The 71,779-nt window shown below is 40.3% G+C and overlaps 1 protein-coding gene and 3 non-coding genes across 7 annotated transcripts; 3 read left to right on the top strand and 1 right to left on the bottom strand.

Moving 5' to 3' along the window:
* Nucleotides 1-42,580: 42,580 nt before the first annotated feature.
* Nucleotides 42,581-42,652, top strand: TRNAD-GUC (transfer RNA aspartic acid (anticodon GUC)). The gene has a single exon. It is a non-coding gene; the product is annotated as a tRNA-Asp (tRNA).
* Nucleotides 42,653-42,777: 125 nt separating this feature from the next.
* TRNAD-GUC (transfer RNA aspartic acid (anticodon GUC)) lies at nucleotides 42,778-42,849 on the bottom strand. Its single transcript has one exon. It is a non-coding gene; the product is annotated as a tRNA-Asp (tRNA).
* Nucleotides 42,850-43,282: 433 nt separating this feature from the next.
* On the top strand, nucleotides 43,283-43,354 carry TRNAW-CCA (transfer RNA tryptophan (anticodon CCA)). Its single transcript has one exon. It is a non-coding gene; the product is annotated as a tRNA-Trp (tRNA).
* Nucleotides 43,355-49,940: 6,586 nt separating this feature from the next.
* Nucleotides 49,941-71,215, top strand: TMPO (thymopoietin). Of its 4 annotated transcripts, XM_056515570.1 has the most exons (9): nucleotides 49,941-50,385; nucleotides 57,846-57,972; nucleotides 59,621-59,776; nucleotides 61,283-61,383; nucleotides 65,775-65,894; nucleotides 66,004-66,099; nucleotides 66,628-66,738; nucleotides 67,926-68,017; nucleotides 69,327-71,215. In XM_056515570.1, the coding sequence occupies exons 1-9, from the start codon at nucleotides 50,143-50,145 to the stop codon at nucleotides 69,616-69,618; spliced, it is 1,338 nt and encodes a 445-aa protein (XP_056371545.1). In that variant the 5' UTR covers nucleotides 49,941-50,142; the 3' UTR covers nucleotides 69,619-71,215. The 4 variants fall into 4 exon arrangements, with proteins under 4 accessions (XP_056371545.1, XP_056371549.1, XP_056371546.1 ...); XM_056515571.1 differs by lacking the exon at nucleotides 65,775-65,894 and having other exon boundaries at nucleotides 49,952-50,385; XM_056515572.1 differs by lacking the exons at nucleotides 65,775-65,894; nucleotides 66,004-66,099 and having other exon boundaries at nucleotides 49,970-50,385.
* The last annotated feature ends 564 nt before the right edge of the window (nucleotides 71,216-71,779 follow it).

Genomic DNA, 71,779 nt, shown 5'->3' with positions numbered 1-71,779 from the left:
ATGCCCAAAGGTCTAATTGTTGTTAAAATCAGGAAACACAGATCCTGAAATTACCCTGCTCAGGCAAATGAGAGCAAAGGATGTAGAATGGTTAGTTTTCCACAGGCAGACAAAAGGACTGAAACAAAATTAGCCTTTAAAGTTTTGTCACAGAAGGCAGGATAATGAGTCCTTTTCTGCTTAAATGAACTGAGTGTTCTCACAGCAAAAGTCACATCTCAAAGCTACATCAGTGCTTTCGTAGTCATTATTCTCTGCTACCCACCTTCTGAGATGGCTCATACCTGAGGGAGAACAGAGGATCTTGACACTTATGAGAAGAGGATTTTACCTTGTGGGTTTACAACTAGCACTTGTAAAAACCTGAACTTCTGCCCTTGAAAGTCTTTGTTTGTCAGTCAAATACAGATTGCATGAGGAGCATGACAAAAGCAGTCCCACAGCCATTGTCCACAGTATTATCCCAGTACAGAAGGACTGTCTCTAGTGAGGAGAGGATAATTATTTTCAGGCACACTAATTCTTGATTTCTATAGTAAAATTGCCAAAGGGGGGCATCAATATAGGTTATAATGGACTTGACTGCTCCCACATCCCATCTTTTACATATGCTATTCAACAGCTGTGGATGGAATCCTTTTGGGTTATACAATGTTATCATGGATAAACCAGCCTCCCTTCATATGAAATTGAAATACATCAGTCACTTTTTTCAGGATTTCATTAACATAGAGAGAATTTAACCCTGTTTAAAAATTAAATGTTATTGTCATACATGCTTTTTTATTATATAGCTGTCAGAGAATATTAGGAAAGTACCACAGTGACTTTAGCTTTATAGATTTATGTTACACTATATCTAATTACATGTATTAGAACTATATTTTTAAGTTAACTTTTGGAATTTTTTTAATATCCATTATTAATATATAGGGAGGATTGATCTGACAAAAATAGCTTTGAATTTTTACAAAATTTCAGTTAATGGACAAAAGGGCTTGTGCTTTTGCCTGCATGAAAATACTTGGCAAAAATACGCTTGTGAAAAAACTTATTGGCCCAAAAATATTTTGTGTTTGGTACCTAAAACCTTTGTGAGGGCACCTAAAAACATGCCTGAAAAGAGATGGTTCAGGAACACAGCAAAATTTATAGAAAACTGTTATTTCAGGATATAAGGTCAGTTCTGAATAACACAGAATTTTCTCTTAAGTGCAGAGAATGCTTTTCCTGAGATCAGTTCTACTGTAAAATACAATTGTAAAATACAATTCTAAGAATCACATCAATTCAATTAAAATGTCCTTTTGGCTTAAACTGTCTGAGTAAATGATTTCTAATTTGCAAAAATGGTAAGGGTAAAATTATGCAAAAAGGTGCAGTTATGTATATATACATATTGGAACAACCAGAAGGATTAATTAGCTCTTAGTAAAACACTCTCATGGAGCTCGAAATATGGGAGATCCAGGCTCAGAAAGGGAAGTTTTTATTATCCCAGTATGAAATGAAATAACTTTTTGATATGCATGTTGACAATATTCCTTTTTCTTCACCCACAATTTTGCTAAATTGCACTAGCATTGAGCCCTTGGCAAAATTGTTTCCTTCATTATGTAAGTAATAAGTAGTCATATTATTATTCATCAAGGTTCCCTGAATGGTTTTATTTTTGCAAACGCTGGCTTGCTTTGAAAGACACTTGTCTCTTTGTTTTTCCAATATATTCAGTACCTGTGGGTTTTCAGGGGGGAGAGTTTCTGTATGACAGACATCTGAGTGGTTTTGGATGCTTTATTGCTTTTCTTCGGTACTCTTATATATTTCATCATTACTCCTGCAATATCCTTGTAATTGAATTTATAAGTCAGAAGTTTAAGTGCACTTTATATGTGTCCTCATCTTGCTGCTACTTGTTTTCAATTAAGGTAAAAAGCACATATTTTTGTTGTGTTGATAATGGTTCATATTTCTGTAATTGTTCTTATTTTGATTTAACGTTTTGGCACTCTTTTGAAACACTAACTGAAGCCTCACAACCATTTCAGAAATGAAGGCTATAAAAATAGAATTACCTTGTCCATATTTACAGGCAAAGTGAGGATCAGACTCGAGATTAGATGTTTCAGTTTCAATTCCACCCCTCTGAAGCCTGCAAATGATCTGCCATTGATTTCCTTTGACTTTTGACCAAGCTCTGTATCATTTGTCTCTTCTCACTCTGATTTCATATGGTGCATTACTATAATCTTACTAAGGGTTATGAACTTCTCTCTTTTCTAGCACTGCAGTTAGTGCGTGCCTCTGTTAGGAGGGTCTTCAACTACCTGGTTAAATAAATAAATAAATAAATAAAATTTGAACTGATCCTTGAATGGATGGAAGAGCCCCTGGCTTCAACTCGGGGTACTACAACCAGATCAGGTAATGTAGGAGTGTGCATTTTTCTAGCCACTGCTAGTGAAGGCTGCTGAAGCTGTCTTTCACTTTGCTGGTAATTCTGCAGCTGATTCTGCCTCTGAGTGACAAACTTTTTTTGCAAGTGGAAAAGATACATTAATTTTTTTACCCTGCTATTATCTGACTATGGATTTCTTGAACATGTGCATTATTTCAAACATTATGTTGACGGCTTACTCAAAAATAGATTCCTGTCTGCATTTTATGCTTAATCCATAGAAGGGATTCAGTGTTTGAAATGTCATGTTCTAATCCTTTAGATTGAGTATATAGTTTTCCATGCATGATTTTATGCCTTGATTACATATAATAACTTTTAGACTAGTATTTCTACTTTAAAAGCTTATTTTTTAAAATTTATATTCAGTGATATGGGTTATTTTTTTTATTAATTCACTCATCAGTTTATGAAAATTTACTTAAGATATGAGCTTTCAATTAGCAATCTTGCCAGATGGTTCATTTGCCAGAATTTCAATTTTGAATAAATAATCTGTAAGATTTTAAACAGCATCTTAAGAGTTAAGTACTAAGTTTGCCAATGCACATAGAAGAGTTTTAGGGATATTTATCCAACCCTCCTACTTGTATGCAGTGTGCAAGCCACTGATAGGTTTCCATTCTGGCTCTAAGAGAGAAGTTTTTTGTAGCAGATCCCTCTGCAGAAGGAATTATAAAAGTGCATCGGAAATAGAACTGGATCTTTTGACATCACAGACATGATCACTGTGGTTTGATTCCGCTCTTCTCTCTAAGACAAAGCACTGGTAGAATTTAGAGAAATTAAAAGCTTTACTTAGCCCTATCTTAGGGAATATGAAGTGGCAACTTCAAATCATTTTTTCATAGCAGCTCTTATAATTGGAAAAAGAGTGTATTTTTTTAAAGAGAGAGAGACAAAAGAGACATGGAAAAAAGAGTTGAAGTTTTGCAAACGTTTTTTCCAAAGCCAGTAAGCCCCCTGTGTTTTATGCTTACAGTGTAACTTCTTTGGAGTTCACAATCTCTCAGTTGTATGCTTTCACTATATTTTGAACACTGAAAGAATACTAAGTAATACTGTCCCACAACCACTTATTATTAACAATAGTAACAAGCAATCCCAAATTTGATTCATATGATTTGCCAATCTGACATCTTAGCTGTCAGTAAATATTCATGCAGTCAGGCTTCACTGCCACTGATGTTCAAAACATTGATTTTCACCTTTGAATTCTGAGTTATTCAGAAAGCAAACAAAAAAACCTAAACACACATTTAAGGTTGATTGTTATAATTTTTGTTGAAATGGATGGTTACTTAAGTCACTCAACCAGAGAGCAGAAACAATGCATGTGACTTACATAATTAATATCCGGCTGAGAAGTAGTAAATGTTTGTGAAACCTTTTTCTGTGCAATTCCAGTGATGAAAACATATTTGGGAAGAAATTCTTAACCATTTCAAACACATGAAAAGTAGACCCACTTTATTCCCTTTTGTTCACTGTTCCTTCTTTGGATTAGCAAAATTGCTGGTAGAGGCAGCCATAAAATAGTCAATCACCCTTCTCATTTGCTTCAAATTTTTAAAACAACACAGTTTCTCCACGTTGCCTAATAAAGATTGAGCTCCCAAAAGACTTGGTGTCTCAACCTTGCAATTGGCAGGGACTAGGAGACACTAAAGCTGTTTGAAAAGAGGCAGCTGCCAGCATCCCATAACCAGCCATGACCAGCTGATCCCATTATGCAAACAAGAGTGTCCCCTGACAAAGAAATCTGACAAGATCCAGAGTATATAGCTGGACTTCAGTCAGTAGCTTTGAATGAAAACAATAAGTTGCAGAAAGGAGAAGGTGCTGTGTAGAAGTACTTTTCACCTGTCCTCTCTCCAGAGTTGGTGGGTGAATGTCGCTCCAACCTTTTCCTGGAAATGGGAGTAATTAATTACAGGCATCAAAGGATTGTCCTGCAAAGCCAGCATGGATCACATGCTGATCTGAGGAGTGAGTGGTCTTTGGGGTGCCTTACCTGTGGCCATAGTCACAGTGATCTGTTAACTTTCTTGTGAGAAATACCTTTAAACCATTTCTGTCTCCTATGAGACTTCCACAGAACTGCTGAAAGGAGTGCAAGTATGTGATAATCAAATTTCCCTAGACCCACTGAACTCCAGAACAAGCTGATATAAACACTTCAGTGGGGAAATCGGCCACCCACTGATCCCTTCTCAGATTCCAGCAAACAAATTAAGCAAATAGAAAAGTAATGGTGGCAATAAACTATGTAATTTGAATGGAAAAGTCAGAATGATAGGAGAAGGAAAAGCAAAATGCAGTAGAGGTCTGGACTCACTGAAAAAGATTGTCTTTTTCCTGCATAGAATAATCTTATCTTTAAATTAAATTTCTTAATTGTATTTCTCTCACAATCCCATAACTACAAAAGTATGATTACCAGAGCTGCCCTAGAGTTATCCAGGCAATTGGCAGTGTCTTCAACAGATCTCTTGACAAATCCATCATTAGCATAATTTTGTACAAAGAGTTTGAATTGCTATCAAGAACCAAGATGCAAATTCCTTACACAGAGTAGGACTTTTCAAGAGAAGCTTTTGCCTCTGACTGCTTTGCTTCTAACCACTGCTCAGACAGGCTAATGCTAGCACTGCAGAAAAAAGAAAACTCATTCTAGCACTTCAGTGTTATCAACATGCATTTTTACTTCTCGCTATCCTGATCAGTGAAGATGTTTTTTTGTTTATGCAGCATGACAGGCATCTGGCACCTCACAAAAAAGAAAAATATAAGCAAAAGATCAAAACTCCTGCTGATGGAGCTTTTGGAAACCATTGGAGCACTAACCTCTGGCTCTCCCAGGGCATTAATTCAAATTCTGTTGCCACTTAAGCATCCAAAACCAGGCTGTGAATCTGTACACTAAGTATATCTAAGACTAGGTTCTCCAAAGAACCAATCCTCTTTTGTTTAAGGAAAAAAATCCCTGACTATTATCATCATAACTAGGTAGGTTATGAGAAATTTCTTGGACATGATATAGTAATTTTCCTTTCTTTCATTTGAGAAATATGTTCCTCTGATCCAAAATAAATCCTTCCTAAATATACGAACATGTCTGGTTTTTCTTTCTTCTCTTATTCATAAGACATGATATAACAGATGCTGTTCTCTGTAGCTCCAAACTGAAAGATGTTTTGCATTTTCACTATTTTTTAGATTCTGAAAATGCTGCAGCTGGTGATTTAAAACTTTCTATTTCCTATCAAAGTTGCTGAGGCTGCAGAATCAATCTCTGCAATGGTTACCATCTTCAAGTCTGTCTCAGATATCAGTAAACAGGTATATAGTTTTCTAGTTTTCTATTTATTCTCTTGTATATGGAATTAAGATGGAAATTGGGCTTTCTTTATAGATTTACAGCTAAAGGTTTGTTCAAGATGTTGTCAAACAGAGCTAAGAAACTGTACAATTACACAGGGTGTTTACAAGAAGCCATTTATTGGATTAAAATTGAAGGGATTGTTTTAAAAACTATGAACTGCTAAGTGGTATCACAGCTACAGATTACCATTGCAAAATGCAACCAGTAATCTTGTCTACTCTGAAAACTGAATGTGAATACAAAATCACAGGCAGGAGAGCTGCAGTGGGAGAGGGGACACAACCATTTAGCATTTGACTCTCTGACATTTTAGATACTGTTTCCAACTTTTCTTTATAAGCCTGACAGAGCTTCTCTGAAAAAAAAAATCTGTAGGTCCACTTTGCAAACTCTGGTGTACACCAAATTAATGAGAAGAGGAAATGGCAAAATAAAGTGTTTAATTGAAGTCTGTGGCAAGAATGGGAAACAAAATGGATGAAAATATTCTACTAGGAGGTGAAGGTGCATAAAATAGCTGTTGGAGGCTTTTTTCTGGCCAGTAAAACACATAGTTGCTGCTGACAAAATAACAAAATCAAAAATATTCCCTTTTCAGCCTTCAAGGCATTTGGTCTTTGGCTTACAAAACCCCAAAACATCCTCTCCATTTTACAAGTTTTCAAACAAGTTATTCTCTATTTCCTTTCCCATAGGAAAAAACAAGCTTCTGCCAAGGCATGAAATATTTGATATTTCCCACATCTAATTTGCAGTGCAACTAAGAAAACAAAAAGCCAGATTCTTTTTGAACATTTTCAAGCTTCCATCTCTCTCTGCCTTCCAATCTTGTTGCAGAAAGACTGGTCTCACAGATTTCCTGAGAAATTTCATCTGACCTCAGTGGTAGCAAGGTTTCATATTCCACCTTTCTTGCTCTTCTGTTTACAGGGAATTTTGTCTTCCCTGTACACTTTTGAGATGTTCTTATTCCTCTCACAACTGTCAAAAGGCAGGGAAAGGATGCATTTCTGAAGTGCCCTCATTGCCCACAGCCTTCCTATCTGGTCAAAGAGAAGAAAAACCACAGGAACACTGTTCTGCCTGCATCCACCTGGCACTGAGGGGAGGGTGGCACAAAGTTCCTTTGGTGGGTGCCATCACACATGGGATGAAGGTGCAAGGCAGCCATGGAGCCTGCTGGCCAGTTCTGAAGGGCCACAGGTTTGGTGTCCTGCTGACACCTTCCAACCCTTGCTCAGCCTCAAAGCAAGGGTGCTGGGCTGGCATTCACTGCTGACTCTTCCTTTCATGCATCTCTGCTTTGTAGAAGATAGTGTCAGCTTCCTCTCTGGAGTGTCACACTTTGAGGAAAGAAGCACCATTTTCCTAAAGCAGCTTGGAGAGGAAACACTATTCCTGCATTAAAGATAACTCTCTTCTAATCACATTCTTTCTGCAGAGCTGATGAGCCAAGAGCTGGTGAAGCAAATGGAGACATTTGTCTAAAAGTTCAGTCGTTCCCTGATTATCACATTTCTTGAAGCTACCCTTAAAGCCTCAGGCATGGAGTAGCTGTCAGCTCCTGGAACAGCTGAATCTCCATCCTGGCAATCATTCTGTCCACTCAACTCTACAAGCACACATCAGTAACAGTGTCCTGGGTCATATGTGTCCTCTCATGTAGCCTGCTCTTCTTTGGCTTTTTCCCATTATTTAGTGAGTCTTGGATTTGACAACTATTATCCCTAAACAGATGTCAGTATACACACAAATCTGATGTGGAGAAAGTATCAGGATATTGTCATATTCAATAAGAAATAAATGAAATTTCTAGAGTCACTTTGATGTCATTAGTATTGGCAAAAAAATGTTAATAATAAGAATTTATATGATGATTTTGCAGCATTTTCAAGTCAGTCTATCTCTCTAACATTAAGCTGACTTCCTGACACCGTAAAAAGTTACCATGCTGAAAAATTCCAGTCTCATTTTACATACTGTTTCAAAGTGTCTCTAGATCACTTCTGTGTTTTGTGATGATATGCTGCAGAGGGTTTCTCTCTAAAAAATCTTCCTACTGCCTCTTAGAATATTTATACTGGTACATTAATATCTCAAAGCCACTTTAATTATTTGCAATTCCACAGGAAATACAGTTCTCATATCCAAAAACTTCTCAAAAAATAAGCATTAAGTGCCCTTCTTCTTTCTGTCCTGAAGTCATTCCCAAGTTTTACTTTTGGGAGCATTGTTCTTCAGTGTTTTCTGATTTTCCTTAATTTCATTTTCTTCCTGAGAGCTGACTGTGTGCTTCTGTGGACAGAGTATTTTAGAACTGTCTTCTTTGGTGACAAGGAGAAAATTACTACTTTGTTTGACTTACAACAAACAGTGGGGAAAATGTTACACTTTTAATTCAGGAGGAGTCCTGAAGACTTCTGTAAGAGGTTTGCTAAAATGTTAAATTAAAGGTACCATTTCTAGAATTCTGCTTTATCTGAGCCCACCACAACACACTTGACATAAAAGTTTGATACTGAAGACTTAAACCTGCATTTTTATCTTCAAACATATGCACAGTTAGTTCAGGAACCCTTTAGTAACTGAAGGGGTACACTGGGACAACTCTAATTGTGATTTGTGTCAATATGTAATCTGTCCTGGGTAAAGGCCTCAAAATAAAATATTCCATTTTTATCCAGAGATGCAAACATTGATGTTTTTGAAAGAGAAAAAAAAAGTCATTTTAATCTTTTGTTACTTCAGTAGCACAGTGTATTCCTGTGTCTGTGATGAAGGAGTCCTATCTGATTTTGGGCAGGGTATTTAGACTAAAACGTTTGTAGGTGATCACTATACACACAAAATGTGTAATGTGAATTCCTTGGGCCAGATTTGGATGCATGGCTACAGCTGTATATTAGACCTGAACTCACTCGTTTTCAATAAAATCATTAACTTAAAAAAGTCAAGCTCTGGGTATTTTGAGTAAGGTGTATAAGTGGCTGTTGAGTGCTATTGAGACTTACCCTTTCTGTATGACTGACCTACTGCATCAGCCAAGAACCTGAGCTCCGAGGCTGTTAACAAAAACTCCTTATGCTAAACCCTGTAAAACATGTTTTGGTAAAATGTTAAGGGTTTTAACGATCTGTTTTCTTTGCTTTTTTATAATTTTAAAATATTTCCCTTTTTAAATAATTTACTTAAATACATCCAAACTGATGAAAGTCCTGTCAAAACAAATATTCACACTCAGATTGCTAACACCTGAAGCAATAGCTCCTTAGAGAAATGGTGACCTTATTAATGAATTTCAGTGACGCAAATGGTATCGCTGTGCTTCTACCCAGACTAGGCTACATCATTTTCTCACAATGGTCTAGGCAATGGAAGTCTAATTTATTTTCTGCCTTGCTATAGCTCAGCTTTGTGTTAAAACATACTTTTCTGGCATGTTGCTGTTTATGACCAAAAAATGTGGAAGCGCCAAGTTTGAAAAAGTTTGATCAAATACAGATTCACCTTCTGAATTTAGCTGTAGACAGCAGCATATAAAAAGAAGTGGTATACTTCCCAGACAGAAGCTTGTGTACAGTGTGAGAGTGCCTGTCAGTATCAGAGAAATAAAATATAAGAGCACTTTAACTCCCTAAGAGAGACATTACAGTGTTAGGGTACACATTGTAAGACTAAACTGAGAATACTTGAAAGTGGAAATGATCTTCAGGTGTAGTTCTAATCTTAGCTCTCTTCCACAGCAATACCAGGCTTTCAGTCCTCCCCTCTGTGTACCTTTTTATCTGTTACACAAAAAGCGCTAGGAGCATTCTCTATGATCTGTAAAAGTAAAGCAAAGGATTCAAAGGTTGTGCCAATATAGGAATGAGATTGGATTTTTCCCATATAGAGCTATTCTGAATTCTCTGAGGGCAGATATATAAAGCTTGTTGCTCAAAACCAGTGGCAGAGTAGAAAGTGTATCCATTCCTGGATGACTGCAGCATCAAGAAATATCTCAAGAGACAATCTCCTTCCAAAGGAGCCAATTTCCTCAGATGCAGTAAACACCATAGTAAATTGACACAGGCAGAGAAGAATGTACTGTAAACATGATTCCCACAATTACTACTCAAACCTGCACAGAAACAAAGATTTGTGGATAATTTCTTTTGTACTGTGATTTTTGGTTTGCTGGCCTGGCATATGGCATACCTGTCAGATATGTGTTGGTCAGCAATAGATAACAAGAGCAGGTGTATGAAAAGAAAGGAGGCTTTTGCAACATGGTGAGTGAGGCAAAGTAAATAATATCATCAGTGATTTTAGTGTTTTGATTTTTCACAATGAGTACTTGTAATGATCAGGATTCTTCAACTTTCTTATCTCATACTGTCTTGCCAATGTTACTTTTATTTTAAGGAGTAAAAAAACCCAAGTGTATGGATATGCCACCTTAATCCTTTAAACATTCAGTATTTTCTTTTTGAGCTGTGTTGGTCAGCTCTAATTTGCCAGGCAAGTCACTCGATTTGTGTTGTGCTTGTTTCCTAGCTGAATCCAGGTGTGAGTGCTCTCAGCATGAATACTGACAGATGAGTGTAAAAAATTGCTTCCTCAGAACACCTGCACCTGTCACTGTGTTACTTGTCACTAGATTTTCATTTTCTGAAAATGTTCAGAAATGTTAGGTGAATTTCACTGCAAGCAAACATATGGAAGGAAGAGTAAATTCAACTGAAGGAACTTCACTTCCCATTTTACTCCATTTTACTCATTTTACTCAGCCTGTGTTGTTCTGAGGGTCTTGAATTTCATGGGAAGTTTCAGAGAAGAGGCACTGCAAAAAGTTTTACACATTTTAACACCAGAGTGTGGACAGACCAGAACCAAATAAACACCCTGCTTAACTTGTCTGAAATGGGAACAAAACATCTCTCTTTGCTGCTCATTGTGGTCCCAATATGTGAAAGAGGAATAGTCTTTACTGAGAATTTCAGAGTTGAGGCCAAGATTGAGTTTATAATGGAAAACAAGTTTCGACCTTAGCAATGCAGAGCCAGTAGCCTCTCCATAATACAACTGTCAGTTCAATTTCTGTCAGTGACACAAACATGGAATTGAAATAAGTGTTAGACTAGGATTTGGATGAAAGTTTTAATCAGATGAGCACCTGCACTCCAAGTCCTAATAAAGCATTGAGACTGAAATTGTGTGTGAAACATTGCCATCCAGTGGTTGCTTGTACAATTGCCAACCTACCACAAAAACATTTGCAAAAGAGAAAAATATTGCGGATTATGTCATTGCTCTTCTCTTTTACAAAACTGCAGTGGTCTCGGCATGACCATCACAATTCTAGGCAGAAAATTCAGAGTGATGGACTGAAGTTCCCTGAAGTTTTCATTTTAAGTAAACATTTGTTTCTTACAACAATGTATGGTATCAACATTTTTGTCCCAGAAAAGAATTTCACTACTGCATCTACAGTGTATCCATCAAGAGAGGAGTTTGCTACTAAGGGGTGATGTCAAAGGCCATGCAGCCCAGATCCTGAAATCACAAGGAAATGTTGTTTTTCTAGCTGAATGATATTGTCCACTATCCTTTATGCCACACTGTCTGTGCCTTGGGTGTCCTGGTATTTCCTCCTTTATTAACAGACCCACTTCTGATTTTTTTCCTTATACAGGGGTTTGAAACTTTTGAAAGCTGTACATGCTGCTGTAGGGAACTAACTTCTGCTTTACCAAAAAAGAGCTAGAGCGTGACTGGTAGTGACTTTTCTTCTGCCACCTTGTCATCCACACTCAGCACTGATCTGATGGGAACAAATTTGGACTTTATCTGTTTTAAGTCTGCTCTCCCTCTGCTACCCTGGGATTTTCAGGTGGCCAGAGTGAGGCACAGCTGAAGGAATTCAACCAAGGGCTTAATTTCTGTGGAGAACACTGCTGATTATCAATAAAAGCATCTGCAGCAGTAGCCACATTTTTGCTATGGGGGTGCTAATCCAAAGGAAATGAGATTGAGTGTAGCTGTATTAGTTATTGCTATGACTCAGTTTGTTTGAGTCATGGCCCACATGAGGTGAAAATGTAAGGAGCTCTTCTCCTATTCCACATCCATAAACCACTTGGTTCTACTTTCTTATCACCACATTCATCTGATGTCCACCAGGTTGTGTGGATCTGTTTTCTCATCCTATGCCTGTTGCTATTCCTGGAATCCCATGACAATGGAGACCTGATCCCCATTAAGGAAAGCTGATGCCCACAAATACAACTATCATCTCATCCAGCTGAAAAGCAGTCTTTGTAGCAGAAGATTAGCTTGTTCCTCAGCTCTATAGAGTTGCAGCATTCAGACTGGATGTTACAAAAGGACACAAGACCTTTGAGAATAAAGATTTTGCTCTCTCTGTCACACCAGGCTGGACTGTGTACGGCAGCTAAGTTAAAGGTCACACGTATTACTAAAGATAAGAGGGTTAGTACAAAAATGTAATTGACTTTGTTAAAAATAGAAGTAACTACAGTATTGCAATACCCAAGCAAGTAAAACAAAGAAATTAGAATCTTTTAAATAGGTCTGAACTCCCAAACTGTTGTTTTTCCTTTTGAAGGTCTGGCCTTGGCTAGCCAAGCTCAGGAACAATCTGACAATCCTATTAAGTGCTATCTTAACAGAATAAATCAGAAGGACACTAAAAACATGTAGCTCTGGGACTGGTTCATGAAGCATTACCCTGTCTTATAAGTATGTGTTATAGCAAGGCATCTAAAGAGTCAAATGCACCAAGCAGTAACCCATCCCCTCCCAAAAAGAAAAGGAACCCATGAGTCTTGCTGTAAATCTGCAGAACATCAGAGGATTATAGTATTTAAACAAAACATCAGAGCCTTTCAGGCTCTGTGCTTTCTTTGCTTTGCTAATTAACTTTTATGTAACTCATTGTATCACCTAGCTGCAACAGGGAGCTGGCACACTAATCCATCTGCAAGGTGACCCCTGTTGTGTGCTATGCAGATTGGGATATTGATATGCTGTTGTGGACTGCAAGACATATCTGTTTCTGTCCCTTGCCTGTCATTTGTAGATACAAAGGGAGGAATGGCTAAGTGTTTAACAAGAGAGTTTGATCCCTCTGTGTGTCTAGGCTAATGCAGGGAAGAATAAGGCTGGGATAACCATCCTCACTTAGACATTATGGTGATTGGCTTGTATGCCATGCTTACAATTGATCTGTGCTCTGAGAGACTTAGTTAAATCAAAGCTCTAAATAGATACAGCTTTTGTGATTGTTAATTTTAAGGCTGGACTCAGTGGGTTTTAACTCCTAGGCTTATCTTTTCTCTTTCTGCATTTGACTCTATATAACCAAAGTCCCTTTGGGAGCTGTGACTTAACTGCTGTCAGACTCACTGCAGTTATGGAGGCCCACAGAAAAGATCAACACTTTTCCTTAAGTCCTCTGGACTTACTGTAAAAGCATCTGAAATCATGATCACTATAAATATTTTTCAGCAGGATTTACTCTGCTGTGGGAAAAAAAAAAAGCAGGTGTTAAAGTTATTAGAAATACGTCAAGAGTTTGCCACTTAATATCAGCCTAGAAGTATGTTTACCAATGATAACACCAAAAATGAGGAAAAAAAAGTTCTGCAGGAATTAGGATTTGTCAGGTTATTTCAGAAAGTTTGGGATCCTTTGGGGAAAACCAATTTTTAGCAGAGAAGGCTGTATGAAAGCAGCATTTCAGCAGTCAAGACTCTCTAAATCCAAAATGTAGGAAACCTTTCGTGCATGAAATGGTGTGTTTCAGTTTCTAGTGATATGTTTTAAAGAGTCAGTCAGAGATTATTTACTTGTCCTGGATCCCCAGGTGACAGCAGAAGTGTGGACAATGACTTGTAAAAAGTCATCTTTCACCTGCACAGATCCTGGGCAGAACCAAGACTTTCCTGCAATTTCTGACACAACATTTAAAATATGCATCTGAAGACCTTCCTTGTTTGTACAGCATCCCACTTTTATGCCTGCCAAAGAAACAGGAGTAATAACAGATCTGAGAGCCTGTTAGCCTGTTAATCACTGCACACAGATTATTCTCATATATATTATACTCCATCAAAACAGTACTGCATGTTCTTCTGTCCCCAGCTCAAAAAAACCCACCACCTAGTTTATTAATTCGAAAAGAGCTACACACAGATTTCTAGTAATGACTTTTACTCCTGCAATTGCTACAGTGGTCTTTTGAGTAGCCAAAATTTTGTAACCTCTTGAAGTGGGGGGAAGGGAGTTAAAGGCCAGAGAGATGCAAATTAATTCTTTGGAATGTTTTGAAGTGGGGTTAGAGTGTAGATTTCCAAGAATGTGCTCTTTTAAAGAAAGAAGTGATTTTTGCTGAGAGCAATGAGTGTTACTGATTTACTGAAGCTGATATTGACTAAGCTGCCTGGTTACAGTCCCAGGCACAGAATTATTTGTGTTCCAGGCTGCCAACATTAAGTCCTTCAACTCATCTCTATTTACTTCAGACACAGTCCAGGAGGTAGGAAAAGAGACTTTCAAAAAGAAGTCAAGGCACAAACAGTTGGGAAAACAATGGTTACATTCACCAGCAGTTCCAATTTTCACAGGTTTGTTCCAGATGCCACAAGTCCATGTCTGGATCCTATGGAAGAGGCTACAGGGGAGTATTGCAGGATCTCAGATGGGATGTCATGCAAGCAGTTCTTTGTAGGTTGTATTTATCATGGGAACTGACCCACTAGACTGAAAAACCTGGTAGCTTGATTTTTTTCCTGATACTTAACCAAAGTAGGTTTGCTGAAATTTCTGCTGCCATTTTCCTTGGTTTGTGGTGATGAGTAGCGAGAACAACTGATCACTGTTTTCTTTCCTTATAATAATCTTTTAAATTTTACTGAGTTGAAGTTTATCAGCATTACCTCTCTCCAATTATAGTTATTTCTCTTCCAAAAGTTAAAAAATCCTTTCCTCTTTCATTTCTCACAAATAACACTTTAAAAATGCCTCTGACTATTCTCATTGCTCTTTTTGGGCATGTCTTCCTTTTAATGTCTGGTGCTTTGACCTCTCCAAATAATGTCACACCAGCACTGCAAAGAGCAAATTCTGCTCAGTTCAGTGACACTCTTGCTAATACATCCCAGAGGGAGATTGATTTTCTGTACCACAGTATCTCACTAACTGGCTTTTTTCAGTTTGTGACCCAGTATAAGCACCAGACCCTGTTCTGCAGCTCTGCTACCTTGCCAGGCATTGGACATTCTGTGCTTGATTTCATCTTATTATCATCTTCTACACTTACTTCTACTAAACTCCACTTTGTTGACTTTAGATCATCAGTTTCTCCATCCAGGGTGGCTCTGCATTTATTACAAAGCAAACAATTACAGGTGCAGGCACTGTTTTTACCTGTAGAGATTCTGCTGCTCAGCAAGTGTCCCAGAAAAGCAGAACCAAAGCTGGATCTGGGCTCTCCAGGTCTGGGCTCTCTCATTAAGGGAAACTCCTCAGGAGCATGTAGAGGATAAATAGCAGTAATGTTAGAGATGTAACACTCTCTTTGATAATATTTATTTTCTTTTGTCATAACTCTAAGAGCAAAAAAAATTAGGAAAAGCCCCCAAACCTCACTTTTGTTCTTCTGCTGGCAATGTTCCTCAAGTGCTTTGGTCTTTCAGATATTAACATCTGCCTGCAAACAGAGGACTGGGTCCCATGCACACTCAGTAGGTCACAGCTGAACTGACCCCTTTTAACTTCTGAAAGCAGTTCACATGCTCATGGAAGAGAATTTCAGAGTCCAGGAAAATCTTTGTAGCTTGATGGACCTACCAGCCTTTGACAGCACATTTATTGCACTGAGTAGAACAGGTTGCTTTTAAAACACAACTGTTACTAAGACCTATAGATATCAAATTAGACCTAATGTACAACTTTTTAAAGTGTTTAAACCAGCAGATACAAAAATTAAAAATAATGCCAATGCCTGTATTCACCAGATCCTTGGATTCTAGGAGAATGTAGTTGCCATCAAGGATCAGTAATAGAGAAAAGATATTTTGAATTTGGAATATATTGGAATATATTACTGTAATAGGCAGAAGTCAGTCTAAATTGCTGTCCCAGTGCCCAAGTGGTGCTGCTAGTAAAATGCCTGCATAGATACCCTTGTCACAGCAGACTACATGAATATTTCAAGTGCTGAAAGGAATGTTCTGCTTCTCCACCCCCCAGCAAAAAACAAAGACACTGTTTAATGAAGTACTTAATACGTTCCAAGTAGTCTCACTCATGACTAAAGAGGAGCCTTTCCCTCTTCTGACTTATCCTAACCTCCTTATACTTTCTTTAATAATAACTACCTTCAAACATTTCCTGTATATAAGAACTTGAGCCAAGTGTGGTTGACCAAGTGGGTCTTCATTTTATAAAGACAATTTATAAATGAAAAGTTACATATATATTTATTTTTGTTTATGAACTGTGCCACAACTGAGTTTTTTTCAAACTGTGTTACACTGGTCTAAGACCCTACAAGTGAAAAACTATCCAGAACTGCATTTTACTTTATTACAGAGAACACCCCAGGCATAGGCAAGGAATTTCCCACACTGTCTCTGTTTCTCTTGACTTCTTTTCATTCACTGTCTAGAACAGACAGTGAAGTACTTACATATAATACCATTCTATTTTTAATTTCCTATAGCTTGCTTTGGAGTCTGGCTCATGTTTGGATGATAGACTGAATTCTCTGTAGCTGATAACAACTGAAATTCCAGTCCAGCCAAAAGAGAAAACCTGCTTTTGCTGCAGCCAGGGCCTTAAATATGCCCCATGAAACAGACACTTCTTGATATGCCTGCTTTGCACACACACCATCACTGCTTCTAGTTAGAATGTGTATTAAGAATGGTATGAATTCTATTTTATGGATCAATAGTTACTAAAAAAAAAATCACACAGTGTTAGGCAGCAGCCACTTTGAAAAATGTCATTATCACAACTGCTGGATTAATCTAAAAAGGAATACCAAAGTGATTCATTTGTATTAAGGGGGAATAGGCTTCAGGCTTTGATTTCAAAAATCAATTTTTTCATACACAGAAATAAAACAAATGTATTAAAATGCAGCAGCTTGTTACAAAACATTCTCACACAGTTCTGGTGGCATGTTGTTAACAGCACTAATGGACAAGAAGAGCCTGGTCAGTGGTCCTTTCCAGCCATCCATGCCAATTCCATCTGTACCCTGGGATTAGCAGCCATGACAAGCATCTCCTGAAAAATGACCCTGCAGGTTCAAATATCCAAAAGGTATATTTGCAGTACATGGGAGTTTCATTCTCATAGATCTGTGTTACAGCTTTCTGGGAGATTCTTGCCCACAGGTGAGGCAACAGCAGCAGCTCTGTGGTGGCTCTCAGCCATTGCACTTCAGACCCTGGTACAGCAGCTTAAGCTGCTATCAGTGAACTCAAACTGTGCAAACTAATGTATCAGGCTTTAAACCAGCTGGGAAGCCACAACATACCAAATCCTGAGCTGTACTGTGCCCACCAGTGCACTGGCTACAGCACCTCCTACACCACGTGGGCAAGGCAGACAGTCCCAGGCAACACTTCTGGAACAACTGCAGCAGCTTTGCCTGCTGTGGCACTGATAACACTTCATGCTTTGGACTCCTGTGCTATTTTGGTGGTAGGAGATAGCAAAGGCTACAGGGTGGATGGAATGGAGGTCAGGTTGAAGGTGAGCTAAACCACTCTAGTTTTTGCCCTACCAGCAGTTCAGTCTGAGACATTGTTTTTTCTGTGAAAGCACAGATTCAGACTGCATACAACTGTGCCCTGCAGACATTTGAATTCTGTCTAGCTTTGATTCACAGGTGAAGTGTATTACATAACACACAGAGTCTGTTATACAAAACCTGAGACAGAACTGTCTCATTTCATGCATTCCTTTCAGTGTAAATGTGCGAGAGCCAAAGAAAGCCATTCCCAAACTTACTGGGATATGAGATAAACCTAAAGATACATTTAGGCCATGACTGTGCAAAATAAGTCTATTTTCTGTTGCAAATTTGATTAGACATGCATTAAATATGTGAATATTGTTAGATATGGCCTGTCTGTATGTTAATAAATTGAGCATTGAGTCTCAGACTAGCAGAGGATCTACCATTCTCTGCAGCTGGAAGAACTTTTGTTTCAGTGCAGTTTGGCCTGGTTTCATATTTGTTTTTCTAGCTCCTACAGTTGCCCTCTTTGCCTTGGCAAAAAATCACCTATGACTACTTCTATTTTGTCTCATTGTGAAAAATACAATATCTCTCTCTGAGGAGAGAAATGTACACAATCTGCAGTAGAAGCAAACTGTGCAGATTGACAGAAAATGGTTTAAAACAGCCACTGGAAGAAGAAAGCAAAATAAGCCCAGGAATTTAAACTGATCATGGAGAAAAGCCCATGGTTTTGGGAGCCTACTCAATAATAAATGTAGAGGACAATAAACACAAAGTTGTTAGTGGGATAGTCTTTCTACCTGGAAATAAGCAGAAAAATTCTAATTTTAAAAATGCAAAAAATTAATGTTCAAAGATCAAAGACAAACCAAGGAAAGGTTACATTTCAATTTCAATGTCATATGAAGAGTTCTAACAGCAGAAAAAGGGTAAGAAACATATTTTATATATGCATATATATATATACATACACAATATACATATATTATACATATATATAAAACTTGTAACAGGAAGCAGAAGAAAATGCTCATCATAAATGCTCATCATAAAACAAAATTGTCTATGTTCTTATATCCATACCAGTATCAGAGGCAAATGTTTTTTGTCTTCTTAAGCTGTATACTGAAGCTAAATCCTAGATGGAAATAGACTGAGCAGAATTTTTTCATTAGTATCCATGTATATATTTTTCCAGACAGATTAATAACAGCTCCTACTTCTTCAGCAGTCTAGCTGAAATCTGTACAGAATTCTGAAGAAAAGTTCAAGTTATTTTAAGCTGCAAGGACCAAGGTTTCAAGGTGGTCTCTTAGGCAGTAGCAATCTTCATCAGAAAACTGTCTTAAAATTTCTGTCCACAGCTCTCAGCTGCACAGTGCCACAGGAGCTGGACATGCTGCTAAGGGTACATCATGTCAGCAAAATTCATGGCCACTAATTGCATTGCTGGTGTTCCTGTAATTACTTGTGCCCTACTGTGGTAGTGCCTGTAGCCTCAGGATCTCATTACATTCAATATTGTATAAGAATATGAAAAGGAGATGGTCAGCTGTTTACATCGTGTTTATAGAGGCAGTGGCACAGGGTGTAAGGGAAGAGTTAGGTCATAGTGCTTACTGGTGTAAAAGGTGTACACAGAACAGTGGGTGTCACCCCAATCTTGGGATTTGCAGTGAACAGCTGAAAACAGGACTGTGGTGTAGAAGTTTAAACAAAATACCTTCAGACAGCAAATGGAATAACATAGCAAAATATTTATTTGTATTATAGTGAGCTGATATATCAAAAGTAATGTTTAATTTTGGTGATTAAAACAGTAAGGTGCACATCTGTTTATCCCATCTACAGAATTCAATAATAGAGATAAAACACAAGGGTCCACATTTTCCATGTTTGTCAGATCCATAAAAAGCAGACTTTACCAAGTTCAGTCAGCATGCCCTTCATGTGACTAATTTCACCCTTCTATGGCAGAGTGTCAAAATGCGGCAGCTGACCATACTTGTCTATTTTTAGAAATAGACACAAAACTGAGAAAAATCAGCCTTATTGTGGTAGACTTTGAATAAACACAATGTGCAGGTTTAGTAAATACCTTTAAAGTGCAGAGCAGGGCTTTCTACTACCAGCCCCCAGAGAAGGCCAGTTTGCTTTTCACTGCTGTTCCTTGATTTTGCTCTTTTCCTCCATCCTTCAGTAGCCCTGGTTAAAATGACAGCCATTTTTGACAGTCTGTTTCTCCTTGGACACATTTCCCTTTGAGGATTTGCTGTGTTTGAGATTCCATGTGTCTGGGTAGACAGAGCTATGCAAGCTGTGAGCAGGAATCTTAGTACTGTGCAGGAATCTTTGTTGCACCCTGTCCATGCAGCACAGATTCAGTGTGTCAGACACGATCACAAACAGTACTTGCAAGACTCTCTGCCAAGGACATCCCAGAAAGGCACATGAGAGTCCATCCTGATAAATTATTGCTTTTATACTCCAGCTCCTGATGCTGCAAAGAGCCCAGAGTGTGTCTGTGTGAGGACAGCAGGACAAACACAGACAGCTGGTGCCACCATCAGCTCTGATCAGCCCCTGTGGGCAGCCCCAAGGACCTGCTGCTCACCCCTGCTGAGCCAGGCCACCACACAGCACTGCTTCCAGTGTGTCCCAGCTGCCTCCTGCCCCTGGTTACTCCTCGGGGAAGGGGCCCATTCAGCCTGGTCCCTTTTCAGCCTGATCCCCTTTCATCCTAACCCCATTCAGCTGTAAGGCCAGCCTGGGTAAGGCCTGTGTGATCACACTGCAGGCTCCATTCCTGGTTCACAGTCATATTCACAGAATCACAGAATTATTAATGTTGGAAAAGACCCTTAAAGCCATTGAGTCCAACCCTTAACCCAGCACTGCCACCACTAAAGTTCACCACTAAACCATGTCCCCAAGCGCCACATTTATACGTTTATTCCAGGGATGGTAATTCCACTGCTTGCCTGGGCAACCTTTTTCAATCTCTGACTACTCAGTTAAGAAATTTTTCCTGCTGTGGTGGAGCTTGAGGCCATTACATTTGTCCTACCACCTGTAATTTAGGAGAAGAGCCTGATCTTCACCTTGATACAACCTCCTTTCAGGTGCTTGGAGAGGGCAATAAGATCCTACTGTGCCTCCTTTTCTCCAGGCTAAACCACCCCAGCTCTCTCAGCTGTTCCCCATCACACTTGTGCTCCAGCCAATTCACTAGCTCCATTGTCCTATTCTGAACACACTCTAGAACTTCAAACTCTTGTCTTGTAGAGAGGGGCCCAAAACTGAACCTGGTATTTGAGGTGCAGCACCCAAATCACTGAATGCCAACAGCATCCAGCTTCAGAGGCTTTGTTGTGCTCCCTGCCTTGGGTCAGATTTCCAAGGCAGGTTTTTATCCCTGTGTCCTGATGCAAGTTACACACTGTAACTTCCCTGCTGACACAAAACACCCTCCACATGCAGCAACTTTCACAAAGTCATAGAATAAGCTGAGTTGGAAGGGACTCATCAGAGTCATCAAGTCCAACTCCTGGCCCCTGAGTCACACCTGTGCCTAAGAGCATTGTCCAAACATTTCAAACTCTTCCAGGCTGGTGCTGTTACCACTGCCCCAGGCAGCTGTTCCAGTGCCCAACCACCCTCTGGGTGAAAACCCTTTCCCAATATCCAGCTAAACGTCCCCTGACTCAGTTTTGTGCCTGGACTTTGCTGAGGCTGATGACTGTGGCTACCAGAGATGAACCTCAGCGACAGACTAAGTCTGTGTCAACGCACACCCACGGCAGAAACGCGAGTTTTTCATAAGACCGGCTTAGCTGGGAGCAGGGAGGAGTCTCCTCTCTGCGAGGCCGGGCAGTCCGGGTGGTCCCCGGCGGTGCTGGAGCGGGCTAGCAGGAGCCGGGGCGGGCTAGCAGGAGCCGGGGCGGGCTAGCAGGAGCTGGAGCGGGCTAGCAGCGGCCGGGACGGGCTAGCAGGAGCCGGGGCGGGCTAGCAGGAGCTGGAGCGGGCTAGCAGGAGCCGGGGCGGGCTAGCAGGAGCTGGAGCGGGCTAGCAGCGGCCGGGACGGGCTAGCAGGAGCCGGGGCGGGCTAGCAGGAGCTGGAGCGGGCTAGCAGGAGCCGGGGCGGGCTAGCAGGAGCCGGAGCGGGCTAGCAGCGGCCGGAGCGGGCTAGGAGGAGCTGGAGCGGGCTAGCAGGAGCCGGAGCGGGCTAGCAGGAGCCGGGGCGGGCTAGCAGGAGCCGGGGCGGGCTAGCAGGAGCCGGGGCGGGCTAACAGCGGCAGGAGCGGGCTAGCAGGAGCTGGAGAGGGCTAGCAGGAGCTGGAGCGGGCTAGCAGGAGCCGGGGCGGGCTAGCAGCGGCCGGAGCGGGCTAGGAGGAGCTGGAGCGGGCTAGCAGCGGCCGGAGCGGGCTAGGAGGAGCTGGAGCGGGCTAGCAGCGGCAGGAGCGGGCTAGCAGGAGCCGGAGCGGGCTAGCAGCGGCCGGAGCGGGCTAGGAGGAGCTGGAGCGGGCTAGCAGCGGCCGGAGCGGGCTAGGAGGAGCTGGGGCGGGCTAGCAGGAGCTGGGGCGGGCTAGCAGGAGCTGGGGCGGGCTGGCAGGAGCTGGAGCGGGCTAACAGCGGCAGGAGAGGGCTAGCAGGAGCTGGGGCGGGCTAGCAGCGGCCGGGGCGGGCTAACAGCGGCAGGGGAGGGCTAGCAGGAGCCGGAGCGGGCTAGCAGCGGCCGGAGCGGGCTAGGAGGAGCTGGGGCGGGCTAACAGCGGCAGGAGAGGGCTAGCAGGAGCTGGAGCGGGCTAGCAGCGGCCGGGGCGGGCTAACAGCGGCAGGGGAGGGCTAGCAGGAGCCGGAGCGGGCTAGCAGCGGCCGGAGCGGGCTAGGAGGAGCTGGAGCGGGCTAGCAGGAGCCGGGGCGGGCTAGCAGGAGCCGGAGCGGGCTAGCAGCGGCCAGGAGCGGGCTAGCAGGAGCCGGGGCGGGCTAGCAGGAGCTGGAGCGGGCTAGCAGCGGCCGGGACGGGCTAGCAGGAGCCGGGGCGGGCTAGCAGGAGCTGGAGCGGGCTAGCAGGAGCCGGGGCGGGCTAGCAGCTGGAGCGGGCTAGCAGCGGCCGGGGCGGGCTAGCAGGAGCCGGGGCGGGCTAGCAGGAGCCGGGGCGGGCTAGCAGGAGCTGGAGCCGGCTAGCAGGAGCTGGAGCGGGCTAGCAGCGGCCGGGGCGGGCTAGCAGCGGCCGGGGCGGGCTAGCAGGAGCCGGGGCGGGCTAGCAGGAGCCGGGGCGGGCTCGCTCCCCGCGCTGCCCAGCAGGGGTCCCCCCGCGCCCGCACAAGCCCCGCAGCGCTCCCGGCGCGGAGCCGCCCCAGCTCCGCTGCTGTGCCCCCGACCGAATCCCTGCCCGGCCCGGTCCGGCTCGGTGTCCGTGTGCCGGACACCGCGAGCGGGGGCTGAGCAATCCCCGGAGCACCGCAGGGGGTGTTCTCTCTGGAGCGATGCTGCTGCTGGGCTTTGGGCATTCGATAAGGGAAAGGCTTTATGCTAGAAACAGTAAAAGGGCAGAGAGCAAAGAGCGTATTAAGGAAAATATTAATCGTGTTATTTACTAATTAACTCTGATTTCCATTCATGCCCAGATTTTGGCGATGGGGCTGGTAGGAATCCTTCCAACACCTCTATGCTGCCCTCAGCCAGAGAGACAATAATTTCTGTATAAAACCAGAGGCGACACCTGATAGGCAGAGGATACAGAACAGAACAAGCCAAAGCAATGCCACTGGTCTGTACATGGGGTCACATCACAGCCAGAGCACAAGGGTGATGAGAAAAGCCATGAGTGTGCTGAAGGTCAGTGCCAGCATGGGGCACCATCTGTTTTAAATGCTAGTTTGAAGCTAACACTGCTTGGCCTCTGCACTCAGCAACCAGAGTTTTCTGTCCCTGCAGGCAGATACAAGTGGGTAGAGGAAAGTGCATCAGTTGGTTTTGGATACGGTCCAGTGAGCCCAAGCCCAAAATGGATGACCTCCACTGACAGTGAACTGATCAATTGCGTGTATTCAAACAAAAAAAAAGTAATCCTGCCTAACCTTTCCAGATTATTCTCCCACAGCTATGGGAATGTCACCACATTCTATTTACCTCCAGTGCAAAGTTCACCTGACATTACATGGTATTCACGGCACGGGCTTTCTTTAAAAAACTTATTTGCATTCAAGGATAGACAAGGGAATATATGTGGCACTAAAATAGTAAAATATGTCCAACTGTTTTATAATTTGAGAGTCAAATATCCTTCACTATAGAGAAAAATGCAGAAATGTGGTTTAATTTTCCCAAATTTAAACTAAAATTTGAATACAAGTCTCAGTATTTCAGCCATAAAAGACCAGTAGTAGCAACACTTACACAAATGCAAGAGTATTGTAGGCAATATGAAAATGAACTATTTAAATACTAGAAAGATAGAAGGGAAAGTTATAAAATTTTGAACATTAAAGTCATCCATTCTTGTTCCTAGTATGCCAATATTAAATTCCACATGTAATTAACCATTAAGGATCATAAGAAATTTTCTGAGTAAGTACTTTCCAAACTCCTGATTGATACAAGAACTTCACAGCCTGACACGGACTATGGAAATTTTGTGTCCAATGAAAGAAGCAACATCTAGATCAAAAGTGAGGAACCCCTATATACTCTTCTACTTCTCCAAACAGTCTCCTACCTTTGTAAAAAAATTAGAATACTTCTTATTTTAAAACTTAATATCACACCAACTCTGTCTTCAGACATTCATAAACTTCAGATTACCAGAAGATAGGAACATGTGTTAGGAACTGCAATTCTACATGTGCACTTTTCTCACATTCCTTTCCAATTTCCCACAAATGGGTGTGTTTTGGCCAGTCAATAATTAAAATTCTTATGCTATTGCCCAACACAGTTCAAGGAATGTCTTATAATCACAGCAGGGTTTTCAGTGTGATTACTGGGAAAGCAGCATAAGGTTAGAATAAACTGGTGGCCAGCAGCCCCAAGAAAGTAAGCAGCTCTCTTTTGATAATTGTTGCTCCTCTCCTGAGCTTACTCACCCCACTCTTCCTTCTGGCACTTTATAGGATGCTTTGGATAAGCTGGGGCAGGTCCTGAAGAATCTTGGCTATAGACACCAAAACAGTAAACTGCACTGAACACTATGGAAAGTGTTTATAAGAGACAGGAGGCCAAAGGGATCAATCAAATTTTCATTCTTTACTGATCAGAATACCTAAATCCTGAAAGTTTTAAGTCCTAACAAACACAGTACTGTAGCCTAGCCAAGAATTACATCATTGTGTCACTTTAAAAGAGAGTTAGAACTTCAGGGGGAAAAAAGAAAAACTTATCCTGGGTAAGTCATATAAATATTACCTTAGCAGTGTAATTATAGTAGTGTAATTGTGTAGAGAACTATTTAAGTTACCTTTGTAAGTGTCTCTCTTATTTTATATAACTCTTCAGTATAAAATAATATTTAAAGCAATGCTTTATAGTTTCAGAATACCTTGAATAGTAGGAGCTTGTCTTTGGCCGCCAAGCAAATTACAGAGATGAGTACTCTCCTTGGGTAAGAACAAAGGAGGCAGTTCAATAGCAAGCTTGTTCAGGGAACTGAGAGTAGTTATTTCACAGCTTCTGACCCTAGATCTTTAGAGTCAGTGTTCAGAGGAACAGAGAAGATGCTCTGCTTGTGCTTTGTCCAAAGGCAAATGCAACGAGGGTGAAACTGCAAGTCTCAAATGCAGCAACCCAGAGATGGCCAGAACAGGACAGGAGTGTGTAGGTACCCAAAAACTCCTGTGAGTAGCATCTATTAATGCATGCATTCTTAAATTCCTTTCAGAAAGGGTATAACTGCAATGTGGGATTTCTATTTGGTTAGTCCATACCATGCTGCTTGTCAGCATTTTCCCTTGGTGTCTGCTGCTGTGTCTCCTATAACCTCTCTTTTTATGTCTGAAGTAGATAGGGTTTAACAAGCCCTGTGCAGACAGCTGAGGAAAAGGGAAGCTAATGCTGTATACATACATTTGCAGCTATTACTGTCTAGTCCCAGAAATTTTTCTGCTGAGAGAATGTAAAAAGCCTCTATCAGACTAAAAACTCAAATTGTCACAGCAAAGAAATTTCAAAAATCATGTACAGATCTCTTTGTGTTTTTACCTTTCCACAAGGTTCCCTCATGTTCCCCAAGCCTTGCTACACCAATGTTCAGGGTGGCTGGGCAGTTCAGAGCTGAACACTGAGGATTTCTCCACTGGTGGCTCCTGGCAGTCCTGAGGTGAGGTTTGTGAAAGCTGAGAACAGAAAAGCTGAGTTTGAAAAGAGCCACATGCCTGGCTCCAGAGCTGTGCGTTAACTTTCCATTGCCCCTTGCTCCATCAAGCTGGCAGATTCTCCTCATGCCTCCTCAGCAGACATTTCTATTCAATTTTTGCTAAAACATCTTCCCACAAAACACTCCAATTCTGATAAATCAGCAATTTGAGATGAAAAAAATAAATAACTAGCTTCTGCTCTGAGAGCTGTAGATTAGTTAATTGTATCAGCAAGTGCTGACTTTGAAGCTTAGACATAAACACTTCTTTAATACCCAACCAAGCTCTGCTAAGAAGAAAGGATGATTTATAGAGCAATGCAGAAGCTGGCAGAGCCTGAGGCTTGAGATTAAACCCTATCTTAATACTGGTTGATAACACTGCATTCTATGACACCCAGAAGGGATGACACAATGCAGCAGAGAGGAACCAGGGGCCTTTGGTCACACTGTTTTCTGTTCCTGTTAATTATCTCCTAGGCTGAGGTGTATGTACTCTGCATATGCATCTGCTAATGGCAGAATATGTTACAGTGACACTAAAAATATTTTGCAGTCTGAACTGAGTAATAAGATAGGGCAATATTATGTTTTGTTTCACAATTAATGTCCTCCTGTCTGGGTTCACTTCATCAATTATGTTTTAAAGCTTTTATCACACTCTACTGGCCCCTAAAAGTAAACTCTAAAATTCATAGCTATTTCTCTCTCCCATTTCAACTAAACTGGAGGGGAGGGCAGGGGTTTTATGCTTTTTTATGGGAAGCAGTGACGAGCTATTTTTCTTAGAGACACTTAAAAGTAACACCTGGAAGATGTGAAGTTCATGCCACCTGGCCACCATGTGGATTATGCTCTCAACACCATGAATTTAAAGTAGGGAAAATGCATCAAAAGCATCAAAATGCATCAAAAGAATGTGTGACCCTGATTGCCCTCAGTTTTATGCAGCCCTGCACAAAAGAGGGAGCACAAAGGTACCACAGCCCTGGGTTCCAGCAGACACCAAAGTCTGGAAATATGTGAAAATGCACTGGCTTCATATGGGCTCAAGCACATAGGTTAGACATAGATGGCACTATGAATGTGAACACAGAGCTCTAGGGCAGTGGTTGGAACACAGACTCAAAAACTCTAAAACATTTCGCTCTGATCTCACAATTGTGGTTGTGCAACTCTCTGGCTCCATGCTGGATTTTCTGTTTGGATAGTATGCAAAAGTCTACTCTACAAAGTGTATCCTAATCATTTGACATTTTAAATTGGTTTTTAACTTAAAAATAAATTAAATTAAAATTTAATTTGGCAATATCATATTAATCATATGCAATCTCTTTTGCATATATTATTCAATGAGCATAATAATTCAGAGTCTTTGAGCAGTATACCAAAATCTCCATATCACAAAAAGCAGCTCCCCTGGTGTCTGAAGAGAGGGGACATCAGCACAGAATCCTTCTGTAGCCCTCCAGTCCCAGCACATTGCTCTGGTGGCTGAGGGTCAGACCACTGCACAGACACAGTGCCACTGCTAACCCATTACACGCTCTGTGACACAGCAGCAGATGAGCAGCTTCAAGGGCTCGGGAATTGCCCAAGGCTCTCAAGTCTCACTTGAACAGAGGAGATGAATTATGAGAAGTCTGTGAGCTTGGGTCAGACTTAGCACTCAGCTAGTGAGCAATTTCCCACCTGAGCACTAGGTGAAGGACAGGAGGCATTCACTGTCCCAACGTGTCCTGCAGCTCAGCCTACCCACAGCTGAAAGGCTGGACTAGTCATATATCACTTTGGTGATATTACTTACTTAGAAAAAAATCTCAAAGGAATTTAATAAGCCCCTCTGGCCCCTATTACCCTTAATTTTGTCACAAGACTGTTTTCTTCAATTCCTACAAGCTGTGGCAAGGCAGTGTGTGCTGCTTAGGTGATGCTCACGTGCCAAGGCACCTCAGGATGATGCACAGTAGCCTACCTCACCTTCATTGCACAGCAAATTACATCACCTGCTGCACCTGCTGCAAGCATAAAGAACTGCTTGCCCCAAAGCATACTTTGATCTCTATTGCTCTTTTTTCTTCCTTTATTCAGCAATTTGTTTTTTCTTTCTCCTAGATCTCTCCTAACTTCTATCTAGCTGCAGAACAATTTAACGACCCCTTTGCAACATTTTTGAAGCTATTAAAGCATGCAGAGATTCAAAAAAGGGAAGAAAAACTAGTCCAGAGAATGGGAGAATTGTTGAAATTATGGTGTTATATTTTGAAATTCTCCTTGGAAGATGCACATTGCTGAGAGTACCAAATAGATGTGGTGGTTATTTAAGAACTCCCTGCTTACATATCTTTGCCCCTGCCAGTTAATGCTTACATTTTTATCAAACACTGCTACTTTCCTATCCAAATCATGCTAAAACTTAATTGGCAATGTTTTTTTATTTACATACTTTTATTGACCCTATTTTTCTTTTCCTCCAGGCCAGCTGTGTTTAGCCATAGAGCCCCATTCCACTAACGTCAAAAATAAGCCATTCCTTTTTACATCTTCATTTTTTTTCCTGTTATTGTGCTGTTTTATCCTGTTGAGATTTTATTCCTTTCCAGCTACCATATAATTTTTCCTAAGCACCAGCATTGCATAGGCTTGAATCTTGAGGCAAATGTAATAACTCCAAAGAGCTTGTACAGGTATATCTGTGTTCTGAGGCCTTAAACTAGAAATGAGCACCAAATTTAGATCAGATCAGTTACAGAAATCAGCTTTTTTTGTTTAATTTTTTTTGCTGGTGTCCTGAGTATTGTAGTATCCTGTGGTGGCATATGCAATCAATAGAAGCCAGTTATGTCTGTAACACTCACTGTAGGTTAATAAAAAACAGAAGAACACACTGAGATCTCATTGTCTCATCATCATCATCTGTGCCAGTGGTGAAGACCTGGTTGTAATTAGAACCCTTAGATCTTCTGAATGTGTTTAAGGGCTCTTTAGAGCTTTGGAAGGACTTGTCTGAAAGGATTTAAGAAAGATCTGGAAAAGAGTCTTTCCTCCTTACAGCTTGTTAACTAGTACCATTATGGAGTGACTGCATTCCATGTTGGCAAAAGTCTTTACCTTCTGTTCTATCCAGACCTTTGAGTGAATTTTAAAATCCTGGCTCAGACACAAAGGGAAATGGTGAAATTCTTAAATACGTATTGGAATCCACTGGTACCTGATGAGCTAAAGACTTTTTCCCTAAGCAGAACAAAAAACAATTAATAAAATGTTACATAAAAAATATAATATCAGTAAAATAGTTACATGCAAAACCTTAAGACATTTATGAGAGAAGGCAGGGACCCTCACGTATACAAGTAAAATTAGTATGTTTTCTGGTTAAAAAGCTGCAGTTTAGTTCAGTCCAAGTTATTTGTGTCTTTTGTTTTGCAAATATTGATTACAAATGGCTTTTGCCTGAAGAATTCTTAACAATGCTTGATCATTTATTTGCCTTCCAATATTCTCCAAGGCCAAACGAGTTAGCTATCTGTTTCCTTGAGCTAAAAATCAAAATAGTTCTGTCTTGCCTCCAAATAGCCAATTGCAAGAAAGATGCTGCCTGACCTAAATCCCCTCAACACTTAGATCAGATGAAAGAATTTTGGATGCTAACCACAGACCCACCAATAAGTATTTGTAGGCTGAATATTTAGTTTGATTTGTAATGGCTGAGCATGGATTGGCTTCCTTGTAATTTGTCTTTCTATTTTCCATTAACATTTTCTGCTTGTCAGGTTAAGCATTAGCATACGGTGCTCTATCACACATTTGCCACATAGTGAGGCTAATGAACACAGAAGTATTTTATCAACTTCATCTATTGTGCTTTTACCAGCTGATAATTGCCATAATGGTGCATTTGCTATTTTGATCTTGTAGAGCATGATGTCCCATTACATTCATACCCTAACCTGGGCTATCTATCAGTTCCTGCTCTCATCAATAACTGTTTGCAAGCTCTGTTCCAAAGTACTTTTCCCTGTGCTCTTTTTTCCTGTGGTTTCTGCTGCTTCCAGCACACCAGTTGGCTGACTCCCACACCTTTCCCAAACCCCTCCTCCTCTAAGATGTACTCCTCCTGTGAGTCCATCACACATGGCTGTGCAGAGGAGAAAATGATGCTGTTTGCAGAGCAACAAAAAAATCCTTTCCCACCACAGACTGTAGCAGAGCAAATAGTGGGTATATAAAAGGTCAGCTATTTTAAAGCACTTCAAAAGATAATGAAAAATGTCTCCCCTTCAGATGAATCTAGGAACCATAGCCAGAAGCATGATAGAACACTTCATAATAAAAATATTACCTAAATATTTTTGAGTCTTTCTTCTCATGCTGCCCTCTCCTACAAACTTTTTTTCCATTCCAGTTTTCCTGCATTTGGATTAGAGTCATACAATAAATTTGAGTCATACAATAAATTTAAGTCATACGACATTTTTAGTTGCTTGACAGCAGTCTCACCTATGAAACTCAGCTTCATCTATGAAAATATATCTTTGCAATTTGCAAAGTTGGTGAGATGCTTACATCTTCTGGAGAAAAATGCAGTTCAGTGACTTCAGCAGCTACTATCAGGCATCTGCTGTACAAATGACACAATCATTGCGTGAAAAAATGAGTCCAGCTGGCCAGAGTTCATTGCATAAAACAGTCAGTCCAGCTGGCCAGAGTTCCTACAGATATGGTCTTTGATGAACAGACCCTCTTATTTTTCATCTCCAATCTATTATTAATAGCATGCTCTGTGATCACCCAGACACAAAGAATTAAGGCAATAACTCTCTAAGTGAATAACAGAGCCTTAGCTTGCCCAATGGAATAGCAGCCATTAAGCTCCTGCCAAAAGACCATTGCCTCAGACACAAGGATGAGCAATTGTCATATAGGCTTGGAAGGTGTTCATACCTAGTATACTAAGCTAAAACATTCCTTTTCTTGGGAGTTCCTTGTGGTAGCACCAAATGCATCAATTACATTACCTAATGAAAAGCATTTCTTTATAAAACAATCATCATTCAATGCAACTGTCTCTGTTGTAATAATATAACAAGAATATATATTCAAGTTTTGGGGTATGACGCTCTTCCTGTAGACAAACTCAATTAAAAAAAAAAAAAAGTCAAGGTAGATAATATTTCTGTGTCACTGAAACAACAAAATATTCTGAAGACTAACTTCTTGGGACAAGGCAGGAGATATGAAACAAGAAACAATGAGTTCCTCATCAACAAGCTTTCCTTTATCCCACCTGACTTTGGACGCTGCAGGCAGCCCAGAATAACACCCAGCCAGCCTCACACTGAAATGCTGCCTCTGTCCTTCTGCAGTGTTGTGGTTTAACCACAGCCAGCAGCTAAGCACCATGCAGCTGTTCACTCAGTCCCTCACAGTGACAGGGGGGAAAGAATGGAAAAAGTGAGAAAATTCAGCGGTTGAGATAAAGAGAGACATTTTAACAGATAAAGCAAAAGCCACAGACACAGGCAAAGCCAAACAAGGATTCATTCACTGCTTCCATGGAGGTGTTCAGCCATCTCCAGGAGAGCAGGGCTCCATCATGTGCAAGGCTTCCTTGAGACTAACACCATCACTCCAAACATCCCTCACTTCCTCCTTCTTCCCCCAGCTGTATTTGTGACCATGATGCCACATGGTCTGGAACACCCCTTTGGTCAGTGGGGTCAGCTGTCCAGCTGTGTCCCCTCCCAGCTCCTTGTGCACCCCTGCCCTCCTCCCTGGAGGGGTGAGAATCAGAAAAGGCCTTGTCTCTGTGTAATCTCTGCTCACAATGACAAACACATCCCTGTGTTATCAACACTGTTCCAGCACAAATCCAAACCACAGCCCCGTAGGAGCTACTATGAAGAAAAATAACTCTACCCCAGGCAAAACCAGTGCAAGTGCCTGTACAGAGAGGGAGTGCTCACAGTGCTCTCATTAAGGACTGCAGTTAGAAGCTAGCACAGGAGCAGTCACAGTGTGGGCATCACGTTGTCGTGCAGAGAGGGATGATGAATGCAGGCAGGAGCACCTGCTGAGATCTCAGCCCTCCTGACAGTGTGCACGGCACACCTGCTGCTGTTGGACAGCCCCAATACCACCACACATCCCATCCTTGTGTTGTACCATATCCATCCATTTAGGACTAGCCATTAAACTGCCATTCTTCGTGCATAACTTCATGCTGCTTTCCCTTTCAGAGAGTGGCCTGTCAAAAAGGAGAGAGCACACTGCACAACAATAATTTTTGTGTTATTTGAACACATAAAGGAAATACGGTTTATGGGCTGCAGAAACTGGAGTTTCAGCCTTCCAAGTTTCATATCCTCTTCACATGAATTCTGTGTATGTTTTCCTCTTTAGAGCTTTCACTACCTTGTCTTTTTAAAACCCGTGAATCCTTTTTATTTCACTCACCAAAATCTCAAACTAAGCAATTGTTTCACCACAGAGGAAGTTTAAATATGGAACTAGCACAAGGCAACACCCAAATTCAGAATGCATCCTGAAACACAACGGTATTAGAATCTGAGATACGTATCTATCCACAACATCCTTCTCCCAAGTATCTCAGCCAAAGTTCTGCATCCGGTCTGCAGAACTGCCACGCTCTCCTGACCCTCCCTAAACTGTAAGGAAACTCAGGTCTAGATTTAAACTCTACACACAAGCATGGCTCTTGTTAAGAGAATAGAAATATTACAGGCCAGGTAGTGCCCATTTTTCAGTTGTTCTTTCACTTGCAAATGTAGGGAAAATAGATTGCTACACTGCAGTTCCAGGAGGTGGCATAAGAATGAAAGCAGTAGTAAAATGTTCATAATTAATTTACCTATAAAAACCCCCAAATCTGTGCATTTCACATTTTAATCTTTCATCCAAAGAAAATACAATGTAATTCAATGAGATAGTCAAACTTCAGGAACTCTCTTCTGTGCATGCAAAGGGTTTTTTCTGAATAAGAGTGATGACCAGAAGATTGCTCAATTAATCCATTGATCTATCTTCTGATACAACTTCTGCCCTGAATATGCATTTTTGACTCATAATCTCTACATAATCTCACAAAGCTGTATCCCTTAAACCTTTAAATACTCTATGAGGTTGTACCTGTTGAAGGACACTGTAGAAGAGATTTTAGGTTTAGGGATTGACATACCCCTAAGAGTTAATTACCGTTGTGGTTGCCTTCATGTTTGCCACTTATCCTGAAATTATCTTTAATATAACCCAGATCAATACAGAACAAATATGGAAAAGCTTGCATTCAGCATTGCACTGGAATTGAGCCTCTATACAAAGAGTTTGTTTTTCTTCCTTCATTTGAAAAAATGCCTTCAGGAAAATACACATATAAATATGAATATATTAATGAATACATTAGTCCTTATTTATTTGATGGGGAAGGAGGTTATTTATTAGTAGTAATAAATGCTGTTAAAAATACTAATATCATTATTCATTAAAAGTAAATTTTTAAAGTATTATGAGTTTACATTTTTTAAATCTCTATAGGAGGCAGAGCTGCTTTACAAATAGTTGCTGACAACTTTACCTATTTTAGGTCTTTTTGCCTGCAATTTTACAATTTTGTGTATCTGAGCAATTTAGACATGCCTTCTGGTTTCTAAACATTATTTTCATTCTTCTTTTCTTTTCTTGCACTGTACAGGTTTCTTTGACCTAACCTAGGAGTGTACTATCTATCAGGTTCTCTAATTAACAGATACTCCTCTTGACAGTTCTTCACTGAAAATAGTTAAACTCAGCTTTTAATCAAGTATGAATGCTATGAATGACTTTCAATTCTTAATGCACAGTTGTAGCAACTTTTGCCTTTTAAACACAGCTGAAATTTCTTATATACTCTCTTGGCACAGAAGCTAGATTTATTTAAAAATGGATAACTTATGACTGGTTCCATTGATTAAAAAAAAAAAAAAAAAAAAAAAGGCATTGTCCAAAACTAGTGAGGTTTGTAAATGTAAAACAAACATTCACGGTGGAAATGTCAGTTAAAGAATTTGCTGAATAACATAGGACTTCTGCATAAGAAGAAAAAAGATTTAGCTTCACTAAAGTCTGTATCAAGTGTTTGAGTAACATGTTGACACATGCAATATATTTATTATCTGATATTGTGTGTATTACAGGTTAAAGAAATGCTCTAAGGACTTTAAGGTGTGCAGAATTATATACATTAATCACAGCTCTTAGAGCTCTTACTCATAATACTGTTAGTTGTGGAGCTCTTGTGAAAATCTGAAATAACCTGTTTGAAATAATTCTGAAAACTGAAGTTCCAGACTCAATGGACTAATAAGTTAATTTTAAAAAGTTATCTAATAAGTTTGTTCAAATTATTTTACTTGAACAGAGAAGTATGTATGGTCAGATTATTTTCCGTGTCAGACTGAGCAAAAATTTGATATTTTCATCAGAATTTTGTCAAAAGTGCTAAATATTATTGGTATTTAGCACTGAAGTCCTTTCAAACAGCTCAGTCTCCATCCCACTTAGAGAACAATGGTTCTAAAAATATCTTTAGCATTTCCCTTTTTACCTTTCTTAAACTGTCAGAAAAGACTGCGGCCCCCTCATCCATGTGAGCAGAGGAGCCTACATAACTTCTTCCAATATGAACATTAATCTACAGAAAATTTTGACTTTTTCATATTTTCTTTTTTTCAAAGTTTCTAAGGTGCTATAATTAAAAGTATATCAATGTGTCAACCTGAGAATATTTATAGAGCAGGGTCAAATTGACAAAAAGTACTCCCTTTCTCTGGCTCCAGCCAAGAGTTCTTGAACCTTTGGTAACTATTAAAGGCAGGAACTACATCCATTTAGGAAACCTATCATGTCCAGCAATGAGGACTTACACTGCAGAGACAGGGGACAGGGGTGGAGTGATGAGGCAAGTTTAAACACTGTTTTCCTCTCAGTCAGTCTTGCTACAATGAGAAAGGGCAACTACACAGTTACCCAACTCTAGGTGAAAGGCTTAGTTTCATTTTTTTGCAAAATCCCCAAAAATGTAAGTCTTTCCCACATGCATAAACAGGGGAAATAGTCTAACAGTTTTCCCATTTCCTGCTCCTCTTTATCCTTTCTTTTCTCTTTTCTGTATTCACTATTAATAACAAGTGGAGGCATGGACTGCACATCTGGTTCAGCTCTGGTGAGAACTCTCAGGATGCAAGTGGCAACTGCTGCCAAGTGACTTAATTTCAAAACGGAAATTCTCCTATGAAAACTTTTTGTAAGAGACTGACTGATTTTTGCTGCCAAGTGAAACATGCCAGTCCCATATTTATGACATTTTATTTAACTCCTTTCCTTTCCAAACAAAATATTTTGATAGCAAAATACTAGCCATGATTTCTGTTAAGAGAATGTGAGGGAGGGGAAATGAAAGAAGTTTTCTCCAGCCATTTTGCTCCAGATTGCTAAAATTTCATTCTATGAACTCATTTTGTGTAAGCTGAATTGGATTTATGAGATATGATTCTCTTTTTCCCCTATTTTTAATGTAACAATTATGTAAAACAGTAACCTCACGCATCGTCTATCATCCTGTGAGTCAGTCATTTTACTGGACTGTAAGTAGAGCACTTCAGAATTCCGCCAGAGGGAGCCGGTGCGATTGAAAACTTGAAAATCTAAGTTCCGAAAAGAAAGCAAAACAACAACAACAAAAACCCAATCAAAGCCAAAAAACAGTTAGGGAAAGATCATTATCCTGCAAAATAGCAAATAGCAGACTGTAAAGAAATAAAAACTGATCTTCAGAAGCATCGTTTTTTGTGCCTTTTAAAGCAAAATTCTTCACATTCAATGACATTCAATTCATTCAATAACATTTAATGGAGATCAGTAACATAAATAAAAAACAATCATATTTTTTTCCGTGGGAATTGCATTATTTTGAATTACACCTCACCCTAATAGCTCCGTATTTTGATCGTTTATCATCACCTTGACAATGTCTCCATATTTTGCCCCACACCAGTTCCTCAGCCTTTTTCTCATCCCTTAAAAAGGGCACCTCCAAACCAGTGGTTGCAGATCACCATCTCCCCCACCCCAGCTGTGACAATGCTGTAAAATGTCCAGTGACTCTACCTAGCAATGCATCTGATATCTTTTCTTTAAACACTTTTTCTTTGATTTTACTACAATTGCTTACAACTAAGAGTATTTTGGTGATTTTCAGGCAATATATTGCAAATGCACAGTAGAGTTAAGTTCTGATTTCAAGTAGCTGTGCTCTAAGCACATAACTCTCAATCGTTCCTCATTTTTTGTTTTGGCTATTCAACTGACTTTAAATATTCATCTCTTGTTTCAAATTTAAAGTGCACTGTGATTGATTTCTGCATCTTTTTTTAAGTGTCAGGCTTTTTACAATTGAGCAAGATAATTAACCAACAATCACTTCTTAAGTCACCTTTGGTGAACGTGCATATTTGTTTTTCTCTGCCAATAATAACTTCGGAAATAGCAATTAATTTCTCAAAAGGCTTTTTAATATTTTATTTTATATCATCTTCCTTTTTGCATCTGCTAAATGTAAAACCTATCCACTTCCCTTCTATTGCTCATTCACCCACCAAAAATTGTGTCAGTGGCCAAAGAAGCCAATCCCAGCACTGGCAGGCTGAACAGGACCAGTAATTTCTTCGAGCCTTCAGGTCTCTCTTTTGCGCTCCCATGACTTAGATAAGACATAGGGCATCCTGATTTTTCCGAAGGAAGTAGAGTCAAACAAAAACAAAGAGGGAGGGGAGAGGAAGAATAGTGAAAAAGAAGATGAGAAAACTTCTGAGTGGAAAAGTCAGGAGTAATAGTTCAATACATGGTAAAGATAGAAATGAACTTCTGAAATGAGAATGATGCCTTACTGGTTTTTACTTGGGATTTCTCAAGATTTCCCTGTGCATATGGATTACCACAATCATTGGAGTGTACCCCTAAGTAAGGAAAAGAAGAACATGGTATCCATGCCAATGTGGTGCCTGTACCATAAGAAAGGAAAAGGGAGGAAACTATTACCACCTGTGAAGCCACAGTTTTGTCTAAAAAGGAAGCTGCTCTTCTGTTCCCCGTGCACAATACTATGAAGTAGCAAAAGATGGAGTCTGGAGGACCAGGAATGCACAGTGAAGCCTGCACTACAACAAATTGCTGGAGTGCTGGTAGCTTTGACCTCATTTGGTTGTTAAAATAAGTAACTTGCCAACTTTGCCTTTTGCTGAGACTGTTCTTAGCATCTTTGGGTTTTTTAAAATTTTTCTTTTTTTTCCCCCTAAAACATTGATCAAATTCCAACGGTCTTCTCTAGTCTAACTCTTAAAGCAAGACTGCTAACAAAAATTATACTCTTTATATAAGCTCCATTAACTCATATACCATGTAGAAGATTCCAAACTGTCATTTATTATGCTTTCCACTTTGTGTTCAATATTTAGACAGACAACATGGACCTGGTGATGCACTGTGATGTTTCGGTATCTGCTCACAATCCTGCTTTCTCTCTCAGATCCAGTGTTTTCTAAACTCTGAGTTTTGTGTGTCCATTAATATATTTTTCAGTGATGCATACCTTTCTTCTCAAAAACTTTACAAAAGCAGCAAAACATACAGAAATTTCCCTTCATACTTTCACTACACATTCTGACAGTGTTTTCAAGATATGCTCAGTTTACCTTGTGTTAACTGCTAGATAAAAGCCAAACTAATTTCTATTCATTCTTGGCTTTGCACTCTGATTTTTCTTTACCCTCTGATTTTTCAGTACTACAACAGTGCAATCTTTCCAAGTTAGAGAACAGCAAGCACTGCTTAAGATCTGGAACATTTATACATTCTGAAGTGGCAGAATGTGTGGGGTTTTTTTCTGTCTTCTGCAGGGTCTTCTGTATATTCATTATTTTGGACCTTAAGCAAGCACCAAGGTTTTGGTTTTAGCAGCAACTCCTCCCTCCTCCCTATGCTCATCTTTGGTTTCATTGCCCTGTTTTCCCATTGTAATAATTTAGCCTGCACTTGTCCATGAGGTCTTTATTGGAATGCATGAAAGAGTGATAATTTCCAAGTTAAATTCATTGCATATAGACTCATTTGTAATTTTGTAAAACCAATAAATTTAAAAGGCTCCCCTTGCTCTTTACAGTATAACTAATTTCTTTGCATGTGCCTTTATCTCATGACATCTTTGTTGTATTACCTAACATGAATCTATGATGCTTTTTCCTGTATTACTTTCTGTGGGTTTGGCTACCCTATATTTTTCCTGTCTCTACACTTCATTTAGCTTTATTATTACCCATGATGACATTCGTGATTCCTTTTTTTTTTATTTGAATGACAGTTTTTTACTTCCAGAATGGATATGATGTGAGAGTCAGTCCTGATTGTTATAACTGTATATTAGAGTATTTGATTTTTTCCACCTTTGTCCCTAGAATTTTCCTTCATAGGCATTACCTGACAGGTCTATTTTGAGGCTAATCATTAACAATTTCAAGAGTCTAAGAAATGCCATATTTCAAACCAAGTCAGACCAATGGTGAAATTTTTGAGTTTACTGCAGTCTTTCATCACAGCTAGAAAGTTATTATACTTGCAGTCATTTGGTAGACATACTGTGGTATCCAGACCTACATTACACAGGAACACTTACATTAGTACAAAATCTATTCCAATTTTTGAATGTCCTGACATGTGTCTAAAGACTTTGCTGCATAAAACCTCTTTTGAGGTTGCTCTGAAACAGTGTATCTCATAAACAAAGAGAGGTTTATTCTGCATACAAACTTAAATCCTCTTCATTTTAATTACCAAGTCTTATCCTTCTATTTCTAAGCAGGACCTCTCACAGTTTTTGCTGTTGTAAAGTTGAAATTATTCATTAAAACCAGCCAGCCTCTATTTTTCCCAGCTTTCATTTTCTAATTCTATGGTATTTTTTTAGTACATTTGTTTGGCAATCCCTCCTGAGGACAAGTGATGAGAATGCAGATCCCCTCCAAGAAGGAGTTTATTCTTATTGGAAGCATCCACTGGATGTAAACTATGTGATAGGAATATAAATGGCCAGGTTCAACTGTTGAACTTTTTACCTGAACAGAAAATGCAATTCATGGGCATTTCTTGTCTATTTAATTTCAAAATTCTTAGGACATAAATATTCAAGCACTGAGATTTCTCCAATAAGTTTTTAAAAGGTTACATTTATTAGACAGTTCAAATGACTCACCATGGAGGGGAAGCTGCCCAGCTGTGTGGCTGCATTTAGTACTGAATAACCTGTGCTAGGCTAATAGGGGAAAGCCCCTTAAATCCCTCCTCCCACTAATCCCCCAGGCACTGACGTACAATGTCCCAGTCCTCTTTACTCAGAATTTTTTCAGCTCTTCAGCTGTTAATTTCACATGGGATGCCTGATCATTCTTTCCTTTAAGAGATGTAAATTGATTTTTCTAATAACTTCTTAAAAAAAAAACCAACTAAACTTCATTTTAATTAAATCAAAATGCATGAGCACAGAAAGAGATCACTGAGCCATACAGACCTCACTATAAACCCATTACACTGGACAGAAATTGTATAAGGCCAAAACTATACAGAAAGAAACCCTGTAAGTTAAGACACCATTTAATAACTCATTTGGTGTCACTGAAAAGCTCATTAAATCTTGTGTTGTGAACTTCACAGAGTGAGGGCACAGATAAAAATTAAAAGGAAAATAAAACACAAAGAGCAGATGGAGTGCTGGATATGTGTGAATGGGCAGGAATAAGAGCATACAAAATAGCTATGAAGATTAATCAGAATCAAATATGTTCACGTTTCAGCAGCTGTTCAGGATTGTGGCTTCCTAAAGACCACACCAGTAAAAGGCTTCCCTCCTCATCTAGGATTTGTGTTTTTTCTTTGATTTAGAAGAATTAATTTCTGCAGCCACGGGAGGCTCCATCACTGATCAGTGATGAACCTCAACATGCCAATAACAACATATGTTACTTGCCAAGGCAAATGGGTATCAGCAGGTGACTCAGGTGGATCTAACTGAGGGAAACAGCTGATTCCCTCAAGGCCAGGGCTGTCCTTAGCTGGGGACGTGGGCCAGTATGAATTTCTTCCAATTCAATTAAGGCAAACATGAAGTCCTGCACCTTGGATATAATAACCCAAGCAGCCAGGAGCTGACTGGGTGAACAGCAGCTTTACAGGAAAGGTCTTGCAGGTCCCAGTGAACAACGAGGGCAGGCTTGAGTGAGTGATTGCTCTTATAGCAATGGAAATTAGTGATACACTGGGAAATATCAGTAACAGTCCAGCTAGAAGATGAAGGGAAGTGATCACTGCCCCCATTCCCTTCTGGCACTTGTGAGGCTGCCTATGGAGAGCTGTGCACAGTCCAGGGCAGTGTGAAACAAGAAAGATACCAACAAACTGCAATGGGTCTAGTGAAAGGTCACCAAATGAATAGAGAGCTGGAGCATGTGGCAAACAAGGAGACACTGAGAAAGGTTGGTTTGTTCAGCCTGAAGAAGAGGAGGTTACAGGATGATCTGACTTACGTCTACAGCTACTTCTTGGGAGGGAATAAAGAAGATGGAGCCAGACATTTCTTGGAGGTGCACAGCAAAATAATCAAATTGCAACGTGGCAAATTCCAAGGAGAATTCTTTACAGTGCAAGAATGTGGAAGTTCTCCACAGTGAGAGTGAGCAACAAAAAGGTAGTGGAATTTCCCATCCATGATGAGATTCAAAACCCATCTGGACATTTTGCAAGATGAGCTTCAGCTAAGCAAGCTGAAGGGGAGGTAACTAGCAGCCAGCTACAATGATGTGCTAGATCCCAGCCCTGTTCCTGCTTATGGCTGTGATGGGCCTCTTACAGGCGACTTTCACCAGTTATCTTTTAGCAGCCACTGGGGGCAAGCTAAACACAGAGCTGATGCAATGATGAGGAAATCACACAACAAGGTTGTTAGGACACATGAAATAGCTGCATGTAAGATTCTGAGGAGAAAACAGAGCCTCCACAGATCTTGGAGCATTGATAGTAGTCCTCAGTACCTGTTCTGCTCTGCATTTGCATGTCTCTGTGACAAATCAACAGGGAATGCATTTGCTCTGTAACTGCAAATCATTGCAGCCTCACAATAGTCCATCCAATTCAAAACAGTCCTTTTGCTGAGCTGACTCACACCTCCATGTCTCTTCTTGCTCCCCTTCTTAGGTATTTTTGGATAAGTCATCCTCTTGTTTGGGGTGCATAAAGATGCCTGAAGCTCAGCTCCCCGACCACAAGGGTTAATGAACAGAAGGAAGTGAGAAATCGCAGGCAAAAAGCTCTAGAATAAGTGTGTGTGGTCCCATAAAATGCAAACTGGCAACGTTTGATCCACCAGAAGGACTCCCAGCTTCAAGCAAACCATTAACATCTTTTGAATAAAATTTGAACATGCACAGCAAGTGTAGACCAGCCTGGAAACACTGGTTTTGATCCTGCTCTGGGAGGTTTAAAGCCTATCACCAGATCACAGCCCTACAATATTACTCATTACACTACATCTAAAGTCTTGATATTGTTACGAGACTGCGGTTATTTTTCACTTTTCAGGACAAAATTGAAATCTGTTTCATCTACTGATTAACACATTCAAATGTTTAAATGAGCAGGCCAATTCTCAGAAATGCATTGTTTACAGGTCACTTATATTTAGAAGGCTACAGAAAAGATGCTGCTGGCTCTTTAGCTGTGATTATCTGAAAAAGCTAAGCTGGGGTTCATTTATGCAAACAAACACTAGCAGTAGTGGAGGCCATCAGAAGAGAACACCATTTGCTCCAATCGCTTGGTTATTATATGGTGTTAATTCTTCATCTCAGAAGTCAGCAAATTAAATATAGTTTCTTGTCTAATGTCACCGTGGACAAACTTCCAACCATGTTTCTGCTGACCGGGTCAGCACCAAGCCAGATGGTCAGCCCATGTGCTTCGGCCTTTTACTCTCAAATCTCAAAGTAGCAGGTTTCCATTTCCCCCGTTCCTTTTTTAGGTAGGTAAGGAGCAGGTGCTCCGGTTCCTTAACCTCAAGGGCTGCTGACTCCAGCACTTCTCAGGTTCCCGTAAAAAGAAACTCTGCGTGAGCGAGATGCACAGCTCCAAACGCAAAGACACCCGAGCTGCCGGCGCTGCTCCGCTCCCCCCGCCCCGGCCGGGCAGTTCCCTCCCGCGCCCATTTCCAGGGATCCCTGCCCGCGGGGCCGCGTGAGGCGGGGCCGCAGCCGGGCAGGGGGTGCGGAGCTGTCCCTGTGATCTATCCCTGTCCCTGTGCCCGGTGGGTGCGGAGCTGTCCCTGTGATCTATCCCTGTCCCTGTGATCTATCCCTGTCCCTGTGCCCGGTGGGTGCGGAGCTGTCCCTGTGATCTATCCCTGTCCCTGTGCCCGGTGGGTGCGGAGCTGTCCCTGTCGCTGTCCCTGAGGCCGGGCCCACCCACACCCTCACCCCCTCACGCCGGCGGCGCGGGAGGGGCCGCCGCGGGGAGGCGGGCGCTTGTGACTCCTCGTTAGTATAGTGGTAAGTATCCCCGCCTGTCACGCGGGAGACCGGGGTTCGATTCCCCGACGGGGAGACACTCGCTTCAGAGCGTTTTTGTTTTTTTTTTCCCCCCGCCCCGCGCGAACCGTTGACGCCAGCGGCAAAAAGCACCGCCAGCAAAAGGCGCCGCCTGCCGCCAGCAAAAATTACTCTCGCGGCCTCCCCGTCGGGGAATCGAACCCCGGTCTCCCGCGTGACAGGCGGGGATACTTACCACTATACTAACGAGGAACTGCCTGTCGGAAACATTTGCGGAACTGCTTTTATGCGCAAATCCGTATAAACGCGTTCCCGTTCGCTGATCACAAATGCCGCGCTGCGGGCGGAGGGACGGCAGGGGCGACCTCCGGCAGCGGGATTTCGGACCCACGAGCCTGCGCAGGGCGGCCACGGCGCGGGAGGCGAGCTCGGCACCAGCAGGCAGCGGGGCGGAAGGCCCTCGCTGCTGCGCACCACTAGCGGGGATGTGGGTGGGGAGAGGGAACGTGCTTGCGCGGGAAGGCGGTGCCGGAGCAGAGGGGCCGGCGCAGGGGTGCGGCTGCCGCGGCGGACGGGCAGGGTCCTCGGCCCGATCCATGCCCTCCTGCCCCTCCGGGGACAGGGGCGCGCTGCCCGTGTCCTTCGGCGGCCGAGTTGTAACGCTCTGGCTGCCCCTGCCCAGCAAGACCTCGTGGCGCAACGGTAGCGCGTCTGACTCCAGATCAGAAGGCTGCGTGTTCGAATCACGTCGGGGTCATTCGGTTTTTTTCCTTCTGCATTTGTCGGCTTTTACCGCCTCCCTCGCGCAGGAAGCCAAGGAATGTCATTGTTGGGTTTTCTTTGTTTTCCCCAACAGCTTAGGTCTCCTCTTGTGCTTGAGACTCAGCGGGCAGCGCGACATAGAGGGATCAAGGGGGTTCAAGGCACAGGACTGCTGCTGCAGCAGGGCGTCCTAAAGATCTCGTGGGATAACGTTGGCATGTCTTTGTTTATGGTCTTTGTGTGTATAGGACTGTCTGATTACAGGCTTAAACGCAAAAGGCAAGAACGTGTCAAAGGCTTACTTTATTAAGGTGACTGGCTGTTTGGAAATTATGAAAAAACTTCAGAAAGTTGTATAGAAAGAAAAACTTGAAATTTTCAAGGGGGCTGAGGGCCCGAAAGCGGCAGAGATACCATATTTTCAGTATAGAAATTGACATAACAAGAAGAAAAAGTAAAGGCAGAGACAGCAAGTGGTCTAATTGAGCCAAGAGCTCAGAGAGATGTTTGTCGTGAGAACCCTGCAGAAGAATGAAACCCTGGCAGGGAGAGAGAGGGGACCAGGGTGCTGGTGGGGGAAATCTCCAAGGGTGGTGGGGTTAGGCTGCAGAACAGAAGAGTTTTCTCAAAGTAGCTATTTTCATATGCTGAGGTTGACAGGTTGACCCGTAGCAGAGAGGCACAGAGAGGATTGATTTAGACATGAGATGGCAAGTCTTAGAAATAATACTTTAGTGATTTATATGGACTATGAAATTTGACACATGATAAAATTTAATTGGGAGTTAAACAATAGTTTGTCAAGGGCCTGAATTGAGAGAGAATGCCAGAGATACAATTCTCACTTTGTAAGAACTGATTATTAGCATTGTAAACCATAGAAGAAAATGAATACACAAGTCTTAGAAAGCAGAGTCAACAAATTATGTAGGGGTTGTTAAGCCAAATACTTTGGCTTTTACAGGCTATTGTTTATATATCCTTAAAGCCTTTTAAATACAGAAATTCTGCATCTTCCTTAAGCGATCTATTCCATATAGTCTATTGACTATTTTTACAACTACAAAATTAGTATATGTAGTTTAACCCTGACATCTCTTTGGCCTCAACTTAAATCCAGCCCTCATGTCATTGCACTGCAGAACAGCTTATTCCCTTCCTTATTATAGGTAGTTCTTACATATTTGAAATTTGTTATGTCTCTCTATAAATATTTCAGCATAACAGACTATGTTTTCCAGGCCTCTGAATTATTTTATCACTTGCCTCTGGAGCCTTTCCAAATAAGCTGCATTTTTAAGTGCTCAGAACTGGTCTTAGTATTTCAGCTGACTCAGATTTTACCAGGTCTGAATGAACAAGGAGGATTGCCTCACATGCTATGCTGACAGGAATTACACTTAATGTGGTTAGTAGTTTTTTTTTTTAATGCACAGTCTGTTAGATGGATGCATTTTGTATGAGATGCATAATGTTAGATGTTTCCCCAGTCCCACACTGTATCTTATCTCTCAGCTTCACCACCCACCAGAGAGCTGGATGTAAGAAGCAGTAGCAATCCGTTTGCATTCCTGTATCTCTGCCAAAGCAGGTGCCCTGCTCTAAACATTCCAGACTGTTGCCAGACAATATCTCTGGCTTGCAGTAAGGGTAACATCTGCATACAGGAGTCAAAGTTTTCCGGGTGTGGTTTCACATTAGTACACCTGACATGTGCAGGTTGTCACAAAACAGTCCATGTTGCTCTGCTCTGTCCATCCCTGCATTTCCCTCCTTCCACTTGGATCACATCTTGCAATGGCATTGCAGCAGCTGCCAGCTCAGCATGAGAATCTGGTGGCACAGCTACTAGATCCAACACAGGAAAGGCACCAGGAGGGCATGGCCTGGGACAAGACAGAGAGCAGGATCCTCCCCTTTGGCAACAACCATGATTACTAGTGGTTCAGTTTAAGATTTTGTCAACTGTTCTGTAGGGGGAGAGGTCACTGTCCCTAAACCAAAATCACCTGATGTTTCAAAACTAAATGAAAGAATTAAATGTGCCTTAGCTATGTACAAACTCTCCCACTCAATTTCCTATTGGTGAAGTGGGAATAATAGTTCTCTTTGACCTTACAAATGTTTTGTCAGGTTGACTCCATTCAAGCCAAGGCATCCAAGTATGCTAGTGGATATTTGTCTCTCATCAGCATTCAACAGCCCATGTGCTTCTATGCTTTTTGTCTCGTCCTGACTTTTAGATACTGCATTTTGTAACCTGACTGATCTCTTAACACAGATGTTTTTCTTACAAAATTGTTACTAGCTAAATATAGACAAAAACGTAAATCCACTTAAGCTTCAAGAAACAGTGGCACTGAAGTCATAGCTTATATATGGTAAATATGGCTTCTGTCTGTGTTTGACAGAAATAAATATCAAAATAATTCTGCTTTGGAAATGATTCAGTGTAGGAAACTACCCTGAAAACTGTCCATTTCATTTCTGCCAGAATAATTAAGCAGGAGCTGACATTTCTGTTTTCAGTCCTTGTTGGTATAAGCCTTCAACTATCACAAGATCAGCAGTTAAGACGTTTCAAAATGTACAGATTTCTCTCCTTGCCTGGGGACAGCCATGCAGTGCTGGGTATTCATTTATTCACCTGTCTGTTCACTGTGTCAGGCGACACTGGCAGAGCAGTGTTCCCAGTGGCTGCCAGCTCTGGAACTGCTCTAGAAGCAATATGCTCCACTACACTAAGGCATTCTTGCTTTCTACTTCAAAACCAGACATTTCTAATGAGAAGACTAGAGTTATCAAAAAGCCACCTAATTTTTCTAAATTAATCAAGATTGTGGAAAATAAATAATTTATTCTAGAAAGTATAGTTATGCTGTGCTATAATTATTAGGCAACTGCTTATTTTATTTCTAGTAAAGCTTTCCAGTTTATATTGCATTTCTCAAAGGGAATATCATTTTCATAGTGAAACCTGCCAAGACTGAATTAATACTTCTTAAATCTTTTTTACATTTCCTTATCAGCTCAGTCTAAGACAAGAGCATGTCTGTAACACTTGCTTAAATGCTATGAATTTATAGTCTTCACAATGTTAACTATTGTGAGAGGAATGTTACATATGAATGCAAATTATACATCTATACTTCATTATAGGCTGTTTTCCAGACCCTCCACTTAATTTAGGATACTTTTTTGAATGCACATATATAGAAAAATAATTTTTTCAGCATACTGCAACATAAACTATTTGTCTCATTTTTATGGGTGGCATTAGAGATTAGAAATCACAAACTTAGGGAAACTCGAGCCAGAAATATGAGACAGTTTAAAAGGCATTCAGTGTTTTCATGTCAAAGATGAATGTATGCTTGAAAAATCTTTTTCTCACGCTCAGGAAAGCTAAGAAATTCCAGACATTTGGGAGGGTCCTGCAAAGGAAGGATTTTTGGCTTCTCCTTTCAGCATATTTCACATTTTTAGGCAAGCTTAGAGCAGTTTTTTAACCACCAGAAATGGCAATAGTCTCACAACATTTTCACTTTTATTCCTAAACTTTGCTTTTGTCAGCATTTATACTGACAAGAGGTAAATTTTAACTACCTGTTTCTCAGGTAGAGGCAGGTATTCTGGTCTTTGAAAACCAGAACTTGCAGTTAGGGATAAACATTCAAGTACTGGAAAGCTTCACAGAAGACACCGTAAAACAACAGCTCCATGCTCCAACCTTTACAAAGCAAATTATTGAACAGGCATATGGACCAGAGACCTCATATTTGTGGGTTTTTTTCCCCCCCCCACTGTAATAACATTAGAAAGATCTTTTGAGCTCATTCATAATGAAATCACTCCATTCATCCCTTTGACTGCTGCCTGATGCTACAAAACATGACTTCCTTTTTCCTTCAAGAAGAACAAACAAAGGTGCAGATCCTCTGCTGTATTAAGGTCTAATTGTGGTGACACCTCCAGGTATGTTCCAGTGTCAATCATCACATAAGTGCACATTTAAGTGCTTTCTTATGCTACTTTCCCTGTCTACCTTGCCTGGAAGATGCCTGTTGATCCCAAAGTGTGACAGTAACAAGTGCAGAACAATAAAGGACAATTTTGTGCCAAGGACTGTTTAGGGACTTGGCTTCCCAGAGAAATCTATTGCTCTGAAGAAGAATGACACTGAAGTGTTATGTCATGCTTCTATAGGTTTGGCTGCTTTGGAAGCAACTAAAGGTAACCAATTAAAGAATTCTGTATTTGTGCAAGGCAGTTACATCAGTAATAGAGAAATTACTTCACAATAAATAATTTTTTTTCTTTATAGTTGGGAAAAATAGCTTTCAAAACTTAAGTGGACTGTAAATATGAACTTTAAGCAATGTTAATCAGACCCAGAACCTCAGTGGCTCCACAACAACTGTACTGGAGTTTAAACAAATAGCCAAAACATATGGTAAGTTTCTGCTATCTTTATGCTTCTATGCCAGTTACATCTAACAGCAAAAGGAGAAAAACACAGAGCCAAATTAAGGCAAGTCAGCACATCCATCTGTTAAGACCAAAGCTGAACTGTGAGAGTAACTGTAGGGATTTACTACTTCATACCATATTCCTGTAGGGGTTTTTATGCTACACTTAATGCATTAAAACCAGGCTTACCATCAATGTACTTAGACTTCAAGCTCAGCAGTCACTCACAAGAAAAGCCAGCACCGACTGCATTGTAGAATCTGAACAGGACAGTGGTACTGTGGTACAAATGGTGCCTGCCAAAAACCAAGCTTCAGGGCTTTGTTGTCTGTGGGGATGTTAGATGGTGGCTGCACCAACTTTTTAGATTGTATTTTCACTATTAACTTTGGCTAAAATTTCCCAGATGCAGCTCCCCCTTATGCTGATTTAAAATGTTTTAGACTTGATACAAGTTAAAGTTGCTATTTTTTATGTTAACATGATAGCTGAAGAATCTCTCTAAAGTATGCTGTGCAACTCATTCCATATCTGAAAAAGAAGCAAATTTTTAAAGGTAAAGACTATTTTCCAAGCCACCTAAAAGCTTTTCAATGTGAAAAAATACTATCTATTCTTTAAATTAGTACTATCAAATTTGAAGAGAAAATATATTTCCTTTAAGCATTTCCAAAACACCTGTCATGTAATACCCATGTACCTGGTAAAATTTTGGGTAAGATATGCTGAAAAATAGGTAGAAACATCTAATTTGTTCTCTCCAATTTAAAAGTAAGCTATAGTAGTCAATCCACATTGAGACATTACTTTTTACTGTGTACATGTGCTGTATTAATGGAGGAAGATGTTTCTACCCACTCTGCAGCCTCCTTGCCAAACAAACTGAACAGGTTAAGTATGTAAGTATGTACACTTTGAGATATAAATTATAATGAACTTCAGATGACTGCCACCTTGCAGAACTACTGGCACAACAAGGTATATTAAATGCCCCAAGCTAAGATTCACCCTTGTCTTAATTACTTTGCTGCACCACACCAATTCTCCAGTGAGAAGCATCAGGGTCCATGATCGGTCTCGAAATTATCTTCCACAAAAAAAATAACCCTCACCGCCTTCATCTAGCTGATACTGAGGCTATGGCAAGGTAAATAGGAACAACAGGCACCAGAACTGCTCCATGATGGAGCACACATCAGTACTGGAAACCCCTTTCCGAACAGCAATTTAAAACTTTCCAGAACACAAAGGGGACTAGGTGCAAACACCAACAATCCTGTTTCAGATCCACGACTAATGGGAAAATTACCGCAGCCACATTTAAAATCCTATCTCTGGTACTGCAAGGCGTTCCCAAAAGCATAGGATATATAGCCAGATCTAAACACTAAACCCTTCCCATCATTAAACAGAAGCAGCGCCTTCCCAGCAAGCAGCGTGCAAACACAGAAGGATTTAACCCGCTTGTTTAAAGACTGTAAGATTGCAGTCTTGAACTCAATCGAACTTCCCCAGCAGGGACACACTTGGGACATTTTGGAAGTCGGCTTTACAAATAAATAAATAAAACTACTATGCGCCTTTCAGACTCTGCAGTACCACACATGCGAGTTTGGGGGGTTTTTGCGTTTAAGTCATCGCAACAGCGGCAGTCACGCTAACAGATTAGCTACCGATTTCCCGGCTGGATTTCTTCCGGAGCCCTACGGCTAAAGGATTGGGAGAGGGCGGTTATCCCGGGAGACAGAGCTGCCGTGCCCGCCCGGCCCGCGGCGCGCTCCGCCAGGGCCGCAGGTGCGGCAGGTGTCGCGGCAGGACACGGGGATCACAGCAGGCAACCGGGACCGCGTTAACCGCCTCCCCCGCTGTTCGCGACAGGAGGGGACACACCTGTCACCCGAAAGGGCCCCGGAGAGGCCCCGGCAGCACCGCGGGGCGCGGCGGCGCCCTCAGCCTGCCCAGCGCCCACGAGCGCCGCCCCGCGCGCCTCTCCCGCCCGAGCCGAATTTAAACTGCGTTACTGTCCCTCGCGCAAAGCACCAACGCCGCTGCTCCCGCGCGCCCCGCCCTTTTCCCGCCCGCCAGCCAATAGCGGGGCCGCTTCGTTGCCCTCCCCGCCAATCAGGGCGCGGTTTATTGCCGGCTGGGAAGAAGCGCTCGGTGCGCGCGCCCGCCCGCTGTGGAGCTGGTTCCTTGCGCGGAGCAGGCGAGTCCTCCTCCTCCTCCTCCTCCTCCTCCCGCTCCCCCGCCCCTTCTCCCCGCGCTTTGTTGGTGCCTCTCCCGGGAGAGCGGCGGCGGCTGCGGCCGGCGGCGATGCCCGAGTTCCTGGCGGATCCGTCGGTGCTGACCAAGGAGAAGCTGAAGAGCGAGCTGATCGCTAACAATGTGAGCCTCCCGGGCGGCGAGCAGCGCAAGGACGTGTACGTGCAGCTCTACCTGCAGCACCTCACCGCCCGCAACCCGCCCGCCCTCGCGCAGCCCGACTTTTCCAGCGACGAGGAGCGGGAGCCCACACCTCTCGGTGCCCGGAGCCGCGGCGCTGCCGCCGCCGGGCGGGTGAGTACCGCTGCCTGCCGCTCGCGCCGCCTCGGCTTCCCGGCAGCCTCGGGCCCGCTTTCCCGCCCGAACGGGGCCGCGGCTCGGGGAGCGCCACGGCGACGGGAGAGTCCCCGGCTCGGCTGAGGCGGGATCGTGCCCGGTCCCGCCGCCTGGGGGAGAGGGGCAGCGGCGCTGGGACGGCGGGTCGGTGCCGGGGATGCGTGCCGCCCTGAGCGCCTCTCGGAGCGGCTGGCTCGGGGGGCAGGGGCAGCCCCCCGACTGTAAACTGGGAAACCTTGACCGCAGCTTGGCCAGCGGTCTCCTCAGTAGAGCGTTTGGGTGTTGGAGGAACGAAGCAAGAGAACTGCACGAGGTTGTAACTTGCTCGGGAAAGGACTCCCGTCCGCCGTCTCGGTTGTACGGCAGCAACGCTGCTCGGTGTAAATGCCTGTAAATGAAAGGGTGAAGCCGTGGGGGAACAGCTGGTTTGTTTCGCTTAATGAAGTGGACTGTTTAGTGTAAAGGGGGTCTGCGTAATGTAGATGTCTTGCTCGTACCTCTAAGATGTGTTTATAGCAAAGCGCCTCTGGTGCCTGTTCAGTTCGTCTGCTGTGCTCGCTTTCTTAGACTTTACACACGTAAGGAAAGAGGGGCAGCTGATGCCATTTGGAATTTTTATCTTTGGAAAAATGTGATTTGCTTCTTAGTTTTTCGTAAGTGGACTATAAATTTGCATATATTGAGAAAGCAGTCTTGTAATTGATAATTGTAAGATATCTGCTCTCGAGAAAAGACTTGGATAATGATTATCAGCTTCCGGAATCTTAATGTGTGGGATAGTACAACTATTTAATTGTATCTTAGATACTGTGTTTCAAAGGTCATTAGTTAGGTGAGTGCCGAGCAGCGGAGCCCTTTGAAGGGCTTTCACGCTTTAACCTTCAAAAGCCCAAGAGAGCAGTTCTTGAATTAAAAAAATTGAGAACTGCAACTTCAAGAGGAAGAGTTCTCTAAAACCAAGTTATTTACCTTAATATCTATTTCAGGCACTTAACTGGCATTCACTGAATGCAGTCAGAGTGAAACTCATTTCTCTGACTTAGAGTGGTCTGCTGATAGCATTCATAAAGTGCTTTTGAATAAAACAGGATGAGCTTGAGTCTGACTTGTTTTTTGCTTGTCAGAGGAGGAACATCTCAGAACTCTTAGTTCCTATCCTGGCTCTGAGTTTTCCTTTCCACAGTGTTTAAGTTTAAACAATTACGGGTGACTTTTGTGATGTTTACAGAACGGGTGGTACTCCTACACTTTTGTTAACAATATCTGGAAGGCTCTGTGCTATTTATGCTTATCTTGTGTGTTCGTATCAGAGCACTGTACCATCAGAAGTTCCAGAACTTCATCAAATACCCTAGTGAGAGTTGCTCACATTTGGGGCTGCTGTGCCCTCCCCTCGTCCCCCAACCCCCCCCAAACAAGCCCAAACCAAAACACTCAGAAAAATCCCAAACAATACTTGCCAAGCAAAGCAAACTTGGTTCATGTGTGCTTGTTGCCTCCTTTGTGCCACTTGAGTAGTTCTGAAACTGCTTGTAGCCTGAGTAACTGTTGTCCCTGTTAACGACTCTTGGCTTAGGGGTGCTTCAAAACGATTAGCACCCATGTCTCCAGAGAGATCTGCCCCCAGAACAGTTGGAAAGAAGAGGGAGGGAAGTCTGGCGTCCCAGGGGACTGCGATTCTGGTGAAAAACCAAAGTAAAATATCTTGATAAGAGAGAACAGGAGAGAAAGCACTCAGACGTCTGAACGAAGTTAGAAATAAGGCACAAGGGGATAAGCCGGACCTGCAAGGATTTATGAAAAGGAGGAATAAAATAAAGGAACGGGCCTTCCCCCACCTCGCTCTGGGCCAGTGCGCCGTTGCCTTTCTTACGAGGGACTAGTTGGAGTGTGTCGGAGGCTGGAGGCAGGTCGGGCTGAGCGCCGTGTGTGCGGGGCGGGCGCCAGGGGGCGCGCGGGGCCGGGGCCGGGCGCTGCTCCAGCGGCTCCGCCCGCGGCACCGCTCCCTGCCTCGGGGGTCCTGGACGGGGGCAGGCATCGCTTGTCTTGGGATGGGTATGAGCCACGAGTGCAAGGGAACAGTCTGAATATCCACGCTGCATCACTGACAGCTGCACCAGGTCTCTTAATATTGGCATTAGAGTTTTGACGTGGCTGTAGTCATTAGTGTATTGAACTGTCTACACTGTCATTTCAGTGGTTTCTTTTTTTCCTAAGTTCTCAGCATTTGATAATGCATTTACGTGCTTATTTTCTGTTGATAAAAGCTGTGCAGAGACAAAATCCCATAGTTTGGATTCTGTTGCAAGTTATGTGTTTTGAATTCATCACTCTTCTGGCTTAGCTCTATCCAGCCCAAGAATATATAGCCCACTTCGGCTATATATTCCTACCAAAAGAGGAGAAGGTTTTAAAATAATGCCTGTTTGTGCCTCAGTCTAATAATATTGTCTGGAGGAGCCAGCTTCTCCAGCTCTACTAATGTTTTTGAGCAACTTTTTTCTTTTTTTCCTGTAAGCCTGTTTAGCATAGTGGTGTGTGAGGACAGTGACTAGGTATGCAAGACACTGTTTTGCTGCAGGTGAACCATCTGCATCTGAATGCCCCTTGTCCTGGTTAGTTTTATGCTGAATATCAGCACAGATAGCTCACAGGAAAAGTAACTAAGAAATTATAGTTTTGCCTCTCTAGGACCATTATTTCAAAATATGTATGAAAAACCTTGTCTAGAAGCTGTTGTCAAACAGGAACTGTTCAGAGCTTAGAATTTCTAGATGATTATGACTGAGCTTATTCTGTATTTCATGTCCTGGAAGAATCTCTTCTAAAATGCATATTGAGTAATATTTTTGCCCTTTAAAGTGATGATATGAAAAAGATCAGTCAAATGTCTCCTGTTAATGAAGATATGATGAGAACATGTGGACCTGAAGGGTCTGTTTGAAAGGTCATACAAGAGACCTACCAGGTAAAGATGTTTAGGGGAGGAGAGGAGAGTTTGTTTGGGTTGTTGGGGTTTTTTGTTTTAATCAAGTAGCCAAGTAAATAGAGAGCCAGCTTCAGCACTTCATTGTCATAGCTGTGGTTGTGCTATCTGTAGCTGAGGTAACAATAGCTTCAACTCCTTCCTTATTGGAAAAGAGAAGGTAATAGTAAAACTGGTAGTTTGTGAGGATTAGGTGTATGGAAAATGTACTGTATAGGTGAGACAGTGTGAAGCATCTATGCATGCCCAGTGAAGGTAGAGAATCTATTGGGTGTTCTCTTTGTGGCTGTATGTCTTAATGATGAGGTACCACACAAATGTCACCCAGAATACAATTTAAATCCTTTGTGGCCTTTTAAAAGGCACACATCTCCTGGCTGAGAGAAAGCTGTGGGCAGCAGGGATGAGATGACCAAAGTAATTCTCATTACAGTGAGAAGTCCTGCCGTGTATTCTGCACCTTCAGATTTTGAGTGGGTACATTTCCTTCACCAAGTAACATGGAAATTAGTGTCTGGGAGGAGAAGGGGGTGGAAGGATTGAATACTTCATAATCTTGTAATTTACGACTGTTACTGTACATAGGCTTGGAAATTCTAACTCTGGCACTTATTAATTATGGTTAAAAGGTAGTGAATTCTCTAAGTTGTGTGCATCAATGTCTTTGAAGTGCTACTGCATAATTTCCTTTCCATTGTTTATTTTGTCTGTCCTGTAGCTTTTGGTAAACAGTGTCTCCAGGCCTTTAAGGCTAAAAAGTTCAGCAGGGCTTGATCTTTTAAGAAAGAAAGTTCTACCACAGGTTATTATTGTGTATGGTAGAATAAAAAGTGTAAGGGAAATAACGACCTATCTATTTCACAGTATCAATCTATTATTAACACTTTGCATATCCAGTTCCTTATCTTCACCTCTCCTAAGAGAAACAGGTATTTGTTACCAGAGGGAACTCTGCTAACTGGAGAGTTAAACAGCATTCCATTGGTGTGATTTGGGCTTTCTTTGGCCTATCTTAACTTCATTCAGAGAAATGGTAAATAACCACTGACCCTTTTTGCATCTAGTGATGAAACTGCACCTGTTTGGGATTAAAATTATTGTGTATCCTGATGTAGATGCCACTAAACCTGGGATTTGAAAATAGTTTTCTGGTCATGTCCCATAGTTGTTTTATTATTTAATGGCTTCTTCAACTTGTTTCTTATGCTTGTCTTTGGGACAGTGCTAGGACTAGTACAGGTACTTATGAAGTTTGCCTGATTAAGCTGGTCTCTGGCTGTTTGTTTCTATTCAGCAGGGATGCCAAAGGTAAGATAAGGGGTAGGTAGCTTCCAAGTCTCAATTCTGGTTGCTTGCATCTTCTGCTCTTGCTAGCAAAAGTCTGTGTAAGCTTTATGCTTTCAAGAGATGATACTTGGAGAAGATGAACTTTTCTTATGCTGTTGTTTTTATGTGGTCCTAGTACTGAGAATGCTATGTGGCATAATTCACTTCAGTACTTGTTTGAAGAGTTAGTTCCTAGACAATCAGAAACTGAGCCTGACAGATACCACTACCAAATTGCTATCTCTGATGTGAACAAATCTCTCTCAAGTGAAGTATGCAGATAGTTTTCTGTCTTCTGTTTTCTAGAAAGTAGCAATGACTAGAAATATTTTTTAATGCTATGAGCTCTGGATGGGATTAGAAGATCTTCAGATAAGAGTTTATTGATTTGGGTATATTGTTGCAAAAATGTTTACATAGATTTGGGTGTATTATTACAAAAATATTTACATTATGGGCAAAGTGGTCAGCTGTACTGCCTCACTTTGGCAAATCCTGGATATTTTCACAATTTCATTTTAAGCACTTGATCTCTGCACTATAGTAAAACAAATTTTACTAGTGGTCATTGAACAGGTAAATGTGGGTGTGGGGTTTTTGGGTTTGTTTTTAATTTGCAGTGTTAAACTTCTAAGCTAGCTCTTTTGATCTGTCTCATGGTGTAATCTAGCAGATAGGTTGTCACAATGCACAGGAAGTGTAGTAGTGCATTATAGTATAACTGTTAATTAAAGCTAGTGTTGTTGCTGAAGTTAATACCACAGCCGAGGTATGAGAAATTCTTCTATCCTGCTTTATGCTTCTAAGGTCTCATCTTGTGGTCCAGTGAATGGTTAAATGGCAGCTTTCTACTTGTACCAGAGAAGTCATTTGCTCCTGCTCTGAGGAGAATAGGTGTTCAAAAGTAAAAGCTGTGATCTTGCAGAGCACAAAAATGAAAGTATCTGGCCCAGTTATTGAAGAGCACAGATTACTTTCAACTTTCTTCATCCCCTCCCACCTCTTTTTCTTTGCTGAAATTGGCTGTTTTGACGATCTGCTTGTGACAGTAGTGCAGGAAAAAGTGAAATGGTATTTTGAAGGAAAAAAAGCCACAAAGAAACCGTGAAATATGTGAGTTTACTTGTGTTAGAGTACCCTGGTACTCGTTAGTTGCAGTTAATTTCTGATGGCTAAGATTTCTGTAAAGCATCTAGAATGCTGGTTTATCATTGTCATAATATCTTCTGGGTCTCTAAGTGAACAAAGGTAGATACACGTTACATTAGGTTTCCAGTTTCTCTGAAGTGTCATTGGAATGCCAATTTCCTGCACCATGGTAGTTTTCTTCTGAAATATGGAATAGCATCTTGGTTAATCTGCTTGGTGATGTGGGCAAACACCAGAACTGTCATTAGTCTAAACAGATCTCAACAAGAAAACCCAGCACTTTTTTCTATTAGGATAGTTAATAGTCTAGAAAAATGCATTGAATATGAAATTAAACTTAATGCAATATTTAACATGGCATAATGTTAAGACCAACATGTTCAAAAGTGAATAACAGTCTCGTGCAGCTGCAGGTTGACTGCTTCTTGTGTACTATGTATACAAGCAGCTCAATTGCTTCAAAAACTAATTAGGAGTGGAATGATTGATAAAAGTGAGTTGTAAATCTGTCTTTAGTCAAATCTGCCGCTTCAATGACCCTGTACTTTCTTCAGACTGTTTGGGGTCTATTTCTTAGAATGATCCATGATCTCTTGGAGATTCTGTTGCTTTTCAGCAGCTGATTTTAAGTTCATCATGCTGGAATATCCATGAGTCAGAGGAAAATTTGCAGTCAGATATATTTGGGAAACCCTCATACAGTCCCTGCTTAGCTTTAAAATACCAAGATATTTGAGGCGAGACCAAGCTTGCATGCAAAGAAGTATTGAACTGGCATTAATAGCTAGATAGATACTGTTGGCTCCTGTAAATAATCTTAAATTGTTTTATTGCTATCTTATAAAATGCAGCAAGAAAAAGACCTGTTAATTGCTACTGAGTGTTTATAGCATATTTGTATTTTGGATTTTAGTCTTTTGTTAGTACCAAAAAAAACCAGATAGGCCCTCTGGACAGCTAAGTTGAGAAAAATGTTAAGTGCAGAAATTTTCTGTTAATATAATACAACTTTGAGATAATAATATGACTTATTTCAAAGCAGTATCAAGGTATTTCTTGGTGAAGAGCATACAAATCCTAAGCATGCTTTTTTCTATCTTACCTTGACACTTTCACAATGCCTGTTGTAGTAACAGAGGCTTCCCAAGTTGAAGAAATATTATGATCACTGTTTGGATTGAGTAGAAACTGCTAATTTAGCAGTAGTATCTCAGCAGACTATTTTGATAGATATCTGTATTTGGTGATGGTGCATTGCCAAGTGTTTAAGTAGTGTTGCTAGAGTTTGGTTTAGAATTTGTTAGAGCTACAAGTAGCAGGGGCCTAAGCAGACCAGCAGGATTTTGAAAATTTGAGCCTGTTTCTGATTTTTGCCTTTCCTACACTCACCTTGTAACATCTTCTAATCTTATAGAGAATGTCAGGAGAAGTAGGAATGGGACTTTTGAAGCTCGGTTGAAAGTATATAGATACTAAACAACTTGTTCTATATCATTAGAGGAAGAAATGTTGACCTACCAGATTGGCATTTCTTTGCAGAATTTTTCTATGTAACGTAAATATTTGTAGTTTTGTGTAGTGATAGTGAAGCTTATCTAGAAGCTTACTTCTCCAGTCACAGGAAGGCAATCCCCTCCCACTGTGTACTTGAACTTCAAATTAAAATGTAAGACCGGAATAATGAGTGATTTTTTAAAATTTTTTTTCCAGCTCTAGAGGAGACTTGTAATGGGTATTTCCTTCCTAAGTAGAAAACTTGTGCGTGTTTTTTTAGTAGGTGTAAATGTTGGTAGTGTTTCACATAAGCTTTAGTAGTGATCATGGGGGAGAATAGAATTAATTTCTTCTGGGTTTATATGTTTAGTACTCTTATGTCTTCCTGTTCCCTTAGAAGAAAAATATGTGTTCAGTATTAACTGGAAACACCCTATCTCTCATTTCTCCCTCCTGCTCTCAGAAAGCTACAAAGAAAACTGACAAGCCCAGACCAGAGGAGAAGGATGATCTAGATATAACAGAGATGAGTAATGAAGACCTTCAAGAGAAACTTATGAAGTATGGAGTAAATCCTGGCCCAATTGTAGGTAGGTCAATTGACCTAGTAGATACTAACCTTTTTTTCTTTCTCACTAAACCTCACTTGTGAAGTTTCCCTGATACAGTTATTTTTTAATACCGGTACTGTTGCAATCCTACTTCCCCACCTAGAATATTTTCATTGAACTGTTTACATTGAGATGTATCGGAGCATTGCAGGTGGGCATGTCTGCAGTTTGCTTCTGGTGTTCTAGGCCACCTGGAGATGTTCCAACTGCTGTTTGAAGCTGTGTAACTATTACTTCAGTGCTGGTGTAGTTAGGTCTTCTAATACAAAGGTTTAGATCTGGGCCCACTTAAATAGCAAATACATCTTACATAATAACCTAATAGTATTGAGAGGAGAATGAGAACAGGGAACTTCCCTTTCCCTAGAGCATTTCCTACTCACTGCATTGTGCAGTAATGTTTTCTTTTACTAATGTTTTTTTCTAGCCTAGCAATCTCTCCTGTGTGCTGGCCTGTATCAGGAGTAGTCCTGACCCCAGCCTAATCTTCTGCCTTGGGCACTCATCTGTGATGTGGGATCAAAGTGCTGCCTTTCACATTGTGCAGTGGGCTAATGGCAAGGGAATTTGATTTCGCAATTCTTCAAAAAATGGTTGTTGTCTGTAGTATGCAGAGCCTTCTGTGGAATGTTCTTGAAATTCTAGGTGGATGGAAGTGTCAGTGACTGATCCTGCAGTCCTGTGTGTATTCAAAGTCTTATCTGTAATGTTTTCAGCTAGCTGACTCGGCATGCCTTGCCATTTATCTTGTACTTCTTGTACAGTACTCAAGAACCTATGTAGTCCACTGGAAAGGCATTTACATTTGGTCTAATTTATTGCCTTTAATTATTAGAGGGTATGGATTCTTTCTTGAGAGGCTGCCGTTTCCTTTAAATGGTGGTTTCCACTTATCAGAAAATTTTAAAAGAATTTTTTTTTCTGCAGCTAACAGCTCAAGCACCAATCACCTCTACAGACTTTTGCCAACGAAGTCCATATGTAGAAGTATGTGCTAGACTTAAAATGCTTTAAACAGCTGTCCTCTTAGATCAGGCAAGCCAAGCTGATGGCTAGATGGCAGAAAGCAGAACATTCTGTTGTTGCCGCTTGCTTGCACCACCTCTGATGCTTATTGGACTGAATTTGCCAACAAGACAAAGGCAGGGGCATTAATTTCAGGGTAAGGGAATTAGGAGAATAATAGTGCCATCAGCGTGGAAATTGTTACCCTTGCAATAACAAACTCAGTAATTTTGCTTCTTTTTTTCTGAGGGAATAACAATTTGTATATTGCCGCATATGAAGCAAAACACCTAAGAAGCAGGTGAATTCCTTTTCCATAGATTTCCTTTCTATAACTTTCAGTGTATGAAGAGGTCTAAGTTTATCTAAGAATTTTCTTAAACTGAAAAGTTAGAAGCCTTAGAGGCAGAGTTGTGTACCTAGAAGTGTGTATGTGTGTGTATATATATATGTATATATGTATATATGTATATATAGACACTCTGGGCCATACAAACTGATTAAAAATCAACAACACATTATGTTCAGAAATTCCTAAAGAATATATAACAGCCAAGTTCTTGTCAGTCAAGTCAGAAAATATTAAAACTGTTTCTTTAGCATGTATCTTTCCATGTTATAGCTACTACTAGGAAACTTTATGAGAAAAAGCTTTTGAAACTGATGGAACAAGGTCCTGACCTGAAGGCACCTGTGCCTCTGCCAGCAATTTCAACTACTGAGAACACCAAACAGAATGGAAACAATGATTCTGACCAGTACAGTGACAATGAAGAAGGTAAGACTTGTGTGGGAATGATTCAGATTATACATGAATAATACTTGCAGTAGGAATAACCTAAAGAGAGTATGATCTTGCTGTTGGGTGAGGCTGTAAGATACTGCTGCAGGCCATGTCACTCAGGTACCTGATCATGCAGTACCAGCACTGTGATCCAGGTGCCTGTTGTGGGAAAGGAAACCTTTTGCTACTGAACCTTTCCCCCAACTGAAGCCTATAAATCCAGTAGGCAGAACTGCATATTGGGTGTTTCAAAGTTCTTTGTACTTCATACTTAAGTACCAGTCTGATTTTTGTCTTATGGCACTCACAGTAGTTATTTACTATGGAATAGTGAATGAATATTTGTTTATTAAACTTTTGGGTTTTTTTACTTAATGTCTAACCTGATTCAACCTCTTTTATGCTCTGTTCCTTATGGACTTCATTGGGGATGGTTTGATTGGTTGGTGCTGGGTGTGTTTTTTGTGGTTTTAATGTCAAGTTTGTATCAGGAAAGTGTAGTGGTGGGTGAAGTGGAACTGAAACACACCATTCTGCAATTTACAAAAAGTAAAAACAGCACAGGTTTTAAAAAATTACATTAATGGAATCTTAGAATATTCTTATTTAGTGTGTTTGATTTTGGGAGAGGGGTTTTGGGGTTTTTTTTCTTTTTACAGGAATTTCCATGGACATAGGATAGACAGGGTTGAAATACAGCTAGTAATTGGATTGATTTCCCTTGCATATTTGGGCTCATTTTTCAACTTTTATCTCTTGCACTTTTAAGGGGGAAAGGATGTTAGAGATTGGGCTCTTGGTTGTCCCAAACATTAATAAATCAATCACAACTGACAGCTCATTTCTTTTAATTATATGTACTTCATATAATTACTGAACGGTTCACACACTGGGGGAAAAACTCAAACTCAACTATTCCTCTTCTCCCCTACCAAAAAAATGTTTTCTATAAATAAATACTAAATATGTTGGTGTAATGCTATTAGAATTTTAGAAAAGCAGTCAAAATAATGCATCCACTTATTGGTGAGGTTACTGCTAACTACTTTCCTTTCTACTGCATAAAACATGGGGTTTTATATAAAAGGACATATATTAGAGAAATCTAAGCTAAAAACTTCAAACAACATCCACAAGCTTCAATACCTTTACTGCAATCAATAGAATAATGATACTTAGGTTAAAGGAATTGCAATTTGATACCAGTTTCTAAATGGAACTGCTGAATTGGTCAAAGCTTATATGAAATGTAGGATTTTGAGCACAAAATGTAAATATGTGGGTCAGCATTTTAAAATAATTTTAAGGTTATTCTTCAAAAGTCTTTGTTCTAATACACTTAATAGAGAAATATACCAATTTCACAGCTTTTTAAGGAAATGGTAACTCATAACAGTTATGTTCCCTCTTAAAATGAATTTTTATTAAAATCCATTTGGTTTTAACTAGTACAACAACCAGCAGTATTATAGAAACTAGTTATATTAAAACTGGTTGCAGATCCGAAGACTGAGCTGAGGCTTGAGAAGAGAGAACCTCTGAAAGCCAGGACGAAGACGCCAGTACCACTCAAACAAAAAAGAATTGTTGAGCACAACCAGGTACGTTTATCATAGCAGCATGTGGAACAGCTACTAACTGCAGGTGATGTGCTCACTACACACTTTACTACTTTTAACATCACATTTGACTAAGTAAGCTATGCTGTTTTTTAAAAGTTCTTTCAGAAAGCCTGTTCTAATATAGCATGAAAATCTTGTGAATTAACTATAGCGGCTGATTTTAGCATGTCTGATAATGTTCAAAGTTATGGTCTGCTAAAAGCTGTTTGTCTGACTTGCCAGCTGCTGTAGCACCTCCTAGAGAATAGTAGGCAGCCTTAATGTGTTTAGTTTTGGAAACCTGACAGATTTGTAAGTCACATGGGCAGATGGCTTTCTGTTGGATGCTTGTAATCAACAAAAGTAATGATTTCTCAAAAAAAAAAATTGGGAAGAGGGTATGCGGGCTTTTTTGGGTTTAAGAACTGTTTTTAAATATATATATATGTGGTTAGATAGCTATAGATATAGGTATGTATTTTAAATACATCTGCATAATGACTCATTTAAATGTAATATGTGAAGTAATGTATTTGAGTATATGCCAGTATGTATAATTGTGTGTATGTGTGTGCAGGCATACACTAGCTATCTATATAATATTTTTTCTTCAACTATGTTTGTAGCAGCAGTACTAGAGTAAACCTGAATTTGTTGAAAAACTTCTGTGAAGAAAGTTTTTTTTTTTTAGATCTGTTTTTCAAACTGCTGAATGCAGGGTTTGGTAGTTGATGGCTGATCTGTCCTGATGTGAAAGTGACACAATACCCTGTTCCCCAGCTTAGGATACTTTGAGTCTTTACAGTGTTGTTCATCTGACGAGTAAGAAGTGGAATTATGCTATAGTAAAGGAGTTGTAAAGAAACATTCAGTGACTCAGGATCTGACTTGTTAATTGCTTGGTGTTTTTTAGCAGATTGCAGTGACTTTTCTCAATACTTTATTAAATGCCAGATGCTTGCTGTTTTGTGTGTGTTTGTATAAGCATGCTTTAGCTATGGATGTCTCTTAAAGCCGGTAAAATGCTGCTATATGACAGTGAGTAATGCAGCACGGTTATGGAGATCCATCACTAGTTTGCTTATTTTAGGTTGGAGTTTTTAGGGTACAAGCTGAACAGATTTTACTTCAATAGTTTAATGCACCAAATATTCTTTAATTTGTTCAGGCAACTTCTGCTTGTAATCATCTTTATAATGAGCATCTTAATCTTTAGGTTCTTGCACTTTAAGAATTACTTTTTTCAAAATGGTTATTCTGCTAGAAATTCCTGCCAGCTTCAGTGTAATAAAGATGTTTAATTCTGCTGTCAATAAACAAAACTTATAGTCTTCATGAACTTGCTTAAGAATAAAAGAGATTTAGTGAGGTATTTCTGTGGCATTTTAAGGGACAATTTGTTTACTCAATTTTTTTGTCATCCAGTTTCACTGTATTAGTATCAGGGCATTACTGTTTTGTCGTGCAGTCTTAAATGTGCAATACAGATGCAATATTTTGCAACTTGCCTATTTTAATTACCAAGAGTTAATCGCAGGAATAATCAAAAATTACCTAATTCAAAAATTTCCAAATTCTTCAGAAACTCTTTAGTTTGTTAAGTGTTTTACCTTTGAATTTCTGATTGTTTCTTGTTCTAAAGAAACCCAAAAAATCTAAAAAACTGAAAACAAACAGCCCCACCCACCCCCCAGTAAAATTTTGCAGCTGCTTGAAGCCAAGAACAACTTAATGCTTTTGGCTAGCAAATGTGTGTAGTCATGTATTTTACTGAGAGCAAAACCAGAACATGGAGGTTTTTTCTTTTGTCCCCTTCTTCCTGTGGAATTGTGTTGTATGTTATCAGCTAATGTGTCAAGGGACTGTGCTCGTTCTGCAGAACTGTGTCAGCTGTTGTGCACTGTGTGGCTTTGGCTCAATGACTGAGTGTCTGAAGCATGGTGAGGCTGAGCTGGTGGGCAGTGTTGTGTGAGCAGACTTGCTAGTTACTTCTAGGTCCTGTGCAGCACTGGTTTTAGACCAGATGTACAAAGCTGACAAGATTGTTTGGCATTTGGCATGGCTGGATGTAGCTGTTCTCTTAAGAAGTGAGTGTAAATAGTTATTAGGCAAACTACTGCAAAAGAAATTGGGTGAGGAGGTTGAGCAGGCATATGGGTCTTATCAGTCATCTTTGGAGGGCTAGATGAACTTGAGGTCAGCTGTTTGTTTAATTACCTCCTCATAGTGAAAAGTTGACAGAAAACCCTAATTTAAATACCCCATTCTAATCCTGTAGGTGAATCTAGAGTAGATGTCCAAAACTGAGCCTGACCCATCATAGTATATGGCATTGGACAGAGGGAGGCAAGCTAAACCATGTAAATGTTAAGGAGCAATGTAGAATGAATTTCTTTCCTGAAATTTTGTACGGTGACATTCTGCATGTACTCTCTTCCCCTATTCCTCCCTGTATATTTTTTTGACTACCTGTGTAGTAACTTGGTAAGTGATAGCTGGAATAAAGTCAATTTATAGCTCCACTGCTCGTGAGTTATTTGACAGTTAGAAGCATATGCTGAGCACTTTTTGTGTACCACACTGTTGTAGTTTCTCTGGTTACATACAGGATATTGGTGTATTTAACATGTGTTGTGTTTTGATAGGGTTAGAGCCCTGCTCCATTGACAGTGGGGATAATTATAACTGTAGACAACAATTTTTATTTCTTCTTTTTTTGTCTGACTGTGTTTTACTGGAGTCTGGATGGGCTTTATGCAGGAGATTCTGTTTTTTCTTAGACTTCTCATGCAAGAAAAAGGTTGAAACTTGTTACTTGAAACATGATTGTAGCATCTGAAGAAGAGAGGTTGTTATTAGTGAAGTGTTTCTAACTTTTCATTAGAAGATAAGTAATTCATATTTGAATAGTCTGGGATGGGGAGCTCTTTGTTACTAGTATGAGTGAATTTGCCTTCTTGCTTGCCTGAGTGTATTATATTGGAGTAGAAACACTCTGAAGTTATTATCTTTTTTCTCTAAACTTCTAAATAACACCTCTCAAATAGAAAGTGTATATGGTTGAGGTGTGAACTGTGATGGTAGGTTGCAGGAAGGAAGAGAATACAGTATCTGGTAAATATTTAAGAAGGGGTTAGAAGATGTTTCATCAAAAATCTGTTAAAATTGTAAAGAATTTTTGATAATTAGGCTGAAATCTGCAATTAAAAAAAAAAATCTAAATCTGTTTGAACCCGAGGTCTATGCATTTGTTTTATAAAGTACTTTGATGACTTTGGAATGAAGGAAAACACTGTGCACAGAGTGCTCCCTCTGCTGGGTATGTGGTAACTGCTATACAGAAATTATTATAGAACCATAAAGCTGCTTAGCTTCTAGTTTCAACTGTCCCTTCTCAAATAATAAATACTTTTCAGCCTGTTCCCTTAACACATTGTTTTGGGGCTAATACTGCTCTAGTGAAGTCATTTTTACTCTTGAACCTGTAACTGACAGTTGCAGTGTATAACTACTTAGCAGAGAGTGTGGATTCCAAAAGCTTGGTAATACATCATTATATATTAACATGCAAAGATAGAAGTATTAAAAAAGTAATTTTTTTTTTTAAACTTAACCAAATAAAAAAGAAGATCTTGTATGTAATCTAGAAGAAGCAGATCCACATCTCCCTTTCCATCTTGGAATTCGTTTTGAGGGGAATATTTGCTTTGTGCATGAAACTTGCAGTAAAACATAGGGAATGATCTGTTTGACAGTGGCTACAAAAGTTTGGTGCTTCATGCTGTTCCTTTGATTTGTGAGAGATCTGTGTCAGGCTAGATTCTTTAAACCTGCTGTCATGTGAGTTGCTAGTTTCATCACTATATGCAGAAACTTTTTAAGGTCGTTGTTTCTCCCTGATCGATGTGGCTGAAGATTAGTTCCTGTAGGTGGCTGTGCATAAACTGTGCCCAACTTGGTTTGAGAGAATAGAACCCTATCTGTGTAGAGATCAAGGTGATGCTTTCTGCTTATGCTCATAACTTCATTTTTGTGTGTGTGTAGGCAGGAAATGTAGTGGGCCTGAAAGCTTCATGTCTGCTGTCCATGACTTGATGTAATTCCTCATACTGTTGGCTCATTCTAGGGCAGTGAGCAAATTAGCAGTTTTTACTGTTGGGCATTAGCTATTCAGTTCTGTATTTGAACAACAATGTGCTCAAATGTAAGTATTATGGTCAACACTACTAATCTAGCCTGCTATTCATTACTGAATATATTAGGATCCACAGTTTCTTGATTGTAGAAATGTTGGTTTTGGAGTGTGCATGCTGTTTTGGCTTTTGGTTGTGAGTATCCAATGTTTGGAGCTGGTTTTCATGTATATGATCATGTGTTTGATGCTTGAATAGACCTATTCTCAAGATGGAGTTACAGACACTGTCTGGACAAGTGGATCTTCAAAAAGTGGACCTCTGCAGGCATTTTCTAGGGAGTCTACAAGAGGGTCGAGAAGAACACCAAGAAAAAGGGTGATGAGAGGCTTTTATAATAGACAAGCTTTTTTTTTTTCTCTCACTCTTGGGGTCCCACTGGCTCTTTTTATTCAATTGTTGTCTTTTGTTTGTTTTAAACAAACAGGTGGAAGCTACAGCACAGTTGCCTATAGATGATGCTGTAATATCAGAGAGTACTGCCATAAATGAAACTATATTGGCTGCAAGCAACGAGACCCTAGTAAATATGCTTAGTAAATATGTTTAATCATTTGTGGTATTTTTCTGTAAAATATCTTCACTGACAGACTCATTCTGTTTTGGACTAATAGACTACTGTTTTAAGGAAAGTAAGACTATTCAGTAGTCTTGGAAAACACATACTCAGTATCTGTTTTAGTACCTAATACTGTTCACTTTGAGATGGGACTAGGTCAACACCTAGGTCCCATCTAATCTTTTGGGGGGAGGGCCAAAAAGAACCACTTTAAGAGCTTAGATACTTTCTTATTTATTTAAGTACATGCAGAATATTTGCTTTTAAGTTTGGCTTTCCTTGTGAACTAAATAGCTTTTATGTTTCTAAATGGCTTGGAATGATAAGCAGTATGTTTTCTTTGCTGATCTTGGAGTCTGTTACATAACCTTCTTGAGTTAACTCCTAACATTCAATGCACATAAAGGTTTTGTTGTTTGGTTCTGCCACCTTGCCCCTTTTCACTTTGTATTTTGGCTGTTTCTGAGTTTGAACAATTTTGAATCTCGGCAGGTTGGCAATAGGGTGCCTGGAAATTTCAAGCATGCAGCTCCTACACTGTCAGTCAGTGAACTCTCAGACATGCCCAGAAGAACACCAAAGAAACCACTGGTGACAGCTGAAGTAAATAAATTAAAACTTAGATTGCTCTTGCTTACTCTCTGTGAACAAAATTCTTGTGTGTATGTGCTTACTTCTTAGTACAAAGGGGGTGGAGGATGTCACTGCCCAGATGACACCAGTCAAAATAAATTGGTGTTGTGATGTATAAAAGAGAATATAAACTAATTTGGGGAGGGGTGTGTGTGTGAAAATCTGTTTTTTTCTTTTTTCCTAAGACAAATACATTTTGATGTGTTATTTCTCCTTGTACTGCTGTTTTTCTTTACAAAATATAGATTGTTTTTTTCTTTTAAATTCTTTGAATAGCTCAAAGTAGAGTAGACTTAGGTTAGCTCCTTTTGAGCTTGTAAATCAGCCTATCCTGAAAAACTGCCATGTGCTTTAATTTAGGGAATCAAGTAGTAGAATTATTTTAGACCAAATGCCTGAATTAAAAAAGCATCTGTAGATTCCTGTCAGTTATCAAGAAAGAAAAGAGTTCTTTTACTGTTACCTATTCAAGCTGTCAAAAGTTATATCTCTTGGAGAGAACTGTTTAAAGCACCTGCAAGTATATGTAATTGTATTAATGTAATACTGTAATGTTGTGGAATTTTACATTGCAAGATGCTGTTTGTCTGTTCATGTAGCTGTAGATAAAGCTGCTATTAACACTTCATTTACAATATGACTGCAATGTAGACTTGGTTGTCAAATAGAAGGTTGTGGGTCAACTTGATATTCAATTCCAACTTGCTGATGGGGTTTTTCGGTCAGTGTTTTACTGTAATGTGGTATGATTTATTACAGCAAGAAGAGACAGATTGCCCATATCTGTGCTTTTTAAATCATGTTAGTCACAACCAGTCATGTGATCTGCTCAACACAGCCATGATAGAGGTGACGGTTAAGTTTTTTTGATCATCTACATCATCGGCTGGCAAGTGTATAGGATTTATACAACTTACTCTTTATCTTAAAGGAAACTGAGAAGATCACTGAATGCTTTAAGGCACCAAAAGTGACCAGATGGCTGCCAACAATTAAGGTTAAACAAACTTCTAAAACCCAAGAAGTAAACTTCTTGAATGCCACTGGGTGATTCATTCATTCTTATGAATTGCACATGGTTGTGGTCACTGAGATAGCTATGCAGAAGCTTTTTGTTTTGCTGTCTGTTCAGCTTCTAACTGTTTTTGTTTTCCTAGGTGCTGGAGCGAACTACAGAAGAAAGAAGAGTAGAAAGGGATATTCTTAAAGAATTGTTCCCTTATGAAGTGTCAACACCTACAGGAATTAGGTATTTCTAAGGCTTATGGGGGCTTTTTTCCTCAGTTCTTGTAAACCTATTTAAGCTGAGAAATATTTTTTTATTATATTTCTAGATTCCTGAGAAACAGTTTTTGCACTCTGGCTCAATGACATTCGTGACAGCCACCTGTTCTTCCATTCTATATACATAGATTTGATAGAAAAACAGCCCCCTCTTTATTTAGATTGGAGGAGGGAGAATAGGGTGGTACTATAGTAGGAACTATCAGTGGGATTTCTGGATGGTGAAAGTTAAATGGAATAAATGGAAAGGGCTTTTCTGTAGTAATGACTTGCAGTATTTAAGTTTTTGGCTAGATGCAGCTGCTTAGACCTGCTATTAAATTAAGGAAAGATCTCACAATCTAATCTGTATTTGAGTTTCCTTTTGCAAAACCAGAAAGAACTTTCAGATACCCTATTTTTTTGCTTTAAGTGGCGGTCATGTTGATTACTCCTGGTATGAATGAGCATGGCATCTAGGAAAGGCTATTACTTGTGCATTTTGGGGTTTTTTTTGTTTGGGTTTTCTTTTTGCATCTTTAAATAAAAATTGAAGCAACCCTCTGGTTAATTAGGCAATTAAAAAAAAAGTGCTCTGTTTAGAGGACATGAGAAAGTTTTCTGATGTTAAGATGTGAAGTCATCTCCTATGTTTCCAGCATGTTAATTGAAGCTTCAAGTTAAACTGCAATTGCATAAAGTCTTAACCATAAGGAGAATGTATAGTACCAGTTGCTACTACCATAGTGCATCAGCTGACCACTCAAGTTTGCTCTGTTTTGAGGTCTAGTTAAATACATACCACTTTTTTTTTCTTTTATTTAAAAATCATATATGGGCAGTCCTTTTATATAAGAACTTGGTAGTGTACATGGGGGTTTTAATCCTTACCACTTTGTCTTCTGGCTCTATGTATTGGCTTAGCCATCAGTAGAAATTTTATTTGCCAGAGGTAATCTTATGTTTAGAAATCCCAGTGGGGCTGCATAAGTAATCATTATAAAAGCAAATAGAGTGAGACACTTTCTACAGTTTTATTGCCCGTTATTATGCTTTTTATGTGGATAGAGTGATGTAGCATTTGAAAATTTTTTTAAAAGAGTGTTTGCTTAAATGCTGAATTAACTTTAACATGTCAGTCAAGCTTCAAAAATAGTATTACAGGTACTGTATTCACCAGAAATAATTAAGTTCTTTAATTATGCTGAAACTTACCTATGTACTTTAGATTGCTCTTTTAAATATGCAGTATTTCAACTCTTTCTTTTTTTTTTTTTTTTTTTTTTAATTAACAGTGCTAGCTGCCGTAGACCAATCAAAGGAGCTGCAAGCCGGCCTCTAGAGCACAGTGACTTCATACTGGAGGAAAGTTACTCTAAGTATGCGCAAAAATATGGTACCTCGACTGACGTCAAGTCTGAGAAACCAGCAGTAAAAAAGGAACGCCCAGTTCCCCTGTGGATAAAAGTTCTTCTCTTTGTTGTTGTTTCAGTCTTCATGTTTTTGGTTTATCAGTCAATGGAAACTAATCAAGGAAATCCTTTTGCTAAATACATGAAAATGGTCTCTCCGGGCAGTGCCGAATGAATACCTTTCTGAAAGGCACACCCAGTTTGATCTCCTGTTTTTTAATTGTAGAGAACTCTTCTGCCCTCTCATCGGCTCAAGGACTTCTTACAAATAATGTGATTGGAACCTGATAAATTGGATAACTGAAGAAAGATTAATATTAAATGGACATCAGTAACTTTCTGGACTTGGACAAGTAGGAGATCACTGCCATAGGAGTAACATTTTTTAAAATCTTTGAACTTTTTGTAGGCTTTATTTTTTTAATGTGGACATCCTTTAAATTCACTTTTGAGAAAATGTATATTTGTTTTTGCAAGAACTTGGAAGCTGAGAAGGGCAAAAATGTAGTAAAATGTGAAGCTGTGTTTTTAAAGCTTTTCCTTTGTACAGAAAAGAAGTTGTACTTCTGTCTCTAGATTATAGTGGAGAAGGATTTTAACATGGGATAAAGGGAAATGCATTATGCATTTTTTCAGTAACAACATAAGTGATTTTGATCTCTAGGATGTAGAGAGAGTACAACAGCAACCTTTTCTGTAGATTACTGTAACTTTTTAGTAAATGTAACTGTAAACCTGTTCGCATTTCTGTAAAAGTCTTAGTATCATATTAGTAACTCCGTTTAAGTGTAACTTCATTTAAATGTGTCCCTTCATTTTAGTGCTTACAGTGTTGTAGGAGCTGAATACAAACCTAATTGGCAAGAGATGTCTTAGAGGAACTTACTTATTAGTAATATGTGTGGGAAATAAAAACTACATCATAATAATTTGCTACTAAAATTTGGTTTTGGGTCAAGATTGTTATCTGAAGCAGTCTAAATTCCAACATTAGCAGTGATCTTTTTTCTTTTTTAAAAAAGCGAGGTCTTTCCAACACAGCTTTATGTGATTATCTTTAAATATTCATGTAGAAAAGTATTCTCAAAGTGTGAAAATTCCATATGAAGTTTTATTCTTGTATGAAGAGGGCATTGCTGCATTTTCTGCTACAGTTTCATCTTTTTAGGTGAGATTTACTACTTTCATGCCATTGACTGTTTTTCTCAGTGGAAGCATGCTGAAACACTCTCTATTGTGTAACTTGGTTGAGCAGGCAGCTGACTTCACTACTACCAATGAAGAGTGATAAGCAAAAATTTTTTTAAAGTGAATGTATACATTTTTGGTGTGCTTAAATCTGCAGCATACAGATGTTCAGTCTTATTGCTTGGTACAAAATTGCAATAAATCATACTACTTATTCTTAAAGTGCTACTTATAAAAAGCTGAGAATATTAGTTAATAGTCAATATCTTTTTACTCTAGGTACAATTATTGTGTAGACTATAGCTATGGGGAAGCTTTACTTTCTGTGAACTTTGGGACAAACATGGTAATTTGTAGCAAAGCAATAGTTTTGGGGTTTTTTTCCTGTTTAATGTTTTTTTTCCTTCTGAACTGCTTTTTTGAGTAATCCAAATAGTTAAACTTGTGTCCATCCTATAGGGAATTGTAACATAAGACATTCACTTTTGGTGTCAAAAATGGAGAAAAATAAAAATGATTTTAATGTGTGTGGATTTTCCTTATCAAAATAAATGCACTGCTGAAAGGCAGCAAAAGCAAGACAAGTGATGTATCAGTGGTGTCATTTTGTGCTGCTACAGTCTTCCATATTGAAAAAGAAAATTAAAAATCTGATAATAAACTCAGGTCCGTTAATGTCACTTGGTGGGAGGGAATATTCATCATATTTGCAATATCCAGAGTTTTGCACCATAATCCTTTAGCCTGTCAGGCCTTTAATTTGGGTGGGGGGAGATGACAGCTTTCATTTGTTTTTCAATGCTAATGGAACTTCCTTTTCACTTTAAATTATTTCTTATACCACCTTACTGCATTTGAATGTAAAATGCATCTTCTTTTCCTAGTTTCATTAAATACTTTCATTTGACCTCCTCCAAGGATACTATTAGCATCATCAAAGAAAGAAAAACAAGCCACAATCTAAACAAACTGCAAACTGAATTTTGTTGCAGTTAAATGCCATCATTCTTTAATTTTTGCACTGTTTTGGAGAATGCTCTCAACTTAAGTGTTAACTCACAGCTGGTAAAGAGTTTTCTAGAAAAGTCCTCAAAGTAACCTGCATCTAGTTGTAGTTGGAAGGCAATGCATCTTCAAGAAAGGAATGG

Source organism: Oenanthe melanoleuca, chromosome 1A (genome assembly GCF_029582105.1).
Source record: "Oenanthe melanoleuca isolate GR-GAL-2019-014 chromosome 1A, OMel1.0, whole genome shotgun sequence".
NCBI classification, from domain to species: Eukaryota; Metazoa; Chordata; class Aves; order Passeriformes; family Muscicapidae; genus Oenanthe; species Oenanthe melanoleuca.
Note: the sequence above shows the minus strand (reverse complement) of the source record. Positions and strands in the feature narration are given on the sequence as shown.

Excerpts from the sequence above, each read along its gene's own strand:
- TMPO (XM_056515570.1), top strand. The coding sequence starts at position 50,143 with ATGCCCGAGTTCCTGGCGGATCCGTCGGTGCTGACCAAGGAGAAGCTG. Across the intron at positions 65,895-66,003 it reads GAAGAACACCAAGAAAAAGG|GTGGAAGCTACAGCACAGTT; the intron begins GTGATGAGAGGC and ends TTAAACAAACAG. Across the intron at positions 66,100-66,627 it reads CTGCAAGCAACGAGACCCTA|GTTGGCAATAGGGTGCCTGG; the intron begins GTAAATATGCTT and ends GAATCTCGGCAG.